At 35.3% G+C, this 72,089-nt stretch overlaps 1 protein-coding gene across 1 annotated transcript; it reads right to left on the bottom strand.

Moving 5' to 3' along the window:
• Positions 1–39,660: 39,660 nt before the first annotated feature.
• LOC131076749 (probable CoA ligase CCL5) lies at positions 39,661–43,939 on the bottom strand. Its single transcript, XM_058014071.2, has 7 exons — positions 43,556–43,939; positions 42,731–43,387; positions 40,817–41,003; positions 40,581–40,726; positions 40,433–40,500; positions 40,140–40,242; positions 39,661–40,049 (listed from the first exon to the last, which is right to left on the bottom strand). Exons 1-7 carry the CDS (start codon positions 43,937–43,939, stop codon positions 39,936–39,938), a joined length of 1,659 nt encoding a protein of 552 aa, XP_057870054.2. The 3' UTR covers positions 39,661–39,935.
• Positions 43,940–72,089: the final 28,150 nt, after the last annotated feature.

The raw sequence follows: 72,089 nt of genomic DNA, 5'->3' as shown, positions 1-72,089 counted from the left end.
TGATTGCTCTTGTTTGCTGGACTGTAAAATTTTTCCAATTTGTGAAGTTGTTGGTTGTGACCAAATATGAATGTTTGACTGTTTTTCGTGACAAGAGGACACAATGTTGATGAGGACTCAATGTTTGCAAGTGTTTAGACTCAAAATGACTCCAAGAAAAGTGTGTTGTTTGATGAAAAATGTTTTGCATACACTTGAAGACACAAAAGACACAATGTTTTGCTGTTTGGTCTTGAATGTTTTGAATGTTTAAAATAAGTCAAGCACAATTCTTATGGTTGGCCAAGACAATAGTTGTTGATCCCACATGAGGTTTTACCCCCGAGGCTACGCTATTCAGAGCGGATACTTAGATGCTTGACCTCACTGGCTCCACCTTCGGCACTCACTTCTCGGGTCAGCCAAGTATCAATCCCCACGAAAACTCCCCATGGCGAACTTTGTATCTCTACTAAGAATCGTATGTGTGTGGGCCGCTACTAGAGGTCCGACCTCTTGCCTCAACAACTAGAAGGATTTTGGCTTCTAAAACAAAAAGGTGCTAGTAAGGGCATCCGCTCATGTGGCCATACATGCGACACTTTTAGCTCTGTAAATACAGAAGGCTCCCATTCAGTAGGGGTTACACCCTACAACTGATCAAATAAATTTCATCAAACGGGTTTATGGGGAGACATAGTGTCGGTATGAACTAATCAACACTCATTATCCATAGTTTTCACCATGAATACAGTTGTTTATAGTGGTTCGGAAGAGGTGGGTTTTCCTCGCTACCATTTGGGTCGTTCTCTTCTTACTAGTAGTCCTAATGACCACACGGGAAGATAGACCCTCTAAAGATTAAACAAAAAGAGCCTATTGCTCAAGACACAAAAGACAATGATTCAATTTTAGTGCACCAATTGAAGTGTTTGCTAGTCTATGAAAACAAGGCACACAATAAAAATCCAAAAACCCTTGCCAAGGACCTGCAACAAAGATTTATTAGTAGTTTGGATTGTTTGAAATAATCACCCCTTCCTGCAAGCACACAAGTTGGGTAAATTTTAGATCCAAAAGACTTTGTGAAATAGGGGCCTTCAACAATGCATTTTGTTGACCAATTCAAAGATATGATTTATCATAAAAAAGACCACCTGTAAAATTTCAAGAGATTTCCAGAAATGTAAGAAAATCTCAAAAATTTGCTAATTTGCTCCAAAAATTAATTTTTTTATGAAAAATCATAAAAAATTCATATAAAATGAAAAATCGATCCAAAAAATCTGAAATTTTTACTGGAGATTTCTGATGGTCTTCCAAACCTGCATAAAAAAATTTCTGCAACAAATCCAAGCAGTTTGTGAGATATGAGTAAAATAATGCAAAACCCTAATTTTCAAAGATCTGATTTTTGAGGAATGATTTTGCATCAAATTTAAAATAAAAAAGAATAGATCCTGTGTATAGTTCTGAGAGATTTCAAAAAATGTAAGAAAATCCGAAAAATTCGCTAATTTGCTCACAAAATTAATTTTGTATGAAAAATCATAAAAAAATCATATAAATTGAACAAGTGATCCAAAAAATTTGGAAATTTTTATTGAATCCCCCTGATACTTTTACTAACTTGTAACAAAAATTTGATGCCAAAATTCGAAGCCGTTTGTGAGATCTGATCAAAATAAGGAAAAACCCTAATTTTTAAAGATCCAATTTTTAGGGAAATATTTTGCATCAAAATTAAAATAAAAAAGAATAGATCCTGTGTATAATTATGAGATATTTCCAAAAATGTAAGAAAATCCTAAAAATTCTCTCATTTGCTCTCAAAATTAATTTTTTATGAAAAATCATAAAAAATTCATAGAAAATGAAAATGTGCTCCAAAAATTCTGAATTTTGGATTGAGAGCTCCTGATACTTTCTTCAACCTGCAAAAACCATTTGGTGCAAAATTTCCAAGCGGTTTGTGAGATTTGATCAAATCTCTCCAAGATCTTGATTTTGTGTCCAAAACCCTAGCTGCACAAGATTATCTCTAAATTCTTTTACAAAACAACAATATAGGGTTAGAAAAATCTGCAAAAAACACAGATCTAACAAAAATCTATGTCCCATGGGGCGTGCCGAAATGTTTATGGTGAAAATGGATAACAATGACAAGGATATTGAAAGACTAAATGAATTCAACCACAAAACCTTAGCCTAACAACAACAAAGATCCACCATAACATATGAAGATTACCTAAGACAATGCAAATCAAATGAAATCACAAAGATTATACCATCACATGTCCAATAGGGTTTGGATCTCCATTCTTCCTATCTCCATTGATCTTGCTTGATATATTTGCTCTCAGCTTTTATGTGCACAAGAGCTCAGCAAAGAACGGAATGTGGTTGCAAGTAGGATCGCCTATGTTCAAAAGCATAGTGTAGTCAAGTAGTCAACGGGGGGTTTGATAATGAAAGAAGCATCTCCTTATATAGAAAACACTATATGAAATGGAGGGATAAGATTGAAAGGTGTAAAAGGAGGTCGGCTATGATTAGAGGGTAGGTAAAATAAATAATAAAATAATGAAAGGGGTAGGTAGTGTATGAATTAAGAGATGAATGACATGTGTCATGGGTAGAAAAGGTTAATGAATTAATTAATTAAATAAATATTTATTTAATTAATAGAAGGAGTGAGATCAATTAAATAAATAAGATATTTATTTAATTTAAGAAAAGGATAATTTAAATAAATAAATGTATTTATTTAAATGAGAAATAAGGCTAGAAGAGGATAAATGAATTAATTAAATAGATAAAGATTTATTTAATTAATAGAAGAATTAGGCTTAAGATAATTAAATAAATAAAGATATTTATTTAATTAGACTGGACAATTTTAGGTGTCTACACACACACACACACACACACATATATATATATATATAAGTAAACAAATAAATATATTGTTTCACCAAATCACACATTTTTTCACAAAAGAATGAGTATTCATAGGGTCGATGTTCATTTTTTCAATCACTAACAAATTACCTTCTTATTGAACAATAAAACATATCATTTTTCCATCACTCATGCAACTTCAATCACAACTCAAATCATGCAATGAATGCACACATAAAGATTTATATATTACAGTGTGTGTGAGATTCCATCCACTCTAGCGAAGTCTAAGGGCTAAAACAACTCTACCTCAACGATGTTCTCGCCTTTATCTGCGTTCACTTGTTCCTGCATTCACTTGCACTCAATTGCTCATTAGCAATGATGATCCCAATTTCACAATAAGAATAATATTGATCATTCAATTATATGTAAATCATTTCATTGCATTCAATATCCTATCTTTTTCATTAACAATTCCATTTCTATTTCATTTTTATTAAAAAAAATTGGAAAGTAAACATTATTTTCCTAATAAAATAACTATTGGTAAATATGGTTCGTGACAACCGTACATATTTATGTATTCCTTGTTTAAGGAATATGAAGTGACCATAACACTTCCCTCTTCTCATCTATGTGAGATATAATGATATAATGACAAAAAATAAAGGATTCGATCTCACATTTGAATAATCTCCCACTTGAAGTTCAATCCATGCTGCAAATAACCATTATGGGAGATGTTACCTACTTTTCAAAGCCCATTGCCTTATTTTTATCAGACCAAGATAAGCTCTATATAACTCTAGCTTCTCTTTTGTAACTTATCTGGCAATTGATTTCTACGACCAATACTACTATTCTGGTTAATGGTTAGCCTTATCATTTCTTCCAATCTTCTAGGGAGATAAGACATGGGGACCCCATATCCCCAGTCCTGTTCACTATAATGGCAAAAACTCTTGGGGGGTACTTGCAAAAGATGGTTAGAGATGGTTGTTTAAAAAGGTTCCACCCCTCATCTGATACTACTATTTTCTCTCATCAACAGTTTGTTGATGATACCATTCTCCTGGGAACTTCGACAATTGGAGAGGCTAGAGCCTTCAAAAAAATCCTTGTCACTTATGAAGAAGCATCAGAGTAGTTTATTAATAGAGGTAAATGTTCTCTCTTTTTCTTGAATACTCCAGCTAAAAGACAATAAAGAATTGCTAATATCTCGGGGTGTTGTATTGGGTATTTCCCTTCAATTTACCTTGGTCTTCCTTTGGGAACTACGCCGCCAGATTCCTTCTGGCTGTCTCTTGTGGACAAGTTTTATAAGAAGCTTGCTGGCTGGAAAGGTGCTCTTCTTAGTCAGGCTTTAAAAATTCAATTATTGAAGGCTACTTTACAGAATTTTCCTGTCTAGCTCTGAGTCTTTTTAGAATCCCAGCTAAATTTATTGAAATAATTGATAGCATTCAAAAGAGATTTCTATGGTCCAGTGTTGAGAATAAAAAGAGAATTCCTTTGATCTCCTGGAATGAGGTGTGCAAGCCTAACAAAATTAGGAGGCCTTGGGTTGTGGGAGATAAGAAATTTTAATGAGGTGTCATTGGCGAAGCAGGTGTGGACAATTTTCTCTAATAGAATGAAATCAAATTCGATATTGCACAGTAAATACTTGTGTCAAGTTACCTCTTTCAAGGATTTCATTTCTTCTGATTGTTTACCCCGAGGATCTCATCTCTGGAACTGTATCATTAAGGTTAGAAGTCTTGCTGCTAAAGGTTTTGGATGGAAGTTGGGTAATGGTTCTAGCATCTACTTTTGGGAGGATTCTTGGATTAGAAATGAGCCTTTTAGTCTTAACACTTCATTCAATCCCTTCAGAGAATATTGCATTAGAAGATTTGGCCATAAGGCCGTGGATTATTGGAGGGAGGGTTGCTGGGTTAATCTGGTTCAAACCAGTTCAAAGTTATGCCCTCTTCGATTTATTCTGAGCTCGATCTGTTTGGACCAGTCGGAGGACATGATGGTGTGGAAAGCTGATTCTACTGGTTTATATTCGGTTTCATTTGCCTTTGTTCTTATTTCTCAGAATCATAATTCCTCAAGCCCTATTTGGGCCAATGCCTAGATTAAAAACCTTATCCCAAAAGTTAATATCTTCAGCTGGATTCTCTTTCAAAACAAGATCCTTACCACTGACAACTTAGGCAAAAGGGGTTTTTTTCTTCCCAACATCTATCTTCTCTGTATGGCCAATGTTGAATTTGTTTCCCATCTTTTTATTGAGTGCCCCTTTGCTCAGGAAATTTGGGGAAGAATACTTCAACTCTGGGATCTTTGCTAGGTTTTTCCATCTTTTGTGCTGGAATTGTTCCTTCAATGGAGAACTCTTAGTCAAAATCAAGCAATCAAAAGACTGGTTTTATACCATTCCTCGTCTAGTTTGGGGTATATGGAAAGAAAGGAACAATAGGATATTTAGAGACTCCGCCTTATCAGCTGAGATTGTATTTCATAAAATCTATAGAGATGTGAAGGAAAATTTCAATTGTCTTAATAGTTTCTAGGTGAGAAATGAGATTCAAAGTTGCACTGACTATGATCACAGGATCACAAATGCTTGGCAAATTCAGTTGGATATTGCGAGAGTTTTCAAACCTATTAGAAAACCTCATGATGGTATTTGTTGGCATGTGCCTCCTTCGGGTTGGGTTAAAATTAACTTTGATGGAGCGGTGAAGGGAAAACCGGGTCCAACTGGGTGTGGGGGAGTGATTAGGGATTGTAATATCATTTTTATTTCAGTAGTGGCGCTCCCCTTGGGTAGCCAGACAAATCATGTTGCCGAAGCCATTGGAGCCTACCAGGATCTCTTGATTGGTAAACAAATAAATTGTTCAAGGGTGTGGATAGAAGGGGACTCCAAAAACATTATTGAATGTCTCAAATAAGAAACTAATACCTCATAGAACATTGCTAGTTGGATTGGTTTATCCCATAAAATTATTGACTCTTTTGAAAATTCGACATCACATTTCCCTAATATTTATAATAAAGTTGTGGATTATTTCCCCAACTTTGGAGCTCAAGTTTATGATAGAAGAATATGGCGAAAAGGGGACCAATTGGATGATGAAGTGAGGAGATTATTAAGGCTGGATAGCCTAACTAGCAGATAACTTAACTTGCCATGATTAATTTTTCTATGAGAGTATGTCGAGCTTGTTGTGCAAGGAATACGCCACGAGCTCCTCGCATTGATTTCCATTCTAGAGGCTTCTCTTGCACATTTTCTGGGTGCGATTGGGTTATTTTGTGTTCAACTTTAGTTTGGGGCCATTTCTTGTTCGAAGAACTATAGCGCTTTTGTCAAATATGTAATATTCCCTCTTCCTGTGCGTAGTGGTTATCCCAATATGAGTGGGGATTTGAAATGGGTGGAGCTGATGGACTGTACTGAGCTGAAAAATAACAAAACCATATGGAATATTCTAGAGAAGGGTGGTTTTACTGCCTATATTAAAAAATTGTATGGAATCAAAGCCAAGGTGACGAGAGGGTTTGTCAAAAATTACAAGGGGATGATCACCCTTTTTGGAAGGGAAATTTCTCTTAATGAAGACCTTATTGCAGAGGTTATTGGTCTTTCAATTGATGGGGCGAAGTTTTATAAAGACCAAAAATTCTCTAATAAGGCAGTAAAGCTTTTTTCGAAAGAGGAGAAGGAGAAGAAAGACTTTGTGAGAGACGAGATCACAAGCTACAACACAACAAAGTTAAAGACTATCTGGAGTGATGTCCTGAAAGTGCTCATGGAGTACATTACCCTTTATGGGCGGTACACAAGAGCTTTTGCCTACCACTTTGCCCTCCTTAATCTCTTTCAACATAAGGTTAGAATCTCTTTCCCCTTCTTTCTTGTGTCCTTGTTGAATGCCAACATTGTAGAACATAAGAAGGATCCTATTAAAAACCTTGTCTTGTATGAAGGTTTAATTCTTCTAATTTTTTAACATGCTAAGTCTCTACCACCTGTGTCCTCCTCACCCCCTGAGGTTAATTTTGATTTGAATGATTCTCAGTCTTTGAGGGATGAATACCATACTAACACTAATGATGATGAATTCTCTCCTAGAGCATCCCCTCCTAAGACCAAGGGTAAAGCCCTTGCTGTTAAAAGCCCCAAATCTAAAAAACCTTGTAGCTCCAACTTCCCTCCCCCTGTCCAGAATCTTCACTTGGGCTCTAAGACTGCTGGTGTTTTGGCTGACTATCTTTTGGTTCAGGGAAAGCATCCCTCTCCTTCGGCTTCCATTGATTCTCAACCTAACCTTAACACTAAGAGGTGACCTTCTTTTCTAAATACCCTTGACTGCTTTTTGCCTCTGCTTAGTGCTAAGAAAGAGTATGTATTTGATGTCCTTGCCTTAGCCAGAGATGGGGCGGTGGATACTTTTAAAATTTTTAAATGGATCTTCCATGAGATCAAAGATATCTAAATTAAACAGAAAGAAGATAGTAGTAACTTGGAGGTAATGAAAGAAAAAGTTAAGGATATGGGTAATGTGCATGTTTCTGATGAGAACAATCACTGGTTTGAGAAAGAGAATGCCTCTGTTATCAATTGCCTAAAGACAACTATGGAGGCCTTTGATAATTTCAAAAAAGACTATGAAGCTAGGATGGCGACCTAGGAAGAATGGATTGGGAAAATAAAGGATTCCATCAAAGCTATTGTTAAAACTAGTCATGGTGTGATTGATGTCACGGTTGAGAGCTTTAAGAATATGATTAGAAGTCTCGAAGATCAGTTTCCGCTGAAAGACATTGTGGATGTGGACACCAATAATGATTAGGATATCTCCTCGAGACCCAACAAAAGAACGAGAGGTAGTTTGAAGAGAAAGGCAGTGGGACCTCCTTCTGATTTTCAAAAGTTAAAGAAGATAACCAACAAAATGATTGAGATTGAAAAGGAAATTACATAGTCAATGAAGTTGTTGGACTAGTGCTGGTGTTCTGCTGCCTCTTCATTGGGTTTGTTGTTGTTGGAGTTTTTGTTCTCTGGTTTTCTCCACCATGTTCAGGCTTCTGTTGTTTTTGTCTATTTTTTTGGTTGCCCCCTATCTGTTATGAAGCTTTATGTATATCTTATGGGGCAATTTGGTCTTTTGTGGTCTCTTTTTGGCTTAATGCCTTGTTAAGTCTGGACTACTCTATGCTATGTTGTTAAAGGGTTTCGAGTCCCTTCAAAACTTTTTTTTACCTTAATCACAAAATTTGTAAATGTATTTGCAGGATTCAAACTAGTATGCATCTTTGCTAACTTTAGCTTACCCTATTTGAAGGCATTTCGAATAAAATAATATCAAAGCTCAATGTGTTTTGTTAATGAATGAAACATTGCATTTTTGGCCAATATTCAGACAATAAGTGTTGCAACCATAACATATACACTAGCCCCTTTTGTGATTGCAATATATTTTTCTTCCGTAGTGGAAAGAGCTACCACTTTCTACAATCTAGAAACCTAGTTGATTGTTGCCTCCATAGATATAAACACATACCTTGTGATAGATTGTTTTAAACCAAGTCACCAGCCATACTTGAGTCATTGTATCCTTGTAATTGTGAGTTTTCTCCTTTAAACAACAATACTTTGTTTGATGTGCCTTTCAAGTGTCTTAGAATCCATTTAACAATTTGCCAATGAATTTGTCTTGGATTACTTCTAAACCTGCTAACCACTCCCATTGAATGAGCAATGTCGTGTCTTTTGCATACCATTGTGTACATAAGGCTCCCAATGGAAGAGGAGTAAGGTACCCTTTCCATCTATTCTTTTTCTTCTTGTCTTAGGATACATCTTAGAAGAAAATTTAAAACAATTTGCTAATCATGCTAAACTTGCTCAATAGCTTCTAAATATACTTTTCTTGTGAAAGAACTTTCAATTCTCTTTTTTGATCATCTCTAATGATAGTGATTCTAGGGATTTACTTAGTAGTAGCCAAATCCTTAAGTGAAAATATGTTAGCTAATTGTTGTTTTTAAATTTGTAATTTTCTATTAGTGGCATATCATCAACATACAATTATTACACAAATTCACTATTTTGTGGTGTAAGAGGGACTATCTTAATTCTCGTAATGTTATTCTTTGTACAATATTCGTCAATTTTTTTAAACAATATTCACCTCTATTGTCAGTTTGGTTTTTTACAAGTGCTTTGAAAGTTTTAAACATTCTGAAAAACTTCAAATTTCCTTTTTAATATGTAGACACAAACCTTCCTAATACAATTAAATAATGGAACCCACCAATGGAAGCCACCTATGAGGGGTCAAAAAAGTCATAATGCACTAGCTCCAATGGTCTATTTTTTTGATTTTTTCTCATTTTCCTTGGTAGAGAATCTTGTTTTCTCCTATTTGTCATATGTAGTGGTCACATAACTCCAAATCTACTAATTTCAGACCTTGATGCTAATCCTTTTTTGCAAGATCTCAAGATGGCTTGCTTCAAATGGTTATTGATTCTTCAGAAGCTACCATATTTTGTCAAGTTGCTTCCACAGTAAATTCTTGATCTGTTTGTAAACAACCAGAGACTATAAGGCATATTTTCTTTGATTATTTCCATGCTAAAGAAATTTGGAATATGTTTTTTCACTAACCTTGTGGGTTGGGGGATAGAGGAATGATTAATTGGCAGGAAATCATCTTTGAATTTGTGGATAATTTATATCACTCATAATTTGTATTGGAATACTTTGTCATCCTATATTGCATGGTATATATGGAAAGCTAGAAACATGGATATATTTTAGATGATTAGGAGGGTACTCACTGACTCTTTAAGAAGACTCATCTATTTTACAATTTCTATGCAGGTTACTCTCACTTTGGAGATCTCTAAAGATAAATTCAAAAAGTTGCTCAAAGATGAGAGGTAAAGATCAACAAAGGAGAAGTCAAGTATGGAAAACAGTGGTCTGAGAATGTTACATATATGAAAAGCTACATGGATTTTCAAAAGAAATATAACCAGCACCATACCAGGGAGACCTTGGGAGGAAGATCTTAACTTCCAAAGAGGAACGCGATTCTACATTAATCAAAGTGGTTAATTCAACATGGAAACAATAAGATCCAACAAGGACCTGTCAAAAGTGGAATCAAACTAGAATGATATGTGTAGTGTCATGAAATTACAACCCTTGCAATTGTCAACCACATTAGGGTCCTCACGCACGCGATTTGAATCACTAATCCTGATCGGAGATTGGAGACTTGCTCAACACCTAAGAAATGCATCTTGCTTGCCCTTCGCATTGCCTGAATTGCATCCTGTTCTGGAAAAAAGGGCAAGATAGGGGCATGGCGCCCTTGTCCCCTGCCCTATTTTGGGGTAGGACCCTTTAAATTATGCTTTGGTGGTTGTGTATTAAGCGAGAAACTCCCCCAGTGTCGGCCTGCGACGAAACAATCAGTCAATTAGCCCTAATTGACAAGTATATAAGTCACACTTCCCCTTCCATTTTGGCATAACACAGATACATGAGATCACACATTCAAGCATTTAAGAGAATTCAAGCATTCCTTTCCATCATTGAGCATTCTCAAGTCTCCCTTCAAGGCTAGGTGTTGCATTCAAGTCAAGGATACAATCATTGAAGATGAGATTCATTCCAACATTCAACTTCATACAAGCAATTCTATCAACATTTCTATCACAATCTCCCTTGAGGTGATTTACATTTTAGTCTTTCATTTACACTTACTTGCAAGTACTTTCTTTCATCATTTGGTTAATTCTAAAACTGCCCCAATCCCAACCCCTTTTCCTCTCTTTTTTGTGTGTAGGTTGCAGGTGTGCTGCTGTACTTTTGGATTTGGACTCCATTTGCAAAGGCGGAAAAACCCTTTTTGTTTCATGGATTTTTTGGAGGACTGTGTACACTCCCGCCATGGTCTGAGCAACTTTTCCTCAAATTCGCAGGGTGGCTTCTTCTCGACATATTATTGCCAGATACAGGTGCACAACTTCATCCTATGCTTCTATCTCAAGTTATAATCAAATCTTTGTCATTTTTTCACTTGGTCATCAACATACAATTCAATCAATTCAAATCTCAATTTCAGAAGAGGGGATTAACTTACCATCACTCAGAATTCGATCTCTTTCTCTAGAGGTTGAATCTAGTGTATTTCTCCCCTCTTCTAATGTAATGCGTGAAAAGTGTTTGAAGGGGAATCCAAAGTGAAACTTTCATCTCTCCTCGGAGGGAAGAAAATATTTCCTCTAGATTTCATAGTTTAAGCTACTTAGTTTCATAAAACTACTTAGTATTTTAAGCTGTAAAATGTATAGACTGTCATATGGTATCTATGTTGAACCTTTTGCAAATTTTGTATTACTATGACGATGCATTGAAGAGATCCTGCGTGGTCATCTTCTAGTATAGGTGCTTGGAACACTATATGGTCCTCTTTGTTTAAGTCAGTATCTATTGATCATATGTAACTCTCCTTTTTGTTTCCCATATATATATATATATATATAGAAAGTTTTAGACCAAAAATTAATATCTTATTGTTGAGTAGGGTTGGAGAGGTCTACCAAAATATAAAGGAAAATAATCTTTTCCTAATTTTAATCTAAGTTAATTAAATATACATAAGCAATTTATAAAAATTAACCTAAATCAAACAAGTGATAGCTATTTATGATCAATTATGCAGCATCGTAAATTGTGCTCCATGATGACACAAGCCCAATTTCATGCTTGGTTTGGCACCCACTTTAGTGCGCACTCCCCTAGTTCATTTTATGACCATTTCCAGCCTTGGCCATACCTCTAACTCAAGAGATAGATATTGCTCTAAAAATTTATCAATAACCGTACCCCTAAACATTTATCAAACACTAAATTTAGGATTATGTCATGAGTCGTAGACCCCATTACTTGTTGCTCTTATTTAAGCATATGCTTTTATCATTTGAATGATAATGATGCAAATTATACAAAGAAACCCTACTGGAATGAACTTTTATCTTTCAAATCTTGAAATTGTACTTGATTTGTAAATAAGATATACTATCATTGGATCTCTTATTTCTTGAATACTTGAACTTTCTCTTTAGAATTAATTTATTACTATGTTGTGCTCCTTGAATGTGTTTGCTAGATTAGATTGGATTGCCTAGGTTGAGACTTTAACATGAGATAAGGAGTTGTATTTATGTGCAACTTACACCTATTTGAAATAAATTTTCAGGATAGGCTGACAACACAAAGTTGAATCATGCAAATTACAAGGCTAAATTTTGTCTATCGAAAGTGGAGCCCATTTTCTTGAGATAGGGGTGCTGGGCGCCCTAGTCCTAGTAAAAAGCCTAGCTAACTAGTTTAGGATCTCTTTTCCCATCAAACAAATAAAAATAGTTATGATTTATATTTTATGAAATTAAATATAAAAGTTATAGGTACTTATCTTTAGGAATGAAGTTGAAGACAAACTCAATGCAAAAAAAAATGATATCGACAATCTAATGTTAGAACCTAACTAATATAACTAGTTTTATAATTTTTCTTTCTATTTTTTACAATTCCCTATGTTTCACTAAATGTCAAGGATTGATGATGCTTAGAAACATCTAGGATAGATCACTAGATTACAAGTGTTGTGCTCTCTTAGTGTTGGACATTGTTACTTCTAGGATATGTTGTTGTCATTGATGTCAACATATTCTTGCTCCGGTGATTGCAGATTGGTTTATTGGAATCATGGTTTGTTGTATGGAGTATTTATAGTATCATTATATTCTTCTATATTGGTTTTGGTGATCCGGAAAAATTAATTGATCATATCATATGACCCGATTTGCAATTTATTTTTCTGATTAGTGCTTTGTAGAGTTCAGTATTTCCTCCGGTATATTCCGGTTTGATCAAATATTGAGCTAAGATTTTGGGAGATTGTTTGGGATGGTATTGTGTATCTTCATTTAAGATGGTTTGTGATTTGGTTCTCTGCAAGTTATCTTTCTTCGTGACAGTTGCTGTTGTTTGAGTATTCTTGAGTTTCAAAGGTTGATCAATGAAGATTTGATAAGTGGTGTTGGTACAACTATTACTGAAGATTCTAACATGCTTGCTGGTGTTTCCTAATTGTGTCCTATTTGTTTTGATGATCCTCATTGATTGTTGTGTGATTTTTTGGTGATTTTGATGAACCGGTGATATTCTTCGTGTTATACGGTTTTCCTGGTGGTGTAGTGTGTTGCGGTTGATCTTGGCATGATTACTAGTGGTGATGAGCATTTGGGAATTTGATTTAGGTCCATGTTATGTCATGTATATCATTATATTGGTCTGGGGGTTGATCTTTGTATCGTGTGATGCAATTTTATAATTAAGAGTTGAGGGTTTAGCTGACCTTGTTATCAAGATTGATGATTTGTATAAATAGGTGATACTGTCATGTAACTTAGGTATCAAGGTTGTCTCTGCATTATCAGAGAGTGTTGTATGTGCGAACAAGTGATTCATCCTTCGGTATTGTGATTGGGCAGATATTGGTGTTACAGAGCAAACAATTGTGTTTAACTGGAATTGTCATCAAGCATTTGGAGATGCTATTCTTTTAGTTCATTCCTTTCGGATTGTAGTCTAAATATTTTTGTAAGTCAGTGAGACTTCCTTGAGGGTTGTAGCCTTCTAGGTCATTATATTTGAGCAGTGAGTTTTAGGCAGTATGTATGAATGCTAGTGCATTCCCCATTGTAATATTTACACATACTACTGCAGAGTATCATCTTATTGTGGGTAGGTTCCCAACATGGTTTTTCCCTTAATTGGGTTTTTCATGTCAAAATCTTGGTCTTATGTGTTGTGCTATCAATTTTCTTATCTTTGTTGTTGCTGTAGTTTATCAGATTTGTATGTGTGGTTGATTTTATAGATTCGGTAGAAAATTGATTCACCCCCCCTCTCAGTTCTCTCTCATTGTTGTTGCCAACAATTTGTATCAGAGCTAGATCCTCCGAAAGAAGTTTAACCACTTGAGGAGTTCCAGGATGGAAACTGGAGGTGTTATCTTTAAGGAGAGTCCGATATTTGATGGAAATAACTATGTTATATGGAAGAACTAGATGGAGGTCCACTTGAGATGTCTTGGAGAAGATTACTATAAGATTACAAAGAATTCCTATTATGTTCCTTCGAATGGACCGATAACTACAGATGAGATTAAGGAAGACAAAAATAACATTAGAGGAAAGGAGGAATTGTTGAGTGCCTTGACTGATTCAGAGATGACAAATGTAATGGGACTTCAGAATGCACATGAGATTTGGGAGAAGCTTGAAGCCTTGTATGAAGGAGATAAACAAGTCAAAGTTGCTAATCTACAGAGTTTGAAAGGGAAGTATGAGATGTTGAGGATGGGAGATGATGATAACATAAATTCCTTTATGGCTGAAGTGAATGAACTTGTCCTAGGTATTAGATGTGCTGGTGGAACCCTTGAAGAAGATGAAATTGTTGCTAAGGTGCTGAGATCATCACCTCTTTCTTACAAACATAAGGTAGCTGCTATTGATGAGATATGGAGTGTGACTACCGTGACAAGAGATGTTGGTTGGAAATATTGCTGCATTTAAACTCAGTGAATTTGGTGAATCACATGGAAAGTCATAGACAACATTTAGAGCATCTGTATCTAGAAAGCAAAAGTATGATCCTAAAGAATGCAAAATATCCAGGTATGAAAGAGAGAAGAGAGATGAAAGAGAAAGAAAGAGAATTGGAAGAGCTTGAGGCATTGATTACCTAGAGATTGCCTAAAGAAGCTGGTGCGTATGCTAAAAAATTGCCTTTGAAATGTTTCTCTTGCAATAATGTAGGACATTTTTCTTCTAGATTCCCAAAGAGAATGTCTAAGTATGATAGGCATGGCAAATGTGATAAGCATGATAGAAATGATAGATATGAGAAGCATGAGAAGTATGAGAAGCATGAGAAGTATGACAAGCCTTACAAGCCTAAACAGAAGTATAAGAATTAGAAGAACTGTTATTATGTTGCTAATGAAGGTGTTACATATGAAGAATCATAAGGAGATGAAGTTATGTTTATTGCTATCAAAGAAGATGGACCGGTGCCTGTTGATTCCACAAGCTGCACTATTGAGGAGAAAGCTTTAGCTGCTAAAGTTGAAGAGAAAGATGAATGGGTGATTGACAATGGTTGTTCACATCATTTAACTAGTGATAAAAGAAAATTTGTGAATTCAGAAAGGTATGATGGTGGAATAGTACGATTTGGAGATGACAAAGCCTGTGTGATCTGTGGTAGAGGTTCTATTTCCTTTGATGGTAAGCATAACACTGATGATGTCTTGTGAAGGTTTGAAGCATAATATTTTAAGTGTTGAACATATGGTTGACAAAGGTTATAATTTATAATTCAAGAATGGACAATGCAAGATCCTGAATGCCTCTGGTATAGAGATTGCATATGGAACTAAGACTGAAGGTAATATATTTTATTTGAATGTTGGTGAGAAAAGTTATTTGATTGCTCAAATTGATGAAAGTTGGTTATGGCATAGGAAAATGTGTCATGTTAATTTTAATTCAATGATTAAGATCAGTTCTACACAAGCTGTTAGAGATTTGCCTACAATTATTAAGCCTACTAATCCAGTATGTAAAGAATGTCAAATGGGTAAGCAAACAAAACTTTCTTTCAAGAGTAAGTAGTATACATATGATGGATTGCTAGATATTGTGCATACTGACCTATGTGGACCTACAAATGTTAGAAGTGTGTAGGGTGACATATATTTTATGTTGCTAACTGATGATTATTCTAGGATAGTGTGGGTTGTCTTTTTGAAGGAGAAATCAGAAGCATTGGAAAAATTCAAGATACTCAAAGCAAAGGTTGAGACTGAGACAAGATTGAAGGTGAAATGTCTGAGATCTGACAAAGGAGGAGAATTTTGTTCCAATGAGTTTGATTCATTCCATGAGAAGCATGGGATTAGAAGACAATTATCTGCTCTTAGAACCCCTCAATAGAATGGAGTTGTTGAAAGGAAAAAACATGTTTGTTTTGGATGCTACAAGGACTATGCTGATTGAAGGGAACGTTTCAAAGATCTACTGGAGAGAAGCTGTTAGCACTGCTATTTACACATTCAATCGAGTTCATATAAAAGGTGATACCAGTAAGACTCCTTATGGGATATGGTTTGGTCATGTTCCTACTCTGAGATATTTTAGAATTTTTGGTAACAAGTGTTATATCAAGAGAGATGAGGATATAGGAAAGTTTGATGCAAGAAGTGATGAAGGAATTTTCTTGGGATATTCAACAAAGAGCAAAGCCTACCGGTGCTACAATAAGAGACTATGGAAGATAGTAGAAACTGCAAATGTGAAGGTTGATAAGAACTATGGAAAATAAATCAAAGCATGCGGATATGATGATGGTTAGCATATTGTTTTAACACCTATTCAGACTGAAGAATTGAAGCAGAATGATCTGGTAGAGATAGTTAACCCAGATATTGCTGCTACCTATGGAGAGATGCAGGAACTTGAAAATCAAAATAATCAAAAGACTCTGAGGTATGTAAGATTGAATCAGTCTGAAAATTAGATTATTGGTGATAAAAATAAAGGTGTGATGACATACTACTGAAGAGGTATGTTTGATTTCTAAAATTGAGCCTAAAGATATTGTTGAAGCTTGAAAAGATGACAATTGGATAAGAACTATGGAAGAAGAATTGAATCATATTGCAAAGAATAACACATGGGAACTTGTGCCTAGACCTAAAGATAATAATGTGATTGGTACTAAATGGGTATTTAGGAATAAATTGAATGAAGCTAGTGAAGTTGTCAGAAATAAATCAAGATTGTTATGCAAAGGTTATTCACAGAAAGAAGGAATTGATTATGAGGAGACTTTTTCTCGTATAGATAGACTTGAAGTTGTTAGATTGATGCTTGCATATGTTGCCTATTAGGATTTCAAGGTATATCAGATGGATGTCAAGTCAGCTTTTCTGAATGGTGATCTTGAGGAAGAAGTCTACATTGAGAAACTTGATGGATTTTCATTATCAGATGATGGTGACATGGTATGCAAACTAAAGAAAGTTCTTTATGGATTGAAACAAGCCCCTAGAGTCTGGGTGAACTCACAATAATGGTTCCCACTTTTTTGCCACTTTTGACACTGAGATGAACATTTTAAAAACAATCTTCAACTTCTGAGAACTATAAATTTTAAACTATTAAAAATTTGAAGATGATGTAAATTAGTGATTTGTAGCATTTTGTTTGTAGATTCTATATATATATTTTTCAAATTTTTTGGAGGATTTTAAAAAAAAAATTCCATCTCCCTCGAAAAGTATTTTTTTACAACAAACTACATTTTTTAAGAGTGATGTGCCTCCCGAAATGCATAACTTTTTTTCTATAAATGATAAAAACTCAATTCTTTCGAATTTTGTTTTGTAACATCAATATCTAGGGCTTGCATTTGGTTTTATAGTGATATGTTCAATATTTTTTATTCTATAAAGTTTTGAAGTTCGACCAGTCATAATTCAGACACAGGTTTAAGTTTGAACACATAACTTGTTCTATATATATCGAAATTCAATTTTATTTTTTTTGTTAGAAAGAAGACATCAATACTTGGGGCTTAGATATTTTTCAATTTTTTTTGAATTAGTTTCTTATTTTTCCCAATGCGTTGAACAGAGAAGTTCATGTCGGTGAAAAACCAATTTTCCATAAAATTAAAAAAAAAAGAACATAATAAATTCAAAATATAACCAAATTATACTCATTGGAAAGCTTGCTCCAAGTACTACCATCTAATATTTTTGGGTTATCAAGATTATTTCATTCATGCTTTGAACTAGAGCTCCGAAGTCATAAATTCTTCATAACTCTGAAATTTTTTGGGAGAAACCTCTAATAGCATGGTTCGAATGAACAGTGCTTCGATCGAATTGGGTTCGCTCGAACCATAAAGGGTTTGAGTGAACCCCCATTCGCTCTAACCCGCAGGCTTAATTTTGGCCCGTACGAGTATTTTGGTGGGTTCATTCGAACCAAAAAATCCACTCATGGTTCGAGCGAACCCACGACCACAAGCCAGTTCGCTCAAACTCGGAGGGGTTGTTCGATCGAACAGGCCTATTTCACTCGAACCCCTCAAAAATAAACTCCCCACTTTTTACAAATTCCTTCGTTGGCAAAAGTGGGAACCAACTTTGTGAGTTCACCCGTCTGGTATGCTAGATTGGATAAGTATTTGCTGAAATTGGGATTTAATAAAGGTACCGCTGTTAGTAATATGTATTTTAAGATTGAGAATGATAACATATTGATTGTTGAAGTTTTTTTTGATGATATTATCTTTGGAGGAAGTTTGCCGGTGATATGCAGAAATAATTTGAGATGTCTATGATAGGAGAGATGAAATTTTTCTTAGGATTGTAGATTTCATAGACTGGAAAAGGTATCTTTATATCTCAAGCTAAATATGTGAAGGAATTGTTGAAGAAGTTTGGTTTGGATGACTACAAACCAGTTGGAACTCCTATGGTGACTGGCTGCAAATTATCTAAAAATGATGAATCTTTGAAAGCTAATCAATCTTTGTACAGATCTGTGGTTGGTGGACTGCTATATCTCACTTAGACTAGAATGGACATTATGCATGATGTGTGCATGGCTGCTAGATATCAAGCTGATCCGAAAGAGAGTCATGTCACTGCGGTAAAGAGAATATTCAAATACTTGAAAGGAATTGTGGATTATGGTTTGTGGTATTTGATGAATGATTATTTCATGTTATGTGCTTAGACTGATGCTAATTGGACTGGTGAAGTTGATGACCGAAAGAGTACCTCTAGTGATACTTTCTTTTTGGGGAAGAAATTGGTTTCATGGGTGAGTAAGAAACAAGATCCAGTGTCCTTATCTACTGCTGAAACTAAGTACATTGTTGCTGCTAGTAACTGTACTCAGGTAGTTTGGATGAAGAAAATGTTGAAGGATATCAGAGTTATCTATGATGAGCCTACTATCATATATTGTGATAATTCCAGTGCTATTAATATGTCAAAGAATTCAGTGCAACATTCAAAGACTAAAAATGTGTCAATCAAGTATCATTTATTGAGAGAAAAAGTCAGTGAACAAGAAGTAAAGTTGGAATATGTATCTATAAAGGAACAAATTGCTGATATTTTCACTAAGCCTTTGTTTGTAGATATATTTGTCTATTTGAGAGACAAGTTAGGGGCATCTACCCTTCCTGATGAGAACTAGATGCATTAAGTTGCATCAATCCGATGGACTTCACAGTCTTATCTTTTTGTCTGGATTGATGAGTTGGTGCTGCTCCTTTGGTGGAGTAGTCTGTTGGTTTGGTTTTCTGTTTCAAGAATCTTTGGCATTGATGTCAAAGGGGGAGAGAAGGATGTGAAAAACTGTTTTATCTGCTTGATCTTAGGGGGAGTTTGTTGGATATATTTTATTTCTTTGCATTGATTTTTTTTCACATTCATATGTTGCCATCAATGCCAAAGGGGGAGATTGTTGGACATTGTTGCTGCTAGGATATGTTGTTGTCATTGATGTCAACATATTCCCGCTTTGATGATTGCAGATTGGTTTATTGGGATCATGGTTTGTTGTATGGAGTATTTATAGTATCATTATATTCTTCTGTATTGGTTTTGGTGATCCAGAAAGCTTAATTGATCATATCATATGATCCGGTTTGCAGTTTGTTTATTTGATCAGTGCTTTGAAGAGTTCAGTATTTCATCTGGTATATTTTGGTGTGATCTAATCTTGAGCTGAGATTTTGGGAGATTTTTTGGGATGGTCTTGTGTATCTCCATTTCAAACTCTTCGTGATTTGGTGCTCTGCAAGTTATCTTTCCTCATGATAGTTGTTGTTGTTTGAGCATTCTTGAGTTTCAGATGTTGATCAATGAAGATTTGATAATTGGTGTCCATACAACTATTATTGATGATTCTAACGTTCTTGATGGTGTTTCCTAATTGTATCATATTTATTTTGATGATCCGTATTGATCGTTGTGCAAGTTTTTGGTGATTTTGTTGAACTGATCATGTTCTTCGTGTTATGCGGCTTTCCTGGCGGTGTAGCATGTTAAGGTTGATCTTGGCATGATTATTGGTGGTGATGAGAGTTTGGGAATTTGATTTAGGTCTATGTTATGTCATGTATATCATTATATTCATTTAGTGGTTGATCTTTGTCTCGTGTGATGTAATTTTATAATTAAGAGTTGAGGGTTTAGCTGACCTTGCTATCAAGGTTGATGATTTGTATAAATAGGTGATATTGTCTTGTAATTTAGGTATCAAAGTTGTGTCGTCATTATCAGAGAGTGGTGTATGTGCGAACAAGTGATTCATCCTTCGAAATTGTGATTGAGAAGAAATTGGTGTTGTAGAGCAGACAATTGTGCTTAACCAAAATTGTCATCAGGCATTTGGAGATGTTATTCTTTCAGTTCATTCCTTCTGAATTGTAGTCAGAATATTTTTGTAAGTTAGTGAGACTTCCCTGAGGGTTGTAGCCTTCCAGGTCATTATATTTGAGCAATGAGCTCTAGGTAGTGTGCTTGAATGTTGGTGCATTCCCCATTGTAATATTTATATATACTACTACAAAATATCATCTTATTATGGGTAGGTTCCCACCGTGGTTTTTCCCTTAACCGGATTTTCCATGTCAAAATCTTGGTGTTATTTGTTGTGCTATCAATTTGCTTATCTTTGTTGTTGCTGTAGTTTACCAGATTTGTATTTGTGGCTAGATTTTTGTAGATCCGGTAGAAAATGGATTCACCCCCCCTCTCAGTTTTTTATTATTGTTGTTTCCAACACTTAGGTATACCTCCTTGATAAAAAAATGGTTTGTGGTCATGTTGATGATTGGTAAGAAGCAAGAATGCATGAAAATATTCTAGAGTGATTATGTAGAATTTTGACTAATTTTAGTATATCAATTGAAGTTTATAATAAACATTGGTGAAATTTGATGATAATTTTAAATAATGCCCATGGATGTCCTTGATTGTCTAAATGAATACCAATGATTGCCTTTAAATAAAATTATATTAAAAGTTATGTGAAATATCCCAAATTTGAATTTAAATTTAAGTTTCAAAAGTTTAGGGTAAGATCCCTGACTACGGGATCAATCTCACATTTGTATTACTGACCTAGGACATGGGAGAGTGCATTGTGTGTACTGATATGTATAAAGTATGAATAAATATGTGGGAATGTGTGTAAATAGAGATAGACGAGAGATTAAAAAATAAATTCAATCTGTAGAAGATTTAATATGCAATTACATTAAGACAATTTATCTTAAAATAATTGATATAAATGTACAAATTTCACTATTAAAAATAATATAAAATAATATTAAAATGTTATTTTTGTTAAAATTCATTTTTTTTAATATTAATGTTCATTACAAAGTGTTGGGTGAAAATTTTGTAAACTCAAGAGAGCTTACAAAATGTGGGTTTCACCACAGTATGTGAGACAATATCTCTCAGAAAGAAAGATATGATCCCTCTTACTTGTAAGGGAAGGTTCCCCCTTTGTACTGCAAACTATATCTAGTATTATCCTATCTTCTAACTTTACACTAATCCAGGATGATACAATTACATTACTCTCTTTTTTTAGAGTAAGTATCTACCTAATTCTCTATTTAGAATAGAGCAATAAAATAGTTTTAACTTGCAGTAATCTTAAGAATCTATGCTAATTGGGAGAAAAGTGTCCATAAGAGTACAAAGCCTCCCATTGCTCCCATTTTTCTAAAAATAACTTTGGGATGAGAAAGTAATAATAAAGCTCTAAGTCTTATTTTTATCATTATCCTATCAACCTTTACAAATAGATAACTCTTTCTTACAATAAACTTTCAAATACAACCAAGAAGCTCATGAAAGCTCAAAGACCTTCTATGACTTCCTATAAAGCTTCAAGGACAGAGATGAAATATGTGTAGCTCAAAGACTTCAACATACAATTCACCTTAAATGCACAAATATAGAAAATAAGAACAACATAAAGACTGTAAGTTATCTCTTTTCTTGAGCATGAAACATCATCTTCAAACATGATAAGTAGTTCAAAGATTACAAGATCAAGTTTGACAATATATCGTTAATTATAAACACAATAAGCATCTCAAAGACTACAAGATTGGGTTTAAATCTCTTTCAAATTATACCACAATACTTACAATCAACTCTGAATAATGTCGTCACATTACAACTTGTTTAAACACAAAGATTGAAAACAACTTGTCTCTTTTATTGATTGCAATTTGATTTACATCTAAAAACAAAGTTTTAGAGTGCTTCCCAAACCGACAGAGTTTTTTTGCATTGCCCCTTAAGATTCATCCATCCTCCCATTTTCAATGAAAACTCTCATATATAGAGAGGAGAGGTGCAACATGAAAATAGGAAAGTTACAACTAATTTGTGACCAACTCAAAGGTAGAGTCCTATTTGTCTTAGGACACATGCAATCCTATGTGTGTACTAGTGCATACATAGAATGACACTTGAGGTGTCGATAGCTTATTACAAAATGACACTTGAAGTGCCGATTAAAATTACAAAAAGCCAATGCACTAAAGATGCATAAAAATGACTAAGTGTCTGGATCTCCATCTTGAACATCATCATCTCCGATTTTCTTCAAGAAATCTTCATATTGTTGCAAGGTAGTGTATTTCAAAGTTATCTGGTCCTAGTGTGTGAAATTTGGCATCTAGAGTGGAGTGCATTAAGGATTTGAAGAATTCCTAGAGTTGGACAAAAAAGACCAAAAAATTGCAAGGAGGGGTTACTTTGGTGCAATTTAGGTTTATAAACCTGATTTGCACCAAAAGGGTGGCTTTGGTGCAAATCAGGCTTATAAACCCGATTTACACCAAAAAGACGACTTTGGTGCAAATCGGGGTTATAAACCCGATTTATACCAAGAAGAGCGACTTTGGTGCAAATCGGGGTAATAAACTCAATTTACACCAAAAAGGGTGATTTTGGTGCAAATCAAGGTTATAAACCCAATTTACACCAAGAAGGGTGACTTTGATGCAAATTGAGGTTATAAACGTGATTTACACCAAGAAGAGGGACTTTGGTGCAAATCCAATTTACACCCAAAAAATAAAAACTAACTCCTAAAAAGAGAATTTGTCAGTTTTTTAGATTTGACAAATTGAGACTCAAATCAAGATGATTTCTCGAGAGCCTAACAACACATGAAGGGGTTTGACAAGTGCCTCGACATGCGTGATGATTTCTCGAGAGCCTAACAACACATGAAGTATCTATATGTGAGGTAACACACACACACACACACACACACACACACACACACACACACACACACACACACACACACACACACACACACACACAAGAGTGGGGGAAGGGGCTAAACATCACAAATATTTGATGTTGCAAGGAGAATAAGCTCCTTGCGAAGGATATTGCTCACTGTAGACTTGGGAATGACATTCATGAACATACTTTCCTAACCTTCTTGTATCGTGCTACCTGCAACCTCATTTCATTGGTTACATAAAAAATAATCTTTACAAAATATAAGTGACTTGTCAAAACTATATATTGTTATCATATATTTCTTCACAATATAAGTGTGCTAATAATATATCAATTCTTTTCTTCTATTACATGTGCAACAACAAAGCTAATAACATCTTGTTCACCTGAATAGCTTCAACTTTTTTTCACCACATGTGCCAAAGGTATTTTCCTCTCTTCTTTGGAATTTGTGCTTGTTTTGTCTTTAGTGGATGAATAAAAATTGGAGTTAGAGGCTTGTAGATGAAAACCCATGAGTTTCAAGTGACCAAAGGACAACAAAATTTGTTCATAGAGTGCAATTCAACCTAGAGATTGTGTTGGAGCTAATTTTTTTTGGATATTTTGGTGGTTTCTAGTATTTGGTTTGCAAGTCATCTTGTTGTAGTTTTGTTGTTTCTATTCATGCTATTTCTAGAAGTACTAATCTAGAAGTGTTATTTCCTAGAGTTTTGTCCAGTGCTATTTGTTGAGTTCATTCGTGGTTTCTCATGTTTTTGGTTATTCATCCTTCTTAGAGGTTTTTTACTATGCAAATCTATGTTTCAAACTTGATTTTTATTTTTATATAAAAAAAATTAAATAAAAAATATGTTATGATATTTTCAATTCAAATCTAGCATATTGCTCCTTCAAAAACTATGTAATTGTTTGATTTATTTCATCTGATCTGCAGTGAATACTTTTTTGTGAAACCAATTGTAGAAGTTTAAAACTTACATTGAAGATTGATAATTAATGTCTTACGAAGCTTTTGATAAATATTTGGAGTCTAATGAAATAAACTAGTTGCATAATCATTGCACTTTTTTGAACAGTTTATGAAATAGTTTTTTGAGTTTATTTTCATTTTAAAAATATAATATTGGAAGCTTTACATCAAACATATTAGGGTTTTATACAAGGGCTCCTAACTAGAAGATTATGATAATGAATAGCTAATGAAATAAATAAAATACATAAAAATAAAGATTAAGAATATAAATTTAAATTATAAAATAGATTAAAATTAGCAGTATATTATATCTCAAAATTAAACTATAATAGAATAAAAAAGGTTGGGTAGGATCATTGAAAAAATGATAGAAAAAAAAATAATACATAAACATTTAAATACAATGTATATAGTAAAATAACAATGAAAGACACACAAACCCTAGGAAGAACTAAAAATTTATAATACAATTAGTAAATACATATTTGAAACTCTAAATTAGCAATTTTAGACCTTACAATAAAATATTATGGTAGAGCAAGGTTGGAGGGATCTATCAAAATATAAAGGAAAATAAGCTTTTCCTAAATTTATTCTAGGCTAATTAAATATACATATCTAATTGCATACAAATTAACCTAGATCAAACAAGTGATGGTTATTTATGATAAATTAAAATAATTTTAATTTATATATTTTGAAATAAAATATAAAGGTTAGAGGTACTTCACTTTTGGAATGATATTGAAGACAACTTCAATGCTTATATTGATATTGATGATCTAATGTTAGAACTTAACTAATTTTACTAGTTGTATAATTTTTTTCTAATTTTCTCAATTCCCTATGTTTCATTAAATGTCAAGGATTGATGGTGTTTAGAAACATCTAGGATAGATCATCAGATTACAAGAGTTATGCTCTCCTAGGTCTTCCCCTTGATAAAACATGCTTTGTGGTCATTTTGATGATTGATAAGAAGCAAGAAAGTGTGAAAATATTTTAGAGTGATTACATAGAATTCTGACTCATTTTAGTGTATCAATTGAAGTGTTCTTATAATAAATATTGCTAAAATATGATGATAATTGATACTGCTTGTGGGTGTCCTTGATTGTCTAAATGAATACCAATGATTTCCTTTAAATAAAATTATATTGATAATCATGTGAAATATACCAAATCAACTCAGTGCAATAAAAGCATAGGCCATGCGTGTTTTTGATTAAGATAAACGAGTTTTATAGGGACCCGAAACCCAAAATCATCCAAAACATTATCAGAGTTATCTAGTAACTAACCAACAACTAAACAACAACAAAAATAGGGGCCTCACCCCAACACGTCTAACCACAAAAAACAAAACATAAACAAGGGAAACCAACCTTAAAAACTAAGAGCTTTCAAAAGCTCAGTATTCTTTTGGATCGCTCTATTGTTGATCTCCTGGAGTTCTTCCATGATGAACCTCAACCTGTCTCTTTCCTGTTTCTTTCTCCTGGTCCTGGTGGAGGGCCCCGTAGATGCATACATATCCTGGATTCTCTTGTCTTGGTTAGTGTCTGGGGATAATTCAGATCTGGCCACGTGAACTTTCTGCAAGGCAATTTCCTCATTGAATCTTCTGAGGCCTTTGACACTATTATGCATTTCTTCCTTACTAACTTCCACCAAACCCTTAAGCTTACTCTTTAACTCCTAGATTTTGTTCTCAAACCTATCAATCTTAGCCTCATGTTCAGTCTTCATAACCTTAATGTCTTCCATAATTTTTTGGAACAACTTCAGGAGTTTGTTAGTTTTATCAGGTTCTGGATTCTCCATGAAAGAGTCCGCAATATCCTTTATCCCCTGTTTCAGGAAGCTAATTTCACCAAAAACCCTTCAGAAGCATTTCTCCTGGTTAGCCAACGAATTGCCTAGGAGCTTGTCAATATCTATTTCATCACATTTAGTCTCATTGGGGTCCACATTTAAGTGAATATCAAGTCTAATTTCATTTTCCCCTTTTCCTTGAATCTAAGCCTTTTTTCCAGTTTTATGTTTTTTAGGATTTTGCAGGACCAGGTTTTGGGGATGAGACACAAGGGATTTCAACTTTTTAGCTGCCCATCTAGGTGGATTTTTCCTGCTACTATTTGTGCTAGGTGTGGGCTTTTGCAAGGGACCCTCATCCTCTGAGGGTTTATATTTAGAATCCTCTGAAACTTGGATGTCATTCCAGTCCATAGCAACTCCGCCCTCCATGTCGCCAAACTCTGTATCAGAAACATCATGTACCTCTTGGTTGGCTAAGGTCTTAGGATCTCTTATAATTGGGGAGGGTTTAACCTCATGGGCCTTAGTGAACTCCATAATCAAGAGGATTAAACGTTCATGCAAAACTGGGTTTTCCTCATTCTCAAAATGCTTATGGATGGAATTCTCAAGAAATGACAACAGATAGAATAGAATTGAAATTCTTTTATTATGCCTAAAGTGGTTCGGAATAGTAAAGTGATAGGAAAATATACTAGCAAATCGATCATCGAGGTTTATGTACCTCATGATAAATTCTGCCATATCCGCCCATAGCTTTAGAAGGTCCTTTTGATTGTAGCCTCCATACGGGTTCTTCTTGACTTTGCTTTGTTCACTCTTCTTATCATAGAAAGAAGAAAGGGCTTCTTCCAGATTTTTCCTCTCCCTGTAAAATTTTTTACCCTCCATGCTAAGCCCAGAAATCTCAGCGATGAAAGGTTCATCAATCCTGAACTCCACCCCATACACACTTAGAACCCCATTATTCAATTTTTTTGCAAACAACTCCGTAAGCTAGTGATTTTGACCATGGTGTTTCCTGACAAATGGTTCCATACCTCCATCCATTAATTCCCTCCAAACCTCTTCATTATTCTCCCAAAGCTCACATGAAGATGGATCCAATCTGTTCTTGTCTCCCCCCATAATATTATTGCCTATGTAAATTTTACCAGTAATACTAAAACCAGGCTTCAAATAGACAAAAATAAACCAGACCCACAGGAAAATTTTGGAAGGTCGCCGCCACAGATTTCTATGAATAGCTTTACACATGTGAAAAGTTGTCATAATTAATGCTCAATTGGAGAGAGATTTATGACATCCTCCCTCGCCAGTTCACACAACTAAATTGGAAAGAAATCCCCTTCCCACCACCACTTATCATCATTTCTAGCAATGCCAAGATTCACCACGTGGTCTATAAGCTTGTTGCCTCTCTGAAAATGTGTGAAATTTGAATTGCCTCAAATTTGTCAATCATATCAAAGCACTCCTGCATTAAATGATTAAGCATCCAACTAGGAATAGTCTTTCTAATCAAATAATTGATTATATTCAACAAATCACTTTCCAACCAGAGTTTCTTGAAACCAACATGGATAGCCATTTTTAAGCCAATGTAGGCTGCATTTGCCTCAACAACATGGTTTGTCTGGGTGCCCAATGAGAGTGTTGCTGCCAAGACAAGCCTACCATTGTAATCACGTGCAACTCCCCCATAACTTGTCAGCCCAAAATTTCCTTTGGCCACCCCATCAACATTGATTTTGATCCACCCACTAGGAGGAGCAATCCAAGCAATGTTGGGTCTGATGTGCTTTGTTTTAATAATAGGTCTTGAAATATCCCAGTCAATGTACCATTTATTGATAATGTCCCAATCCAACTTGGAAGGGAGAATGACAAGATCAAGCTTATGAGAAGGGCAAGAACTGATGAAGTTCTCCTTGATAAAGGATTGAATACGACGAGCAACCACCATAGCCGGAGAATCTTTGTCTCTAAAGATACGATTATTCCTTTCTTTCCAAGCACCCCAGGCAATATGAGAAAGCATAAGATTCCATAAAACCAAGAGAGATTGGTTATCCGAGGGGGGTAAGTGCACCAAGTTGTGGTACCAAAAAGGTGCCACTTTTTATCTTTTCATAAAAATGCCTCATTGGCATGAAAAGGTCGTCCAAACCTACGAGTTGGATACCCAAGGCAAATCCAACCCAAAGGGTTGGTATTCTTCCAAGCAAACCATTTGGCGAGCACCAAATATGGCGCTCGCCAAATGCAAAATTTTGAATTTTCACATTTGGTGTGCGCCAAATTTGGTGCTTGCCAAATGTGAAAAGTTAATTTTTTTCATTTGGTGAGCACCAAATTTGGCGCACGCCAAATGTTTTGCATTTTCTAATGTGAAGGTTTTGTGAGTGTGTAGATTTTCCAATCTGGGCACAAGTTAGATACACCCTCGAAGGAGAATATATACATGAAATATAACATTTAAGTATAGCTCTATAGGACTTATAATGTAGATTCTAGTTTTTTAGAGGATCATATTAAATTTCAGACAATCAAATTTTAGTAATCAGCATGTCAAATTTCAGTAATCAACATGCTCCTATTAACATTCTTTAGCTATGTATCTCACTCTCTTTACCTTCCCCAAACTCTAGACCTATCTCTCTCCCTCTCTTGTCTCTCTCACTTCTCTATCCTTGACTCTCTCCCTCTCTCTTCTCTCTCTCTCTCTCTCTTATTGTTTCTCTCCCCTCCCACTCCTTTCTCTTGGTCACTACCTATCCCTTTTATTCTCTCTCTCCCCATATCTAGGGTTGTCCCTCCCTCCCTATTCACCTCATTGCCTTTCCCTCCCTATATTATTACCAACCTTTCTCTCCCCCTCTAGGTTTCTCACTTATCTAATTGTCCACCCTCTAGTTCTCTCCCTCCCTCTCCACCTTTCTCTCCCATCTCCTTACCTCTATCTATTTATGCACTCTCTCCCTCTCTTCTCTCTCTCTCTCTCCAAACCTATCTATCTCCTCATTCTCTAGGTCTCTCACTTCCTCCATGTCTACCTCTCTATCCATCTCCTCTTACTCATCTCTTTGTTCCTCTATCTCTTCTATTCTCCCTCCCTCCCCTCTCCAGGTCTCTACCTTCCTTTCTTCCTCTCTCCCTCTCTATCTCCCTCTCCCACTCTCTCTTCCTCTCTTATTCTCTATCTTCATTGTATAGGTCATTACCTCTCCATCCCACCCTCTCTCCCCTCTCTAGGTTTCTCCCTCCCTTCCTCTCCACCTATCTGCCTCTGCATATAGGTCTCGTTACCCGCCTCTCTTTATGCCCCTCTATCTATCTCACTCCTCTTTGGCCATCTAGGTCTCTCACCTATCTATATGCCCCCTCTATAGTTCTCTTTGTCCCTCCTCCTTAACCCTATCCCTTTATTAACTACCTCCTTTTCTCTTCCTCCCCTAACCTATTTATCTCCTCCTTCCATAGGTCTCTCACTCCCTCCATGTATACCTCTCCATCCATCCCCTCTTACTCCTCTCTTTGTTGTTATATCTCTTCTATTCTCCCTCCCTCCCCTTTCTAGGTCTCTCCCTTCATTTCTTCCCTTCTCCCTCTCTACCTCCCCATCCATACATACCCCCATATATATCTCACCCCCACTTTTTTATTCTCTCTTCCTCTTTTATTCTCTCTCTCTACATTCTAGGTCATCAAATCTCTCTCTCACTTCTCTAGGTTTATCACTTCCTTATTCTCCACCTATCCACCTCTACATCATATCTCATTACTCACCTCTCTCTCCCCCCCTCTATCTATCTCATTCCTCTCTCTTGTCATCTAGGTCTCTCATCTCTCTTTCCCAATATAGTTCTGTCACCTATCTATTTGTCCACTCTCTAGTTCTCTCACTCTCTCTCCCCCTATATCTCCCTCCCCCTTTACCCCTATTTATTTTTTACTCTCCTCCTCTTCTCCTTCCCTAGATCTTGTAGTCCCTCCATGTCTACCTCTCCCTCAATCCCCTCATACTCTTCTCTCTCTTTATTATTTCATCTCTCCTCTTATCCCTCCCTCCCATTTATAGGAATCTCCATTCATTTCTTCCCCTCTCCCTCTCTATCTCCCTCTCCCTCCTTATCCCCATCTCTCTCTCCCTTCCCTACTAATTCTTATTCTCTCTTTACCGTCTACATCACCAGCTTTCCATCACACCCTCTCTACCCCTCTCTAGGTTTCACCCTCATTCCCTCTCCACCTCTCTACATCTCCATCCATATCTCATTACCAACATCTCTCCATCCCCCTCCATCTATCTCAACCCTCTCTCTCTCACCCTATCTAGGTCTCTCACGCCTCTCTCCCCCTCTAGGTATCTTATATCTCTATATAACCCATCTAGGTATGTGCATGAGTATGGTGGGCCATATGACCCCTTAGGAAACCATTACTATCTATCTTAGGACACCTTATGACCTCTTAGGACAACATATGGTGTGCTAAGGGGTCATATGGTGTCGTTACGGGTCATATGGTGTCCTAAGGGGTCATATGGTATTCTATGACCCCTTAGGATACAATATCATCTCTTAGGATACAATATGAGCCCTAACGACACCATATGGTGTCCTAAGGGGTCATATGGTGTCCTAAGGGGTCATATGGTGTTTTATGACCCCTAAGGACATCATATGACCCCTTAGGACACCATATGCCACCTAATGACACCATATAACCCATAATGGCACCATATAGTGTCCTAAGGGGTTATATGGTGTTCTATGACCCCTTATGACACCATATGACATCTAACAACACCATATGGTGTCATAATGGGTCATATGGTGTCGTTAGGGGTCATATGGTGTCCTAAGGGGTCATGGTTCCCTAATGGGTCATAGAATACCATATGACCCCTTAAGACACCATATGATCCCTAACGACACCATATGACCCATTAGGACACCATATAACCCCTAACGACACCATATTGTGTCTTGAGGGGTCATATGGTGTTACAAGTGGTCATGTCATGTACTAGGATATTAAAAGGGGTCATATGGTGTCCTAGGTGGTCATAAAACACCATATGGCCCCTTAGGACATCATATGACCCCTTAGGACACCATATGGTGTTTTTAGGGGTCATATGGTGTCCTAAGGGGTCATATGGTGTTGTTAGGGGTCATATGGTGTCCTAAGGGGTTGTATGGTGTCATAAGGGGTCATGTGGTGTTCTATGACCCCTTAGGACACCATATGACCCCTAAGACCGCCATATGGTGTCTTGAGGGGTCATATGGTGTTGTTAGGGGTCATATTTTGTCCTAAGGGGTCATATGGTGTTCTAAGACCCCTTAGGACACCATATGACCCCTAACGACACCATATGGTCTCCTAAGGGGTCATATGGTGTTCTTAGCGGTCATATGGTGTCCTTAGGGGTCATATGGCGTTCTATGACATCTTATGACATGTCATATGGTGTCCTAAGGGGTCATATGGTATTCTATGACTCCTTACGATACCATATGACCCCTAACGTCACCATATGGTGTCCTAAGAGGTCGTATGATTTCCTAAGGGGTCATATGGTGTCCTAAGGGGTCATATGGTGTTTTATGACCCCTTAGGACACCATATGACCCCATACAACACCATATAATCCCTAACAACATCATATGGTGTCCTAAGGGGTCATATGGTGTTCTATGACCCCTAATGACAACATATTGTTTCCTAAGGGGTCAAATAGTGTTCTATAACCCCTTGGGACACCATATGAGCCCTAAAACACCATATGGTGTCCTAAGGGGTCATATGGTGTTCTATGTTCCCTTAGGACACCATATGACCCCTTACGACACCATATGGTGTCCTAAGGGGTCATAGAACACCATATGACCCCTAACAACATCAGATGACCTCTTAGGGCACCATATGGTGTAGTTAGAGGTCATATGGTGTCCTAAGGGGTCGTAGAACACCATATGACCCCTTAGGACAACATATGACCCCTAACAACACCATATGCCCCCTTAAGACACAATATAGTGTCCTTAGGGGTCATATGGTGTCTTAAGGGGTCATAGAACACCATATGATCCCTAAGGACACCATATGAGCCCTAAGGACACCATATGATCCCTTAGGACACCATATGGTGTTGCTAGGGGTCATATGGTGTCCTAAGGGGTCACAAAACACCATATGACCCCTTAGGCCACAATATGACCCCTAACAACACCATATGATCCCTAACGACACCATATGACCCCTTAAGACACCATATGGTGGTCTTAGGGGTCATATGGTATTCTATGACCCATTAGGATGCCATATGACCCCTTAGGACACCATATGACCCCTAACAACACCATATGGTGTCGTTAGGGGTCATATGGTGTCATAAGGGGTCATATGGTGTTCTATGACACCTTAGGACACCATATGACCACTAAGACCACCATATGGTATCCCGAGGGGTCATATGGTGTCGTTAGGGGTTATATTATGTCGTAAGGGGTCATATGGTGTTTTATGACCCCTTAAGAAACCATATGACCCCTAACGATACCATATGGTGTCCTAAGGGGTCATATGGTGTCCTTAGGGGTAATATGGTGTTCTATGACCTCTTGAGACACCATATGACTCCTTAGGACATGTCGTATGGTGTCCTAAGGGGTCATATGGTGTCTTAAGGGGTCATATGGTATTCTATGACCCCTTATGATACCATATGACCCCTAACGTCTCCATATGGTGTCCTAGGAGGTCATATGATTTCCTAAGGGGTCATATGGTATCCTAAGGGGTCATATGGTGTTCTATGACCCCTTAGGACACCATATGACCCCTAAGACCACCATATGGTGTCCTGAGGGGTCATATGGTGTCGTTAGGGGTCATATGGTGTCATTAGGGGTCATATTGTGTCCTAAGGGGTCATATGGTGTCCTTACAGGTCATATGGTGTCCTTAGGGTTTATATGGTGTTTTATGACCCCTTGAGACACCATATGACCCCTTAGGACATGTCATATGGTGTCCTAAGGGGTCATATGGTATTCTATGATCCCTTAGAACACCATAGGACCCCTAATGTTACCATATGGTTTCCTAAGGGGTCATATGGTTTCCTAAGGGGTCATAAGGTGTCTTAAGGGGTCATATGGTGTTCTGTGACCCCTTAGGACACCATAGGACCCCTAATGACAATATATGGTGTCCTAAGGGGTCATATGGTGTTCTCTAAACCCTCAGGACACCATAGGACCCCTAATGACAATATATGGTGTCCTAAGGGGTCATATGGTGTTCTCTAAACCCTCAGGACACCATATGACCCGTAAAAACACCATATGGCATCCTAAGGGGTTAGATAGTGTTCTATGTCCTCTTAGGACACTATATGACCCCATACAACACCATATGACCCCTCACGACACCATATGGTGTCCGAAGGGATTAGATAGTATCCTAAGGGGTCATAGACCATCATATGACTCCTTAGGACACCATATGACCCCTAATGATATCGGATGACCCCTTAGGATAACATATGGTGCCATTCAAGGTCATATGGTGTTCTAAGGGGTCATAGAACACCACATGACCCCTTAGGGCACCATATAACCCCTAACAACACCATATGACCCCTTAGTGCACCATATAGTATCCTTAGGGATCATTTGGTGTCCTAAGGGGTCAAATAGTGTCCTAAGGGGTCATAGAACACCATATAACCCCTTAGGACACTATATGATCCCTTAGGACACCATATGATCCCTAATGACACCATATGGTGTCGTTAGGGGTCATATGGTGTCCTAACGGGTCATAGAATACCATATGACCCCTTAGGACACCATATGACTCCTAATGACACCATATGACATGTCCTAAGGGGTCATATGGTGTCTTAAGTGGTCATAGAACACCATATAATCACTAAAGACACCATATGACCCCTTAGAACACCATATGGTGTTGTTAAGGGTTATATGGTGTCCTAAGGGGTCATAGAACACCATATGACCCCTTAGGACACAATATGACCCCTAACGACACCATATGACCCCTCAGGACACCATATGGTGGTCTTAGGGGTCATATGGTGTCCTAAGGGGTCAAAGAATACCATATGACCCCTTAGGACACAATATGACCCATAATGACACTATATGGTGTCATTAGGGGTCATATGGCATACTAATGGGTCATAGAATACCATATGACCCCTTAGGACACCATATGGTGTCGTATGATATGACCACTTAGGACACTATATGGTTTTTTTAGGGGTCATATGGTGTCTTGAGGGCTCATATGGTGTCCCAAGGGGACATAAAACACCATATGACCCCTTAGGAGACCATATATTGTCATTAGGAGTCATATGGTGTTCTAAGGGGTCATAGAACACCATATGACCTCTAAGAACACCATATGGTGCCATTAAGGATTATATGGTGTTGTATGGGGTCATATGGTGTCCTAAGGGGTCATAGAACACCATATGACCCCTTAGGACACCATATGGTGACGTTAGGGGTCATATGGTGTCGTAAGGGGTCATAGAACACCACATGATCCCTTAAGACACCATCTGACCCCTTAGGATACCATTTCGTATTGTTAGGGGTCATATGGTGTCCTAAGGGGTTATAGAACACTACATGACCCCATAGGACACCATATAACCTCTAGCGACACCATATAACCCCTTAGGACACCATATGGTGTCATTAGGGGTCATATAGTGTCGTGTGGGGTCATATGGTGTCCTAAAGGGTCATAGAACACCATATGACCCCTTAGGACATCATATAACCCCTTAGGAAACCATATGACCCCTTTGGACACCATATGGTGTTGTTAGGGGTCATATGGTGTTCTTAGGGGTCATAAAAAATCATATTAGGATACCATATGACCCTTAGGATACCATATGGTGTCCTTAGGGGTCATATGGTGTCCTAAGGGGTCATAGAATACCATATGACACCATATGAGCCCTAACGACACCATATAACCCCTTAAGATACCATATGATCCCTTAGGACACCATATGACCCCTTATGACATGTTAGGAGTCAGATGGTGTCCTAAAGGATCATATGGTATCTTAAGGGGCCATATGGTGTCTTAAGAGGTCATATGGTGTCCTGAGTATCAATATGATCACTACCCTCAACCCTATCTACCTTAAACAATGTTTCATCAATCTTGTACCCCATACCATAAACCTTATATCTTACAACCTATTATCTAAATCCTATACAGGGGAGGGAGAAAAAAGAGGGGAGAGGGAAGAATAAAGAGAAAGAGGGATCTAGGAAGAAAGAGAGAGGTGGGTAGGGAGTGGCTGAGAGACCTAGAGAGGGAAGACTAGATAGGTGAGGGAGAGAGAGAATAAAATAAGAGAGATAAGTGCAAAAAGAGAGAAAGAGGGGTAAGGAGGTGGAAAGGAAAGAATTAGAGAGAGAGATATAGAGGTGAGAGATCTAGAGCCTAGGAATAGAGAGGTGAGAGACCTAGGGTTGAAAGATAGAGGTGAAGGAAATACAGGGGAATTAAGAGACAAAGAGGGAGATGTAGATATGTAAAGATGGAGGGAAGGAGAAAAATCGGTATGGAAAGAGAGGTTAGGAGGGAGAGGTATTGATTAAGAGAACACAAATAGAGTGGAGAGAAAAATTAAGAAGAGAAGAGAGATGGAGGAAGGGAAGGATAGATATGGAGATAAGGAGGGAAGGTGAGAGAGAGAGGGAGAGAGTATAGGAGAGACCTACAGAGGGGAGAGAGAAGAAATAGAGAGAAGAAAGGGGGAGTAATAGGTCTAGATTTTTTGGTAGATAAAGAGGTGATGAGAGAGATAAGAGAAGGAGAGAGCTCATAAAGGGAGATGGGTAAGGGGTGATGGAGAGAGAGAGGTGGAGAGGAAGGGAGAGAAGTAGAGAGGGGATAAATAGAGATGAGATATATGTAGAGCATGAGAGAGAGGTTAAATACGTAGATGGGAGAGATAAAGGAGAGATAGATAGAGGGGCTTAAAGATAGGTTCCTAATGAGAAATCAATGGATAAGTATAGAGGTGGAGAGAGAATGAGGGAGAAACCTAGAAATTTGAGAGAGGGAGGTAGAGAGAGTAGGAGGGAGAGGTGACAACCTAGACAATGGAGAGAGGGAATAGATAGAAGAGAAAATAGATGACTAAGAGGGGATGGATGGAGAGGTAGACATGGAGGGATTCAAAGACCTAAGGAATGAGGAGATAGATAGGTTTGGAGAGAGAGAATAGAGGGAGAGAGTTCATAAATGAATAGGGGTAAGGGAGAGGGAGAGAAATATGGAGATGGGGGGAGAGAACTAGAGGGTGGACAATTAATTAGGTGAGATACCTAGAGGGGGAGAGAGAAGATAGAAGGGATATGAACAAGAGAATGGAGAGGGAGGGGAGTGAAATAATAAGATAATGAGAGAGAAGAAGAGAGAGGGGAGTGAAATAATAAGAGAATGAGAGAGAAGAAGAGAGAGGGATGGAGTCAAGGGTGGATATGGGGTTAAGGAAGGAATGAAAGGTAGAGAAGTTGGGTTTACCTAGAGAGGGGAGAGAGAAGTGAGAGAGACAAGAGAGGGATAGAGATAGGTCTAGAGTTTAGGAACGATAAAGAGAGTGAGATACATAGCTGGAGAATGCTAATAGGAGAGAATGCTAATAGGAGCATGTTGATTACTAAAATTTGACTAAGTCTGAAATTTTATATGATCCTCTTAAAACTAGAATCTACATTATAAGTCTTGTAGAGCTAAAACCACTCTCAAACATCCTGCCAATATATACATGAAATATACTTAAATGTTATATTTCATGTATATATTCTCCTTTGAGGGTAGATATAACTTGTGCCCAGATTGGAAAATCTACACACTCACAAAACCTTGACATTGGATAATGCAAAACATTTGGCGCTTGCCAAATGTTTTGGATTGGAAAACACCAACCCTTTGGGTTGGATTGTACTTGGGCATCCAACCCAAAGGGTTGGATGACCATTTCAAGCTTGAGACATGTTTTTATCAGAAGATTAAAAAATTTCACATATTTTTGGTTATGCTCTCCATCAGGTTTGCACGTGTTTCAATGAAACTAAAAAAAAAATACCATAGCAACCTCAATCTCTCTCTTAGCTATCCAAGCATGTAATTGTTTTTGCATTTTGATTTCATGAAGGCTTTCATCTATAATTTCTTTTGTTAGTGTGTCCATCTTTGGTCAAAAACCAACATGCACTATTTTGGGCATAGTTTTTTACACGTTCATTGGATTTTGAAGAAACTTATATTTTTAGAAACTAGACTCCATTCTACATAATTTAAATTTTTGATTACTTATCAAAGATTTTAGGGGGGAGCATGCTCAAATTTTTGTTTTTCAGGATGTGTCCACTTCAAAAATTAGTAAAAAATCATATACTCATTAAAAAAATAGTTGAAAAATCTGGCATAAACTACAAGGTGTTAGCTAATTTCTCACTGAAGTGATTTTAAAAATTCAAATTTTTTTTTAACATTTTAGGGGTGCCACAATAGACGCTATGTTATGTTTTTTGCATAAAAATGGGACCACTTTTTGTGGCCCCCCTTTTTGAAGCCCTTAATTTCCACCATTTTCAAAATAAATTAGTAGTTTAGAAAGTAGACTCGAAGCACTCTGACTCTTGTTCTTGTTGCATCTTCAAATTTGGAGTGTAACTATCTTCAATTTGTTGTTGAAGTTCAGACTTTACTGATTTCAGAAAAAAAAAAGTGGCATCTTAAGACCCCCTTTTGGTACCACAACTTGGTGCACATACCCAGGGCAGGACCATTGAGACCAACAATCCAACAAACTGAAGGGGAAACACCAACTAACACCCTAGAGATCTAATAAGTGATCCCAAATCTCCCGAACAAAAGAACAATGAAGATGCAAGTAAGCAACATCTTCAACAACTTCCTTACAGAGAAAACAATGGTTGGGAAAAAACATCCCTCTTCTACACAGATTGTTAATAGAGAGCACCTCATTCTGCATAAAAAGCCAAAAGAACAGGTTAACTTTAGGGATTAGGATTTTTTTCTAGAGACAAGACTAGAAAGGGGCCAATGCAAAGGATCTGGACTGCAAAGCGAAGACTTGAGAGATAGAAAATCCTCCAGATGAGGAGCCCACCCAAACCAGGGAATCCTGAACATGCAAGGAAGGAATGTGAACATACAAGAGCCATTTCTGGAGAGGAAGGAGCAACATATCCAACCTAGAGAAGTCAATCCATCTACCATTCCGAATATAATCAGCAACCCAGTGACCAATTTGATCTTTACACTTTTCCATCACAAGAGTCGCCCAGCTAAAGTCTTTTAATGGTTAGTATCCAACCCACCAGTCTTCCCAAAAATGAATATTCTGACCATTACCAAGGGACCACATTGACCCTTTAGAGATAAGGGATCTGGTATTGAGAATATTCGACCAAAGGCAAGAAGCATTTAGGGGCAGGCAAAGGCCTTTAAGAATATCTTGAGGAGAATGGGTCGGACGAAGGTATTTCTTGTGGATGATTGAAGTCCATTCATTAGATTCCTTAAGAGCTCTCCATAACTGTTTAGCCAACAAAGCTACATTGAAGTCACGAATATGCCTAATGGCAAGACCACCAAGTTTCTTCGGAAGGTAGACCTGATCCCAAGCGACAAGATGAAGGTGATTTTTGGATTCAGTACCAGTCCACAAAAAATTCTTCTGGATTTTCTTCATTTGGTCAGCATACTTGGCAGGGATTTAAAGAGGCTCATAGGATAAACCGAGAGATTCTGCAAAGAGGCTTTAATCAATTGAAGCTCAAGTTTTAAAAATTTAGGGTAAGATGCATGACTTTGTGATCCATCTAATGTGTGTATTAAATTGACCAAGGACATGTGAGAGTGATAATAACTTCGCATGGAATAAATGTTCATACATGGAAGATGTAGTAATATCAGGTGTATGGCAATGTGTCTACTAATACATAAAGTATGGATAAATATGTGGGAATGTGTGTAAATAGGTATAGGTGAGAGATTGAGAAGTAAATTCATTTTTGTAGAAGATTTATTATGTAATTACACTAAGAAAAATTACCTCAAGAATAAGTGATAGAAATGTACAAACTTCACTATTACAATAATATAAGATTTTATTAAAATATTTATTTCGTTAAAATATTTATTTCGTTAAAATTCAAAAATTTCAAACATTTAATATTTATTACAAAACTTGATAACAATGCACCTAAAATTATATATTTCATATTAAATCTATATATTTTGTTCCTATAAAATTTGAATTATATTTTTTCAATTATTAAATATGTAAATTAATAATTTATTCAATCTATTTTATGTTATAAATGTTTAGAATTGCAAGTTGTATTGTAAACTAATAACTAATAATTTTCCTTCGCCGAAAGAACTAGATAATATGTGATGGATATGCTTATGAAATTCCCTACTCTATATTAATAAAATAATTGAAAAAAAATTAAATGTCTTTCAATGATCCTCAAGATAATCATTGCAGCTTTACATTTTTATTTGTGAAATGTTTATGAACTTGTAAATCAAATATTTTCACAGTTAATGAAGTGTAATGTAATGGTGTTTTTGGATTTGAGTTTATTGAATTTTTCATCTAGATTGAGATGCCAGAAAAAAGGATAATCAGGCAAAGTTCTGAAGTATATATATGTATGTGGGGTAGTGGGTAAACACCATCAGAGCTTTGATGTTGCAAGGACTGCAAGCTCTTTGCGAAGGATCTTCCCTGCTGCAGATCTCGGAATGCCATTCACCATCGCTACTTTCCTCACCTTCTTGTATGGTGCCACCTGCAACCACAATCTCATTTCATTACATACCCTAACAGTCTGAACAAAATGCATATTCTTATCATATATTAATTCTTTGTAATCTGTTACCTGTGCAGCAACAAAGCTCATAACATCTTGTTCACCTAAATTGCTTCTACTTTTTCTCACCACGTACGCCAATGGTATTTGTCCCGCTTCTTCATCCGGAAACCTGAACAATATCCACCACCAAATCTTAACAAACAATAAAAATATCAAATCATTAATTTTACTTAGCTAAATAAGCAGAATACGTTCCATATAACTACATGGAAACAGAAATATCCGTATGTAAACTGATAATTTGATAAGATTTATCCATACACTAGAACTTATATATGTTAAGACAACTGATAACTTACGGTACAACGGCTGCATCCAAAATATCAGGATGCGATAAGAGAAGAGCTTCCAGTTCTGCAGGGGCAACCTGCACACGTATCATTTGATATCAGATAATTAAACATGCTATTATTGTTTGTAAGTTATAGTGAGAAGATGAAAATTTACCTGGAATGCATTGTACTTGATTAACTCTTTCAAACGATCAACAATATATAAACTGCCGTCATCATCAAAGTAGCAGAGATCCCCTGTATGCAGCCATCCTTCTTTGTCTATTGTTAACAATGTGGCTTCTTCGTTACTGAAGTAGCCTGCATTTTTGTTCATTACAGACTATCATTCTGTTTTGTTTTTTGGTGGGTTAAAAATCAGCCATATGTTTTATAGGATGATGTAGATACCTTTCATGACAAGAGGACCTCTGAGCCAGAGTTCCCCTTGGTGATTGGGAGGCAAAGGATGAGCAGTATCTACATCTACTACTTTGGCTTCCATATTTGGAGACAAAAGACCTGCAGAACCATATTTTTTTGAGCTTTCCTTTGTAGTAACGGCTGCCGCACCAGTGCTTTCTGTCATACCGTATCCCTGCATTAATATATATATATATATATCAATGCCTGAGATTAACAATCTACACCCATCGTTGATTTTCCATACTCTTTAACTCTCTTCGAAGATTGGCTGAATAGTGAGAAGAAGCTCTATGCCAATTTCTAATAGGATTTAGACGCAAACCAAACTAAAATGTATAATTCATTAGAATTTGATGTTTTGATGTTTTGATTTTAATTTTAATTTTTATCCACTAATCAAAACATATAATACTTGAATTGAGCTTAGAGATAAGAAAATTGAAGTTGATTAGTGTGGCAGCTTGATTCAAATAAATCAATATGAGATCCTGGTGGTTAAGAGTTATGATCTATAAGATAAGATTTAAGAAACTAATGTTGTTTTTCTTTTTTTAAATAAGTAAATCAGGGAAAGTAGTTAAGATTTGGAAGATTATAAGGTAATGTAATTCTATATTTTGTAAGATTTAAAGTGCAAATTTTATTAGCAATTTGAAGAGTGTTTTCTTTGATAGAGTTTGGAGGAAAAAATGGCTTGGTTTAGAAGAGGAGGTTAGTATGTGTAATATAAGTTAATTGGATTAATGAAAATTTTATTAACAACTTCAAAATATTCAATAAAAAGATTGATAGTTACTGTAAAATAGTCAAAATTTATAAGATTGTACTGGACAATCCTACATAGTAGAAATGTACTCTTGTATTAGGAATTATCCTAGCATCCAAGGTAGAGGGAAGTTTGAAAGAAGAAAAGAAATTCATTGCATCTCTAAAGAATGACTTTTAATAGATTATATTTACAAAATTTTAGAAAAGAAAGTGAATTAATGTCCAAATATGATTAATTAGAAGTCAAATATATTGAAAATTACAACTAATATATAGTTTACAAAAGATCATTCAACACACCTTTAATGCACAATAAAGACAATAAGAATAAAAGTTCCTAATTTAAACATGTGAAATGAGAAATATAACCAAAGCTTGGAAGATTATAGCAATTTAAAGATTGTTTTCACACAGTAAGATGAAGGAGAATGATTTGAGTTGGAGGAAGCTAGAACTAATACATGTTTAATTTATGATGGAAAAAAAATATTTTTAAATTAAGAAAAAAGAACTAACAAAATCTTTATTGTCAATTTTAAAATATTGAATTAATAATTATCACAAATTGACCAAAACTTCATATAAATCTATTAAAACAATTCTCTTTGAAAAGAAGAAGCTCCTATGTTAGAAATTCCCATAATATCCAAGATCTAGAGATGTGAACTGATCCTTCAAAACTTGATTATTGAAGATTTATGAAACGTAAAAAAAGAAGAAGCCAAACTTCCATAACAATGAAATGAAAGAATGACCCAACACATTAAGTTTTGTCTCCCTATATAAGTAAATTTTAGGGTTCTAATTGCTCATTCATATTATTATGCCAGATTGAAAGATAGAATATGCTCAACAAAAAGGCTCCAAGGAGTTCACTTAAAGCTTTTATGTTTAAAGGTGACCATATTTCAAAGGAAGAGAACCAAAAATCTATGATTAGAGTAGTGGAGGATAGTTGGCTTCACAACTGTTTATTTAAATAGATAATGATACATCCCCTGAATCACAAAACACTAGAAAATAAAACTCTCTGCCTCTCCGAGAAAACCCATGAGTACATTTCATTTCACTATATATAATTTGTAAATGTCACTATACCAGAAAAACAAGAAAACGTAAAGGTGTGCATACCTGAATTAGTTCGATTTGGGGGAATCTGGTAGCAAATGCCTGGATCACTTCTTTACCGAGGGGCGCAGCACCCGACGACATGTATTTCAATGAAGACAAATCATATTTCTCCACCAGATCAGAATTCGTAAAGCCCAGAATAATGGGCGGCACCACCGGCAAATTCGTTATTTTAAACCGCTCGACGGCTTTCAGCATCTCTTCAAACCCAAACTTGGACATTATCACGCACGTGGCTCCCGCCGCAATAAGTCCCGACGAAAACACAGAGAGCCCATAAACATGGAACATCGGCAGCACCGCCAGATATACCAGTTCCCAACCGTTCGTCCCCGCCTCCGCCAAAACAAAACGAATCAGCAAAATTATCATCGAGATCAGATTTCTGTGAGTGATTATCACTCCCTTACTCACTCCCGTCGTGCCGGACGAATACAGCAAGGCGGCTGTGTCTTCTTGCCGTATTTTAACCGCCGGCAACTCCCAAGAATGATCTTCAATCAGTTCTGCAAATGCAATGGTATGCCCCTCTTCAGAAGCAAAAATATGGTCCTCCTCTGGTGTTTGTGCAATAAACACCATGGGAAGACCTGTGCCTTTCACTTTCTCCTTCAATTCACTTATTGTGAATGCCAATCTCGCTTTTGAATCTTTCACCTGTGTTTTTTACACAGGAATATGGTTAGAGTGCAAAGTTTTTGGATAACACTGTTTGTTTTCTTTATTGAAGTTTCGAATCACATTCAATGATTCATCGTCGGAAATATTATAACCAAATTTTAATGCAATATATATTTTCTCAAACATGAAGATATAGCTGATTACCTGCTTGATTATTTCAGCTGCAGTGTTGAGAGGATTGGTGGTGGTGGCCACTGCTCCCAACGACAGGATTGCAAGGAATATGACAGGAAAGTGAATTGAATTGGGAGAAATTATGCATACAACATCTCCTTGCCTTATACCCAATCTGTGTAGACCTACTGCAACGCGTCTGATCTTTGTGGGCAATTGCTGGAACGAAATTTGTTCCTTGGTTGAAGAATCGATCAGAGCAATTTCTGCAGTTGGGTGTTTTGGAGAAAGCGCATAAGTGACAAGATCCAGGTAGGGTTCATCTGGGATTGATTGGGGCTTATGCTTGCTGTAATAGATCTTATTTTTCTTAGAGAAGCCACTCCTCATGTCTCGATCGGGATCTCCCTGCATTTTTTTCTGAGTGATCTGTTACAGTGGGAGGCAGGAACTGATATATTCGAGGCCTGCTTTTTATCTTTCTTCGTTGTCGTCTTCCCTTAAATCGGATTAATCAATGAAAAGCTCTAAAACAAGAATGCTAAAAATAAAGACAAACGTTAATGAGAAACTTCCAAACTCGCAGTTGCATTGGATTCGGGCTTGCTTATCTATTGTTACCGCAATAAATAAAAATAATAAGATGGTATATGTTTTAGCCCGAAAAATTTCCCTTGAGGCTTTTTTGCTTGAAGTTTCACTTCAAATTATCAAGATTATTTACTATTGTTACACAATCACTAAAAACTAGCAATCATGTTTTGTTATACGATAGGTATGTAGAATAAGTGTGAAGGTAAATTAGGAAAAAAAATTGTTATATTTTTTCTATACATTTATGTAGTATGTGAGGTCAATTGATATACAATTGAAACAAAACCTTTGAATCAAGAAAATAATTAGGTTCCAATGCACTCATGTCATGTTTTGCAATAGGGAGGGAGGGAGAGGGAGAGGTAGGGATGGAAAGAGGGAGAGATAGGAGGGGTGTAAGGAGATAGAGGTAGAGAGAAAGATAGAGACAGAGATGGACATGGAGGAGAGGAATATGGACAGAAGGAGAGGGAAAGATAAAGAGAGAGGAGAAAGGGGTGAGTAGATATGAAAGAGATAAACATATAGAGAGGGTGAGTGAGAGGGAGATATAGAAATATAAATATAAAATAGGAAGTGATATATAGAGTAAGATAGAGAGGGAGATATAAAAAGATAAAATATAGAGATAGGAAGCAATATATAGAGTAAGATAGAGAAGGAGATACACAAGGTAGAGATATGAAGAGATAACAAGATATATATGGAGATATAAAAGAATAAATATGTATAGATAGAGATAGAGAGATAAAGAGATATAGATTTAGAGGTGTACGAAGATGGAGAGGGAGAGAGAGGGAGAGGGAGACATGTCTAGAGATAGAGGGGGAGGGAAGAAGATAGAGAAAGAGAAGATGTACTTGAGGTTATCTATATATAAGGAGATATAGAGAGAGGGGGAGAGGGAGAAATAAGCAAACATAGAGAAGAAGAGATAGAAAAATAGAGATGGAGAGAGGGAGAGAGAAATAGGAGAGATAGAAAGAGGGAGAGAGAAAGAGTGAGAGATAGAGATATGGGAAGAGAAAGAGAGATAGATAAAGATATATAGAAAGAGAAAGGGAGAAAAGGGAGAGAGAAGTAGATATAGAGAGGTGTATAGCAGGATAGGGAGGAAGTAAGGGAGGAAGTGATGGGGAGACATAGAGAAGGGGAGGGAGAGAGAGGTAGAGGAGGGGGAAGAGATAAGAGTGGGGAATGGGAGAGAGATAAGTATAGAGGGAAGAGGGAGGGAGAGAGAGAGAGAGAGAGAGAGAGAGAGAGAGAGAGAGAGAGAGAGAGAGAGAGAGAGAGAGAGAGAGAGAGAGAGAGTATATAAACGAGGAAAGGGAGAGATGGAGAGATATATATAGAGGTCGATATAGAGAGATAGAGAGGGAGGGAGAGAAAGGGAGAGAGAAAGGTAGAGTGGGGGGAGAGAGAAGGGGATAGAATGAGAGAGACAGGTATAGAGGGGGAGGGAGAGGGAGAGAAGAAGGGGGGGAGAGATAACTCCATATATAGACAAGGAGAGAGAGAGATATATATAGATAGAGGCTGATATAGAGAGATAGAGAGGGATATGGTAATAGATAGAGAGATAGAAAGTGAAATGTAGACAATTTGATCCTAGGCTAACATGTGCATCAACCTAAAATCAATCTCATTTTCACATACATTTTAATTAGAATAAGTGAAAATGAGCTTGACTATAGACCTCAAGGGAGAGCCAAACATAGTTGGATTCACACCTAATCTGTTTATGAGGGCTGTTGCGATTAGGTATTCATTAAAGATATATAACAAACTAGACTAAAGAGGGAAATTATGAACTAGATTGATGGAATGCGTGAAACTAAAAAAAAATGTATAGAATATAAGTACAGATCTAGAAATGAGACACAAAGGGGCACCTGTGCAAAAATATGAGGCAAACTAGGTAGGAGAGGGGTGCTAGGCAGTGGGGTCCTGCAATAGTTTAATGCAAAATATATAATATTAGGGTCAAGATCGGGAGGTCCTCAAGGAGCTATTCTCAAAATCTAGAGTAGAATTGGAAGGACACAAGAGCCTAGATCTAGTGTCAAAGGGTTTTCCACTATATGACATCTATAATTTTATCTTTAGATAAACTATTTTCTTGATCTTTTGATTGTCATCAATATTTAGATCTAGAGCTAAACACATAAAGAGGGGAAAAATGGTTGTGTTGTATATGAATTATATAAGTCAAATCCTATGATGGTGCTCTCTCTTCCATGACAACAACGACGAATGATAAAATCATCACATGTTCCTCAATAATAGATGCAAATAAATGAAAAAAATTACAATTATTACCTCATACAAAAAACCCTAGCTTGGATATTGTGTGAGATGACATGAAGACTAAATCCTTGATGCAACAAGATGATTGCAACAATAGATGATGTTTCAATATACTCGATATTGATCTTCAAATTATTTACTTTGAGAGGTCCATAATCGTGCAATGAATGACTTGAAATTCTTTCTCATGACCATAATAAGTGAATTTACTGAATTTGTATAGTGTTAGACCCTTCACCATTTGAAAGTGAAAAAGGAGTCACATTTATACGTGTCTTTCACCTTTTCATTAAGTTTTCAAGAGAGCTTGATAATGGGATACAAATTGAAAAGAAGGAAAAATAAGGTTTTACTAGTATAAACATGCAAACTAGGAATCATTCCAAATCACATCATACATTTCATTGGAGAACAACCAATTAGGTCCAACTTCAGTCCCTTAGGAGAGTTGGGTAGTGTGGTTTATTCTTCTCTTTATGACTTGATATGTCTGGATATGAAATGATGCAAGAACTAGGTATAACGACAAGAAATTAACAATATTCTTCATAAACAAAAAGATATAGAACTGAAAACAAGCATATAAAGGAAAATCTATGATTAAGACATAGAAAAGAACGTGTCACTAAAATATAGTTCTAAAAGTGTTGGACTATTGTGCTAGGTGCCTTATTATTAATAGGTGTTGTGCAACCTAAGACTTCAGATCTTAGATCATAATTCTCTTCAGATCATGCTCTCCAAAATCCAATCAAAAAGTGAACTAGACAGGTGAGTGAAGTGACATAGTCCAATGGTTTCTACTTGTTTGAAATCTAGAACTATAGGTCTCAGTATACACTCTACAACTTTCAACAATCATATATGTTATCTGAACATAGAAATGAGGAAAAAATGTGGGGCTCTATAGGGGATTTACTAAGTCAAACCCCAAGTAGGAATTAACCTCCACTACAACAATGATGATTAGAAAAGAGATCTTACCCTTGGTAGGGAAGAGGTTGAAAACCTTAAGGAAATGCAAAATTGACAAATGATATGTTCACTATGAATCTTCTTGCCTTGAAGCCTCATAAAAGGTTGGCGTTTCTTGATAGGAGTTAATGCATGTCTTCATTCATAGAGGAACACATAAAATTTATCATGGATGCTAGAACTTGAATGCTTGATTTCAAATCTCTCCTTCACCACCTTAAAGATTCTTGATTGAAAGTGCTAAATTTAAGCATGAATTGAAATTGAATGCTTTTAGAAAGATGTTCAAATGAGGGGGTGGAAGTTGTATTTATACACCGTAACTTGACATTTTTCATGTCAAAATTTTGAAAAGAGCTAACATTAGGGGGCACTTTATTGTTTAACAATTTCCCAACTGTTGGAGAATCAAATTTGGGCCTATTTTTACATGACCATAGCTCTAGACACCATAGTCCAGGAGGAAAATGCAAGTTGTGTACTGGAGCAATGCACATCCGAATGTATATCAGTTCAAATTAGCAAGGGGTATTAACCTCTAACTTCTGTTGGAGATACTCAAAGGTATCTTTACACAATTTGCCTTCATGAAGATATCTATAATCTGTTCTTTTGTAGGTATATACTCAAGCTTTACTCCATTATCCAACACCCTTTCCCTCAAGAAGTGATACCAAATGGATATATGCTTTTTTCTATAATGTTGTATTGAATTCTTGGAAATTTTTATTGCACTAGTGTTATTACACATATTTGGGATGGGTTCAATGAGTGTTACACCTATTGGCAACAACAATGCAGGAAAACTGAGAGGGGGGGGGTGAATCAGTTTTCGCCAAACTTGAACAAATTAACCTCAACTTAGGATCTGATCAAGAACAACAATAAAAAAGATAAAAACCACAACAAAAACACACATAACACATAGATTTTTGATGTGGAAAACTCGGTTAAGGGAAAAACTACGGTGGGAACCTACCCACAATATGATAATACTCTGCAGTAGTATGTGAAATATTACAATGGGGAATGCACATGCATTCAGGCCCAATGCCTAGAGCTCACTACTAAAAAACAACAAAAGGATACAACTATGGGAAGGCACACTGCCTTACAAAGATCAGACAACAATCTGGATTACATGAATTGAAAGAATAACATCTCCAAATGCCCGATCATAGTTCTAGTTAAGCACACTATTTGCTTTGCAATACTTCTCTACTCTTCTTCACACTTTTGAAAGATAAATTCACTTGTTCGCACATACAACACTCTCAAATAATGCAAACACACATCTTACATGATTATTAGTCTTATTTAAACAAATCAGCAACTTTAATTTCAAGGCCGACTCAATGCATAATACCTAATTACAAAATTACATCACACGATACATAAATCAATATCCAGACCAATACAATGTTGGCATGGACATAGCATGGACCGAAATAAAAATCTTGAACATGCAACACCACCGAATATCTCGCCAAGATCATCTACAACACGTAAGAATCATTGGGTCGACCAGAAGGTCATATAAGATGAATAATACCACCACACAAATAAAATATTCAATAATACACACATCGATCAATGCAGATCACCAATACGCATAGAACATGATCGAAAAATATCAACAAGCAACATGAATTCCACCGCAACAACCGCAATAACTCAGATTACTAGAATCATCATCATCTCGCTTCCGGAGCTCAAGAACACCAACATAACTTACTAACAAATTGAAAGATAAGCTTGTGAAGTTCCAAATCATGGACCACTCAGACTGAGGACACACATGAATGTCCCAAACGCTCTCTAAAATCCACTCAACATAATGAATCAATTCCATAGCAATACAAAACCAACAGAAAAACCAATCATCACACCAGACCTCATAACTTGATCAAATCACCTTCTGGAACACTAAAACTTATGCTGAAACAACTGAAGATACTAATCTCTGAATCCTTAAATCCAGATCAAAATATCTACAATATACCAACCAAACCAACTCTCTTCAACACCGAAGCATAAGAACATTGGAGCATTTTGACATCAATGACAACAACACATTCCAACAACTCTAATATCCATCAATCTCCCCCTTTTGGCATTCATGGTAACATATCAATGTGAAAAAAAATCAATGCAAAGAAAGAAATCAACTCCAACAATATCCACCTGAGAACATGCACACATAGCTCTCTACCTTAGATAGATAAGACAGTTTTTCACATGCTCTCTCCCCCTTTGACATCAATGCAAAAGGCTCTCGAAACTGAATAACTCTTCCTCACACAATCACAAACTAAACCACATACTGACTACTCCCTCTGAGCAGTAGCACCTACTCGTTAATCTGGATATCAGGATAAGACTATGAAGTCCACCAGATTGATGCATCTCAATGCATCTAGTTCATATAAGGGGGAAATCACCCTTAACTTCTCTCTCAGATATACAAATGTATCTGCAGGCAAAGGCTTTGTAAAGATATTTACAATTTGTTCCTTTGTAGATACATACTCCAATTTGACTTCTTTCTCATTCACTCTGTCTCTCAAGAAATGAAACTTGATTGATATATGTTTTGTCTTGGAATGCAACATTGGATTCTTAGAAATATTGATAGCACTTTAATTGTCACAAATATAACAGTATGCTCTTATAAACAACTCTAATATATTTCAACATCCACTTCATCCAAATTACCTGAGTAAAATTGCTAGCAACAATAATGTATTCAGCTTATGTAGTAGATAAAGAAATAGCATCTTGCTTCTTACTTGTCCAATAAACCAATTTCTTTCCCAAAAAGAATGCACCACCTGTAGTGCTCTTCTGATCATTGGCATCACCTGCTTAATTAGCATCTGTATAAGCACTTAAAATGAAATCACCATTATTTGGATATCACAAACCATAATCAACTGTTCCCTTCAAATATTTGAATATCCTTTTCACAACAGTAACATGACTTCCCTTAGGATCAACTTGGAGTCTTGCAACAAGACATACAAAATTCACAATGTCTAGTCTAGTTCGAGTCAAATATAATAGTCCATCAATCATATATCTATACAAAGTCTGATTAGCCTTCAGAGATTCATCATCTTTTGTTATCTTGCACCCGATTACCATAGGAGTTCCAACAAGTTTGGAATCACCTAACCCAAACTTGTTCAACAATTCCTTCACATACTTTGATTGAGATATGAAAATTCCTTTATCAGTCTGTGTAATTCGCAATCCCCAAAATAATTTCATCTCACCTATCATAGACATCTCAAACTTTTTTTGCATATCATTAGCAAACTTCTTATTCCAATCATCATCTCCTACAAAAATAATGTCACCAACAAATACTTCAACAATTAAAATGTTATTATTATAAATCTTGAAGTATAAATTACTATCAACAATCATCATTAGCAAACTCTTACTCCAATCATTAGCAAACTTCAACATAATGTCACCAACAAAAACTTCAACAATTAAAATGTTATTATTATCAATCTTGAAGTATAAATTACTATCAACAATACCTTTACAGAATCCCAACTTCATCAAATATCTATCCAATATGGCATACCAAGATCTAGGGGCTTATTTAAGTCCATACAATGCTTTCTTCAGTTTGCATACCATGTCTCCTTCATCTGTCAATGAAAATCCATCTAGTTGATCAATGTAGACTTCTTCTTCCAACTCACCATTCAAAAAGGCTGACTTCACATCCATCTGATATACCTTGAAATTCTTATAAGTATCATATGCAAGAAATAATCTAACAACTTCAATTATAGCTAGCGGAGAAAAAGTCTCCTCAAAATCAACACCTTCCATTTATGAATATCCTTTACATACCAGTCTTGCTTTGTTTCTAACAATTTCTCCATTTTCATTCAGTTTATTCTTGAATACCCATTTAGTACCAATTACATTCTTGTCTTTAGGTCTTGGAACAAGTTCCCGTGTATTGTTCTTCTCAATCTGATTTAACTCTTCTTCAATAGCTTTTACCCAATTTTCATCTTTACAAGCTTCAACAACATATTTAGGCTCAATCTTGGAAATCAGACATGTCTCTTCAACAACAATTTTTCTCCTAGTCACCACACCTTTATTTTTATCACCAATAATCCGATTCTCAGAATGATTTAATCTTACATACTTGGGGGTCTTCTGATTGTTCTAATTTTTAGTCTCTTGACCTTCTTCACCGCTAATAGCATTTGGATTTACTAACTCTTTTGGATCACTTTGTTTTATTCTCTAAGTCTGTACTTGCTTTGAACTAACACCCTGATCATTAGATTCATATCCACATGCTTTGACTTGTTTCTCATGCACTCATCAACCTTCACATCTGCACTTTCCACTATTTTTCTCAGTCTTTTGTTGTAACAATGGTAGGCCTTGCTCTTAGTAGAATATTTTAAAAATATTCTTTCATCACATCTCACGTCAAATTTTCCTATATCCTCATCTCTTTTGATATAACATTTGCTTCCAAAATTTTTAAAATATCTAACTGTAGGAACATGACCAAACCATAACTCATAAGGGGTCTTACCAGAATCACCTTTTATATGCACTCGGTTGAATGTGTACACAACAGTGCTAATATATTCTCTCCAATAGATATGCGAAATATTTCCTTCAATCATCATAGTCCTAGCAGCATCCAAAATGGTTTTGTTCTTCCTTTCAACAACTCCATTTTGCTGAGGGGTTCGCAGAGCAGATAATTGTCTCCTAATTCCATGCTCTTCACAAAAAGAATTAAACTAATCGAAAGTGAATTCTCCTCCTATGTTAGTTCTTAGACACTTGAGCTTCAATTTTGTCTCCGTCTCCACCCTAGCTTTGAATATTTTGAATTTCTCTAGTGCTTCAGATTTCTCCCTTAGAAAAGTGACTTGCATCATTCTAGAATAGTCATAAATCAACAACATAAAGTATATGTCACCCTGCAAGCTTTGCAGCCTAGAAGGACCACATAAATCAGTATGCCCAAGATCTAATATCCCATTAAATGTATACTATTTTTTCTTGAATCAAATTCTTGTTTACTTTCCAAATTGACATTCTTTACACACCAGATTAGTAGACTTCACTATCTTAGGCAGATCTCTAACAACTTGGATAGAACTTGTCTTAACCATGCAGTCATAATTAAAATGACACATCCTCTTATGCCACAACCAACTTTCATCAATCTGAGCAATCAAACAACTTTTTTCACCAACATTCAGATGAAAGATATTACCTTTAGTTTTAGTTCCTAATGCAATTTCTATACCAAAGATATTCAAGATTTTACATTTCCCAATCTTGAATTGTAAATCATATCCCTTACCAACCATCTCTCCAACACTTAAAAGATTATACTTCAAATCCTCAACATATAAAGAATCATCAGTATTATGCTTACCATCAAGAGAAATAGAACCTCTACCACAGATTACAAAAGCTTTGTTGTCTCCAAATCTTACTACACCGCCATCATAATTCTTTATATTCACAAATTTACCTTTATCACTTGTCATGTGATGTGAACAACCACTGTCAATCACCCTTTCATATTTCTCTTGAATCTTAGTAGCCAATGCTTTCTCTTCAACTATGCAGCTTGTAGAATCAACAGGTACTAGATCATCTTCCTTGGTAGAAATGAATACCCACTCATCTTTTGAATTCACTTTCTCAGAATCATCATCTCTCACACATTCATCAACTGCATAATAACACTTTTTTTGATATCTATACTTGGGATTAGTCTTGTAAGACTTATCATATTACTTTGACACTCTTTTCGGACATCTAGAGGCAAAATGTCATATCTTCTTGCATGAAAAACATTTCAAAGGTAATTTCCCTTCATACTACTAGCTCTCTTAGGCAATCTTCTAGCAGTAAGTGCTTCAAGCTCTTCCAATTCTCTTTTCTGTTCTTCCATCTCTCTCATTTCCCTTTCATATCTGGAAACCCTAGTTGAACTCTCTCTTAGATCATACTTCTGCTTCCCAGATATAGTATCTTTAAATGCAATCTCAATTTTGGCATGTGATTCTCCAAGTTCGCTCAATTCAAAAGTAGCAATCTTACCAACTAGCATGTCTCTTGTCATAGTTGTCACAGTCCGGATCTCATCAAAAGCAATGACTTTGTGTTTGTAAGCAGGAGACAAGGATCTCAACACTTTAGCCACAATCTCATCTTCTTCAATGATTCCATCAGCACATCTGATGTTCAATACAAGATCATTCACTTTAGCCATAGAGGATGAAATATTCTCATCTTCTTCCATTCTCAGCAACTCATACTTTCCTTTCAAGCTTTGCAATTTAACAACTTTCACATCTTTGTCTCCTTCATACAAGGTTTCTAACTTCTCCCAAATCTCAAGAGCAATCTACAATCCCATCAAATGAGTCATCTCTGAATCAGTCAGGGCACTCAACAATGCTTCTTTGGTATGTTCAACATCCTTGATCTTATTTGCAGTAACAAGGCCATTCTGAGGAACAATCTAGACATTCTTTGTGATCTTCCAATAATCTTCTCCAAGACATTTCAAGTGACACTCCATCTAGTTATTCCATATGGTGTAATTAGCTCCATCAAATCTCAGACTCTCCTTCTTGAAAACAACAATTTCCATCCCGGATCTTCTCAAGCATTCAATCTTTTCCCAGAGGATCTAGCTCTAATACTAATTGTTGGCAATGATAATGCAGAAAAATTGAGAAGGGGGGGGGGGGTGAATCAGTTTTCCCCAAACTTGAACAAATAAACCTCAACTTAGGATCTTATCAAGAACAACGATAACAAAGATAAACACTATAAGAAGAATCCACATAACACATAGATTTTTGATGTGGAAAACCCGGTTAAGAGAAAAACTATGGTGGGAAGCTACCCACAATATGATAATACTCTACAGTAATATGTGAAATATTACAATGAAGACTGCACATGCATTCAGGCACACTTCCTAGAGTTTACTTCTCAAAAATTACAAAGGGCTACAATCGTGGGAATTACAAAGATTGGACAACAATCTAGATTACATGAATTGAAAAAATAGCATTTCCAAATGCTTGATCACATTTTTGATTAAGCACACTCTCTTCTCTACAACACTTATCTACTCTTCTTCACACTTTCGAAATATCAATTTGCTTGTTAGCACATACAACACTCTCATAGAATGCAAACACACATCTTAGATGATTATTAGTATTATTTATACAAATCATCAACCTTAATTTCAAGGTCATCTCAACTCGTAAGACCTAATTATAAAATTACATCACATGATACATAAATCAATATGCGCACCAATACAATGTCAACAGGGACATAGCATAGACCTAAATCAAAATCTCGAACAGGCAACACCACCGAATATCTTGCCAAGATCATCCTCAACACACAAGAATCATCGGGTCGTTCACAAGGTCATATAACATGGAGAATACCACTGGACCAATACAATATTCAATAATGCATACATCGATCAATGCAGACCACCAATATGCATAGAACATAATAAAAAATCATCAATAAGAAATGTGAATTCCATCGCAACAACTGTAACGAATCTGATTACTAGAATCATCATCATCTCCCTTTCGGAGCTCAAGAACACCAACATAAATTACTAACAAACTGAAAGATATGCTTGTGAAGTTCCAAATCATGAACCACTCAGACTGAGGACACACATGAACATCCCAAAAACTCTCCAAAATCCGTTCAATATAATGAATCAATTCTGGAGCAATACAACTTTGCAATACAGAACCAACAAAAAAACCAATAATCACACCGGACCTCATAACTTGATCAAATCACCTTCCGGAACACTGAAACTTATGCTGAAACAATTGAAGATACTAATCTCTGAATCCTAAAACCACATTAGAATATCTGCAATATACCAACCAAACCAACTCTTTGCAACACCAAAGCACAAGAACACATGAATATTTTGACATCAATGACAACAACACATTCCAACAACTCTAATATCCAACAACACCAATATCCTTCAATGTTTGCTTCATCCATAGAATCTATGTGCGACATAAAAATATTATAATATATTCTGCTTCAACTGTAGATAAAGAGGCAAAATCATACTTCTTACTTGACCAAGAAACCAACCAGGAGCCAAGAAAGAATGCTCCACCACTTGTACTTTTCCTGTCATCAACACTTCTTGCCCAATCTGCATCAATATAAGCTATCAGAGTAAAATTTGAACTTTTGGGATACCACAAATCAAATTCTTCATTTCCTTTTAGATATATGAAAATTCTTTTTACTACCACAACATGTGATTCTTTCGGTTCTTGTTGAAATCTAGTTGCCAAATAAACTACATACATGATATCCAGTTTGGTAGTAGTCAGATATAATAGTCCTCCAATCATTGACATGTACTAACTTACATCTACTTTAGGGGATTTATCATCTTTAGTCAATTTATCATCTTATTATCTTTACACACCGTTTTGGAGTTCTCCAACCCAAACTTATTCAACAATTCCTTAATGTACTTAGATTGAGAAATAAAAATTCCTTTGTCATTCTGATTTACTTGCAAACCAAGAAAAAAATTTAACTCTCCAATCATGGACATCTCAAATTCCTTTTGCATCTCATTAGCAAATTTTTTGCACATGCCTTCATTTCCTCCAAATATTATGTCATCAACATAAACTACAACAATTAAGGTTTTACTTTTAGAATCAATTTTGAAATTTATAAATTGCTATTAGTCAACCTCTTCTAAAAACTTTGATCAATCAAATACTTATCTAGCCTTCCATACCAAGCTCTAGGAGCTTGTTTTAATCCATACAAGGCCTTCTTCAATCTACAAACAATGTTTGGATCATATTTCAACTTAAATCTTTCCAGTTGTTCAATGTAAACTTCTTCTTTCAGATCTCCATTCAAAAATGTTGATTTCACATCTATCTGATAAATTTTGAAATCCTTAAAGGCTACAAAATCAAGGAACATCCTAATTGCCTCCATCCGAGAAATCGGGGCATATGCATCCACAAAGTCAATGCCTTCAACCCATATATAACCTTTGAAAACCAACTTTGCTTTCTTTCTCACAACTTTTCCATCTTCATCCAACATGTTTCAGAATACCCATTTTGTTCAAATTACATTCTTATATGTTGGTCCATGAACTAATTCCCATGTATGATTCTTCTCAATTTGATCCAGCTTTTCTTTCATTGCCTTTATCCAATTCTAATCATTGCATGCTTCTTCTACTATTTTCGGTTCAATCTCTGATAGCAAGCATAACAAAACTTGTTTTTGAGCTACTTTTCTTCTTGTGATAATTCCTTTGTTCTTATCTCGAATAATCTAATCCATTGAATGATTCTTTTGAACATATCTTGGGGTTTTAGATGTAGATGCCAGAGCTTCCCGGGCGTCCTTTTCTTATTCCCGTTTTCTAGTTTTCTCTTCCCTTTTTCTGTCAGTCATTTCATCATTACTCATATCCCGCCAATTTGTCAGACTCTTTAAAAATGTCTTCATCAACCTTCACATTTGCACTTTCAACAATCTTGTTTAGCCTTTTGTTATAACACCAGTATGCCTTGCTCCTTGTAGAATATCCTAGGAATATGTCTTCATCTACTCTACTATCAAAATTTTCAAGATTATCTTCATCTCTTCCTGGATATAGCACTTGCTTCCAAATAACTTGAAATGTTTCATTGTCAGAGTTCTACCATGCCATAACTTATATGATGTCTTTTCATGTCTTTTTTGGTGTATAATTCTATTAAGAGTGTATATTGTAGTGTGAATTTCTTCTCTCCAATAAAATTCTGAGAGTTAGGCTCCTTTGATCATTTCTGGATGCTTCTTGTATAGTTCGACTCATCCTTTCCACTAGACCATTCTACTCTAATGTCCTAGGGGCAGACAATTGTCTTCTAATATCACCTTTCTCACAAAAGTTGTTAAAATCATCAGAAGTAAATTCTCCTAATCTATCAGACCTCAAATGTACTTAATCTTTTTGTCAACTTCACTTTCAACTTTAGACTTCAATATCTTGAATTTTTCTAATGGTTTTGACTTCTCTTAAAAATGCAACCCATGACATTCTAGAATAATCATCAATTGACAACATGAAATACTTCTCACCTTGTATACTTATTGTTCTGGTAGGACCACATAGGTAGATGTGCACCAATTCCAACAGTTCAGTGGACAACTGCTCCTTTCCTCTATATGTTCCTTTTTTTAGATTTCCAACTTGTCATTCTTTATAAATGTTGTTATTTGGTTTGGTTAGCCTCGGTAAATCTCTTACTACACTTGATGAACTAATCTTCACCAAGTTGTCAAATTTGATATGACACATTCTCCCTCAGGTGCCAAAGCTAGCTATCATTGATCTGAGATAACAAACAATGCCTTGTAGCTCCTTCTAACAGGTACATGTTTCCACTAGTCCTTTTCCCTACTACAATAAAAATTATGGATCCCTTCCAGATCTCACAACCATCACCCTAAAAGACAAGATTGTAATCATTTTTGCACATTTGTCAAACACTCAGAAGATTATGATGTAAACCATTCACATAGTAAATATTATCAGTATTATGCTTTCCATCAAAAGAAATAGAACCAATTCCTACAATCTGTGATGTCTAATCATCTTCGAACCTAACAGAACCTCCATTGTACTTTTCAAGATTGAAAAACTTACTTTTATCACCAGTCATATGACTTGAACACCCCCTATCAATCAATCATTCATTTCTATCTCTTCTAATATGTAAAGTAGTAGCAATAGTCTTAGAAATATCAATCATAGGTACATCCTTTTCTACCAAAAATAAACAATCACAATCTTCATAATTTGATTCATCATTTGAAATACTAGCATCATCCTTAACATAGTAGGCTCTCTTATTAAACTTTTCTTTACCTTCTCTAAACTTGATCCTTTTTTGGGACATCTAGTAGCTATATGACCAATCTTTCCACATCTAAAGCATTTAAGAGGTAACATACCTTTGTATTTGCTCATGTCTTTCTTCAATTTCCTCACAAAATTTTCTTCCATTTCATTCGAACTTTATCTTCCGAATCTTCCTTGGAGGCTTTAAAGACAAACAACTATTTTAACTTTGTCATTTCAAACTTCTTTATCTCAAATGCTGATAAAGTATCATGAAGTTTCTCCCTAGTAAAATTCTTTGGACCATACATTAATTCAATAGTAGAGATCTTGTCATTCTAGGTTTCCGATTGAGACATCAAAATCTTCTCAATTATGTCATCATCTATCAAGGTGCTGCCAAGTTCTTTGATTTCATTTATTGCACTGCTAACCTTCTAAAAATAACTTGTTATATCTTCTCCTTCTTCCATTTTCAAGTTCTCATATTTGCGCTTAGTTGTTAGCTTCTTTGATAATTTAACTTTGTCATTTCCTTCATAGATATCTCTCAACTTAAATTCCTAAACCTCATAAGTAGTATTCAATGAAATAACCTTTGTCAATTCAATCTTTGATAAAGCGCTAAAGATAACACACCTTGCCTTTTCATTCTCTTCATAAGCTTGAATCTCATATGGAGTGGTAAGACCATTTGCTACTTGTACATATTTAGTCTCCACTACTTTTGAAGTGTTGTATCCCAAAGAGATCAGGTAACCTCTCATATACACTTTCCAAAAGCTATAGTAAGATACTTCAAAGATAGGAATAGTCAGTTTATGTGCCATCGGATCAGGATCTACCTCAAGCGGTTAAGCTCTTCTCCAAGGAACCAAAGCTCTGATACCAATTGTTGAATATTCGGGCAACTGTGAGGGGGTGAATTAGTTGATAATTTAAACAACTTCTTCTATTGTTTTACACATCAAGAATAACCAACATAATTGATTAAAGTAGATATAGCATGAAAACATATGCACACAATAGATCACACAATGAACACCAGATATGACGTGGAAAACCTAAGAAGGGAAAAACCACGAAGAATGTTAGTTATCAATATATAAAACTGATTAAGATAATTTTAAAAAAGGGTGGCTCATTGCCAGAATGCTCACAGCAGGAGGGCTCACTGCCCAAAAAAGGCTCACTATCGAAGAAAGAAAGGAAGAAAGAAAGAAGGATAATCCACTACTATAACACAATCTGTGAAATCAGAACTGCTTCCGGTGCCTCAACACCAACACACTTCACACATCATTAATAATCAGATCTTCCTTTTTCAATCTCACATATCTTCAATAGAAATTCTAGATAATTGCCACACTAACTCATTCAAATCATCCTCATATATATACTATCTCTGAGAAACATAATCTTCTAAGTCAGCCAAGACAAAGATCTAAAATAGGCCAATTTTAAACATTCTAGTGGTGGGAAGGAATGAGAAGTAGACCATACCCTAGCACACATCATTAGTTAGATCAACACATTACATCAATTATAAATTCTGGACCCAAATCATGACTCGCACAATATACAAATACTGTTACTCTTCCTCGAATTCTGAACTTAATTTGGACCAAAAAAAAACTGCCCAAAGCAACAAAAATAAGAATGGAACCAAGATACTCATGAATACCATTGATTAACACCATATCCAATAAACAAAGAAATTTGGATCCCCATCAACTTAATCAATCTGCATTGAATATCAATTGTAACACGTCTTCCAGAGCACCAAAGGTCCCGAGAACACATCTACCAAATTACTAACACCAAAAACAACCATTATGTTGACATCAATGACAACCAATCATAATCATCAACATCAACATCAACATCACATTTGTAACAGGGGAGATCATAAAAAAGGTATTCAAGATCCCTTATTTAACTTTATTGAAAAATACGATTTTTCTTTATACCTCACAACTATGTGTGAAAATTACAAGTCATTAAGTGTGTCATCTTCTCCTACAAAATCTACTAACAACTCTTCTTTTAGCCAAATCTCCCACCTTACACAAAACTACCCTACTTTTTAACATCAATACGTATCAAGCTCATACTTTGAACACGACTCGCCAACTTTCAATACCTTAGGGTACCGCTATTGGGCCTCTTGTCCTTGGTAAGAAACTCCATGACCCCCCACATGGTTCAAGGAATATGTCTCTAGATTTAAAGGGGATGGGAAAGTTAATATGGATGAGCATATATTAATGCATACTTTACCACCTACGAGATTTTGGAAGCACAATATAGATGTATAGTAGTTTTCCTATCTGTTGACTCTCTAATTAATGTTAGAACTAGCTAGTTTTAAATCATTTACCTATTAGCTCCATTAGAATTTAAAATGATGTTAAATTGAAATTCAAATATATACTAGCTCAATTGTGACCCGAATGAAGAAAGAGATATATAGGTACCCATGAAATAGATTGTGGCAAAATTTAATAAATTGGTTAAGATCTAATTGAAGAAATAAAGAGACAAATAACTAAAATAAGAAAATATTATTTATATTATAAACACTTAACCACTAACATAATATTTCATTTGAGGAGAGCTAGAGTTATTAATCTATATGTGGTTCAAACCATGATTATTGAAATAGATGATGATCTCTTCAACGTTGGAAAATAGAAAATAGAATTGTAGAAAGGTAAGAAAAGAACCAACTTTACCATTACCCCTTCTTCAGTGAATCCCATGATTCAAAAGCTACAAAATGATTTGATTTCATTGATTTAAATTTTTTTTTTTTACAAATGTAGTAACAATAGTTGCCTTTATATCAAAACACCCTAAGAAGGAACCTTGTCCCTTAAATATTGATAGCAAGCCTACAAGTTTTCCACCTCCTTCATATATTTTGATTATTGAACCACCCCCGTCCTAGGAAACATAATAATAATACTATGCGAATTTTCAGTTAATACTGGATCATGATGATGCTTCCTATCTAGAGATTAATAGACATATGAAAATGAGCACCTTAAAGGGAGTAATTGAAAAGTTGCAACATTTAAAGGTAATCTAGAAATTTATGGCAACTCTACAATAATTGAAAAGAAATGAATAGATCATGAAGACACATGTAGTCTTGCACCATTTTAACTTGAGGTCAACCATACAAAGAAAACAAATAATGTGGGAAATGAGCTAGAAGTAATCCTGAAAAGAAATGTGTTAGCATTTCATAGTCCAAAAGGGTAGAAATTCACTAGATTATATCTTCAGCAAGAAGAATTCCTCTTCTTCTCAATCATTCACTTATATGTCTTTGAATCTAACCAAGGAAAATTTAGTTACACATCCAAGAACTTATTCTAAAAAATGTTGGTAGTGCTTTTGATTCCTTTGATGTTATAGAACACCACAAGAAAAATAAAATTTAGGGGTCAGTGCAAGAAGATGAGTCCACTTTTTGGCCAAAAAGTGGAAGTGTTTTCCCTGTTTTTCAGATTTTGTCTCACTTGAGCTTAAATTTTGAAACACTTAGAGATTGAATCTTGGAAAAAGTCAGTACTATAAAAGATAGCTCTCTAAGTTTACTTTTCAAATATGTAATTTATTTTAATACCCACATAATAAAAAATAACTTTTTGAATGGAGTTCTAAAAACTATGTTTTAAAAATGCCTGTTTCAGGACCATACCATGCATGTGTACGACCCACACTTTTTGACACAGTTAAAATTATTTTCTCAAACCGTTTTGGGAAATGGTTTGTAACACACTGAAGATTGATGAGCATATTTTTCTGTATTTTTTTTTCAAATATTTTTTTTTAATTAATTTTTTAATGGCCGTAATTATCTTTTTAAAAATTTGACGTGTACGACCCACATAATTTGACGTAAACTTGGCATTTTTTGATTTTTTTTTTTTTAAATTGAAAAGAATTTTGTGTAGATTGATGACATATAATTTTTTTTTCAAAATTCATTAAAATAAATAAGTTATTAAATTAAGAAAATTAGTTAATATTTCAAATTTATGAACCTAATTTAGTATAAATTAAATGAAAAATAGTTAAAATAATCAATTTTTAAATTAATTTACATATTTAGAATCTAGACAGTGTAATCTGAAATGGGTTTCAATTCCGTATAAAAATTCTTTGATTAGAGGCACGTAAACTATTTCATTTCATCATATTTGTGCTTTCATTCATGGAGCTTTGAATTTGTAGGTTCATGTCTCAGGTGTGGCCATCCTAGGCCTATCCCGGGCCTAATCCCGAGGCAAGTGGCGGGTTGTGAATTCAAATTTTGCATAACGGGCCCCCGTTTTATAAACGGGGGCCCGTTTCATTTTTTGCTCGTTGGATTTAACAACGGGCCCCCGTTTTTAGAAACAGGGGCCCGTTATTAAAACGGGGGCCCATTATTTAAATAACGGGCCCCCGTTTCTAAATAACCGTTACTGTAAAAAAAAAAATAGATTGCATCGATTTACCACAGTATCATTGAAATCCGTACTGACAAAGATTTTTTACATCATTTGGCAGTACTTTTTAATATTTTTTACACGATTTTTTGAAGAACTCAATAAAAAAATATTATTTTTTGAAGACGAGTTTGTAAAAATGGGTTCTAAGCAACGTCAAAAGAAAAAAAAGAGGACAATGACAATGGACGAAATTCAAGCACAAAGAGAGAAGGAGGCAAAATGCCAAAGAGATCGAAGATCACAACAACGGCAATTGAATCACACTTCTGAAGCATCTAGTTCAGTGCCTGTTGTAGATGAGACCATTGAAGACATCATGAGGGATGCAAGAAATGTAGAACCACACACGGGTATGACTGTTGATACAAATGTTGATGTGGATGCGAATCCTGGTATGTTTTTAAATCCTGATGACTATGATGCCAATCAAATTGCTGATTTAAATGAAGCTGGATATAAATTTCATACACCAATACGAAAAGAAATAAAAATTGAAAATATTACACCACCCTCTCTAAAAGAAAATGAATATAATTTGTTTACTATTGATAGCAATGTGCTAGATAATCTTAATGGGTTAGTTTCTTGGAGACAAATCAAAACACATGCAAATAGATTATATAAACAATTTTTCTATAATAAAAAGTTAGGATTCCAATGTCAATTAATGCTACAATTAATAAAAATGTTAAAAATACGTAAAGTCATGAAAAAAATAGGTATTTATGCAAAACCAAAAAGAAAAGATGAATCATATAAGCAAGTTGTATCTACTGTTGCCAGTGCCATCAATTCTATAGGAAAAACAAGTCGATCTAAAGATAAGAATGCAGCACGTAGAGTTATAACGACTGCTATAGTTGACAAAATGATTGTTAGTAAAAGAATGTTAAGTGATATAAGTGGCTATTTGAACTTACATCGTAGAACCTTGTCAAGAGCGGCCAAAAGAAGAGACACAATTGAAATTGATCCACTAAACCATTGTTGGAGTTTTAGTGGTAGACTTCAAAGGTCGGACATGAAATTAAATGATGAAACTAAACAATTAATTGCAAAATTTTGGCATGATAACACTAGAGTTTCATCAAATGCTAGAGATGTTTTAAAGTTAAGGGTGGGATCAAAAATTCGCGATCCTCATCCAAAACATCTTCTTGACATGACTCAAACTGAATTCTTTAAAAAATTTAGTGATGAATCTGTGTTAATGAATTTACGAATTAGTCAAAGATCATTTGAAAAATGCAAACCCTGGTATGTTAAAATCAATAAACAAAGAATATCTTGTTGTTGTAAAACTCATGTCCAGTTTCGTTACTATTATGATGTTTTTCGATATATTCGTTGTATGTTGCATGGTAATGATCTTGTGCAGGATTGTGGTGTTTATGTTCCACCTGAAACTATAAAAGATTTTATTGGAAGTTTATTTTGTAAACCACCTAATGAACAATTATTTCTTTCCAGTTCATGCATTTATGGTGTTTGCAATTTATGTGGGAACTATTCTTCGATAGGTGAATGTTTGCATGAACATGTTTCATCTGAGTTTGGACAAAAAATGGTTGATGTTAGGAGATTTAAAAATATAGAATACCCTCTAAAGGATGGAAAGATGGGGAAACGTTTAGAATTGATTACAGAACAAAATAGTGTGAATGCATTTATTAGTGAGTTTAAAACTCATATTGTTCCAAAATATGTGAAACATTCCCAACATGCCCGATGGCTTGATGGACAGTTTCGCATATGCAAGAACACATTTCCAGTTGGAACAATAGTATCAGTTGTGGATTTTGTAGAAAATTATACTCTAAAACCACAAGAGGAAACTCAATCACAATACTACAACTCAATGCAAGTGGCCATATTTGTGCACATTATATATAGACATGACCATGACAGTACAGAAGATAACAGAAAATTTTTGAGGGAGTATCATTTCTATGTTAGTGATAATCGATTACACTCTTCAGAGTTTGTCCAACATTGCTTCGAGGTATTTTATGATAATCTTAAGGAAAGAGAAATTGACATGAAATAGCATATGATATGGTCAGATAACTGCACTGGACAATTCAAAAATGCAAGAATGTTTTATTGGCTATGCAAAGTTCACAAGATAACCAATGTCCAACATTTATGGAGTTTTTTTGAAGCGGGACATGGTAAGGGGGAGCACGATGGAGCCGGTGCCTGTATAAAAAGAGCTCTTGCTAGAGAAAAATTGAAATTCGAGGATGCAGTGAAATTCAAAGATGCTCGTGAAGTTGTAGATTGGTGCAATTCAAAGTTGTCAAAAGGATCAACTGAAAACTCTGCAATTCGACGTTTCTTCTGGTTGATAGAGGAAGATAGTATTCCTATTCGGCATGATTGTAATACCATCATTGGATCAGCTAAATGGCATTCGTTTAAGAGTTCTAATTCAAACACATGGACTATATTCACAAGGCAACTTGCTTGCTTTTGTCAGTTTTGTGTTTCCGGAGATTGGGAATTTTGTGAGAATAAAGAATGGGTTGAAGAATGGCAACAAAGATCATTGACACCCATAGATGCAAATGATCCGCATGAAAGAACTGATGAAGATATGGATCAAATGTTTGCATCAAATGACTATGATCGCATTTTAGATCTTATACAACAAGGTAAAATTATTTTTAAAATTTGTTTTGATTTATTAAATAGTACATAAATTTATAAAATCTTACAGTGTATATTTTTGTTTTTATTTCTCATTAAATATTAAAATAAAATTGTTTTGTGCACATGACATGTCTATGCTGTTGTTGCACCAGAGGACAATGAAGAGGGGACAGAGTATTGGTTGGCTCGATGTGTAGAGCCAAAACATAAGCTAACTACTCCTCGAGTAGATGATGATGGTTATGACTATCCAATAGGATCTGTGGTTGTTGTTGGCACTCGGCTACGCAAATATCTAACAAGAAAGAATGGATTGCCCGCATTTGAAGATTATGAATTAGAGAAGAAGATTATACATTACTCGCATTTGGTAGTGGCAACTAATATAAAATTGGATAGATATCATGGCAGGCCTGCTAATAAACAATTATGGACTCTCTCTATGGAAGAGCACGAGACAATTATAGATGCTTTGCAAAAGAGAGAGGATGCAGATGGTATAACGGAATGAATCTAGTAAAATTTTGTTTCAGGTCTACCACAAGTAGAAGGCATCAATGAAAACAAAGTTATTTAAATAGACTATTTATTTTATTTTAGATATGTCTTCTTGATTACATTTTGTGCACAATATACATAAATGAGAGACTATTGGTCAAATTTATGAATGAGATAATTATGTTTTAATCAAGTTCTATTCATTATATTTGTTAAATGATACTTTTTAATTTAGAATATTTGTTATAATTATAAGATATGTTTCGATACTTAGTTCATGATGTATGCACATTTAGTTTATCTAATCACAAGAACTATTTAAATGAAATTCCAAAAATAAAATTACAAGTCCACATAATGCCTATAAAGTTGTTTAAGCACAACTTCCATAAATAAAATTTCAAGTCCACATAATATATAAAGTATGCACAAAATTTCAAGTCCACATAATTTCAAGTCAATATATATGATCTAATGTGCACATAATTTCAAGTCCACATAATATCTAATGGGCACAATACACATAAAGTATGCATGTATAATATATATGATCTAATCCTATTATGAAACTATCCATATATATAAAGTATGTGTGTGCACGTGTAAACAAATATGTAAAGCCTGTAAAATAGTACATATCAGAGCCAAATAAACAGTAAAATTTCAAGTCCACATAATCCATATAATATCTAATCCATATATATGTCTAGATGGTAACATGATGTTCACTCCACATAATATCTAATGTGCACAAAACATATAAAGTATGCACAAAATATATATGATCTAATCCTATTATGCAACTATCCATATATATAAAGTATGTGCACGTGTAAACAAATGTGTAAAGTCCATAAAAAAGTACATATCAAAGCCAAATAAACAGTAAAATCTAAGTGCTATCATCAATAACATCTCGTGGTCTCTTGTCCTCGGGACGTGGTCCAGATCCACCTGTCTCATGCTGTACAATAAAAAAATTATATTAAAATATTACTTGAAATTAACTATTAAAAGAATCATTTATCAAATATAGTAGAATTCATAAATTAAGTTACAAACTTACCATATGCTCATCAGATCCTCTAGCAGTATCTCTCTTGTCCCCAGGACGTGGTCCAGATCCACCTGTCTCATGCTATACAATAAAAAAATAATATTAAAATATTACTTGAAATTAACTTTTAAAATAATCATTTATCAAACATAGTAGAATCCGTAAATTAAGTTACAAACTTACCATATGCTCATCAGATCCTGTAGTAGTATCTCTCTTGTCCCCAGGACGTGGTCTAGATCCACCTGTCTCATGCTGTACAATAAAAAAATAATATTAAAATATTACTTGAAATTGACTATTAAAAGAATCATTTATCAAATATAGTAGAATTCATAATTTAAGTTACAAACTTACCATATGCTCATCAGACCCTCTAGCAGTATCTCCTCTAGCAGTATCTTGTTCAGTATCAACACCAAATGTAGTGCTAGCTAACTCCTGTACAAGGTCAAATTCAAAGTGTCCAATTAAATCTTAAATTAAGAGTCAAAATAAGATCAAATTAAGTATTACATATTAATACCTCAAAGGATGTCGATGTGCGTTCAAATTGGCTCTGATCAAAATTATGAGGATAACCTATCCTAATGGTAGTGTCCACCTGCATACATGCATTTAATGAAATCATATTTAGTGAACATATATATGTGTACTAAATAATTTCAAGTTAAGTTACAATATTGTAAGAGTTCATATTTAATTTAAGAATTATAAGATACATACCATAGAAGGTGTCACAATAGTCAGACCCTCTTCTCGATGTGATGTAGAGGGTCCCTCATGACTTGAATCCTGGAGAAAGAAGCATTCAATGTATCAACAAGAAAATTTATATAGTATACGATGATAACATATTAACTTAAAAAGATCTAGTACAATGTCTAGATAGAAATTTATACTATACCCCATAAGGTGTGCCGAGTTATGTTCCAGTAGATGCAACATTGACTCTAATATTAGGCGTAGTCCTTATCTACATAAACAAAATTTATTTAATGAAGTATTAGATTGTATAAAAAAAGAGATGCACTTAGTTTATACCTATATTTAATGAAGTACATAAAAAGATTGACATGTACATGTATATATATCTATACTTGGTCAAGATGAACATCCGAGCAAAGAAAATCCATATAAGATGTCATCATACTATCATCTGCTGCATCATGCTCATCTGGAACTGAAGTAGATCCTGCAGCAGTAGTAGGACCTACACACGTCTCATGACAACTCGAACACATATGTGGCATCCATCGAGGAGCAGATGCCATGTGAGCAGCTTGCTCACTCAGGTTACCTGTGAGGGAAGTCAAAGCATCTAATGTCGAAATGAATGATGTATTTTGGACATCTGTAGGAATCGATGGAGCAACAAGTGGAACTATGGGTGGATCCGGTAGGGGATTATTGCTCCGTGCCCCTAATCTATGCTGTGGCATTCCACAACCAACACCCTGGAATGACTTAATATCAAAATAATTTGGTTGTTGGTTCATTACAAACTCACAGTATAATTTCTTCAAAAAATAAAAAGGGACCTCATAATTACGATGTGGTGGATAATCAAAAACCATCCACCATCTATCCCAAAAGTATCTAGCCATTTCTGGATGCACACACCACCTAATTGAAATTCTTTTCTGGTTAGGTTGCATTGGTTCTCTTGTTTTGGGTTGGTAAAATATGGACATAAATGAGCTTTGGTTATTTTCAAATCAGTGATTTGTCTATAAGTTAAACCATCGGCATAAAAATCACGCAACTCTTGTCGTCGTCTATGAAATTGATCTAATTGAGAATCAACAGATCTAACTGACTCGACAACAGTTTGCATTGATTTTGCAAACTCTACAAGATGGGGTGGTGTGACTTGCTCATTTTGGATAGCAGCAATGTTTTGTTCAATTACTTGTAGGTTTTCATTAATTCGTTCTCTTAAACGAATTTCATCCAATCTAGGGGGTTGTGGTGGTGGTGGTGGTGGTGGTGGTGGTGGTGGAGGAGGAGGAGGAGGGGGTTGTGGTGGGGGATTTTCACCTAATAGTTCATCTATGTCAAAGACATCCATGATAGCAAAGAACTCCTGCATATATAAAGATATACATGAATTATATACAACTCTATGTCAAAGAAGAATCATTTGTTTTCATATATAATCTTTCTATAAAATTTAAGATATCAATCCATACACAAATTCTCTTACAAAGTTGAATAAGAAATGAAACTCTTACATAAAAATCAACACAACATGCCAACAATTAAAAACAAAATTAACCTTGCAATATTTACTTTTAAAATAATCAATTTCAACAATATTTTACACATACATTTATAATTATCAACTAGAATATTATTTTGACTAACATTCCAAATAAAATTCCTAACATACTATATGATCCTCATTAATACGCATCCATAATATTTCTTTAACGGATACATCTCCTTCAAATCATCACATCGTAATGCTTTTTATTTTAATAATTGAAAGCTTTAGGAATGCGGTCACGCACAAAGGGGTCCACTATCATACTTGCAAGCACTTGTTCATCACAATATTTTATTGTTTAATATGCAAAATTTTGAAAGATTTTGATATGTATAGACAAATTAAATTTTTCATATAATTAGAGGTGAAATCAATTTTGAATTCTACCTCAATGATTGAGGGGATCTTACAATTTTGACTTTAAATATAGCTTCATTTATACTCTTTCATAAATAAACTAAAATAGAAGCTATAAAGAATTGCTAAATTCTAGCAATATATGTGTATGCAAGCAAGCATAAAAAATAGGATGTAAGGTGCTTAAATTGGCAAGATAGGATGTAAGGTGCTTAAATTGGCAACATAACATTGCATTACAAGAGTTCTTGAAAATAGCTCATATAATGATTTATTTATAGTCATGAAGGATAGAGGATTAAATACTAAGATTGTTTTGAGAGATCAATGGAGTAGATTGATTGAAAGGATTGTGTGCATTAGAAGCTTCCAAGTGGCAACTTATGTTTGGTGCACATGAGGAGTTCATGATCCAAGAAATTTTTGAGGAAAAGGTCTTCTTAGGGGCGTATACACCAAGATGTTGTAAAAAAAGATAACCAAATGACCAAAAAAAGATAAACACGAGTGCGTTATTGGGAAATTCATTTAACGCATTTGAGGTCTTTTTTGTAGTGATTTTTTCTTACACTATCCTAGGCTTGTTTACACTATCATAGGTTCATTAGGACTATCCTAGGTTCATTAGGATTGTCCCAAGTTCATTATGGCTTTCTTAGGCTCATTAGGACTTTCTTAGGTTCATTAAGACTGCCCTACATTCATTAGGATCATTTGAGGCTCATTGGGACTATCATATGTTCATTGTGATTGTCCTAGGTTCATTAATTTAATTCGTGTGTTCATTAGGACTATCTCACGTTCTCAAATAGCTTCAACTAATATCTTAAATTAACTATTTTAAAAAAAAATAGCTCCTTAACAATTTAATATTATATACAATCGAATATGATTTCAACTTCAAACCTTGTGCACCTTTTAAAACCAAAAGATGTTGTTAAAACCATTCTTCTAATATTAGCTTAATCATAACATAATCTAATAAATCTTCCTCAAAATATCTACCAACTTCAAATCATATATTAAATCTTTTATAATATAAATTACATTCTAGATATACCAATATACTTCTAAAGATATTCAAAATACTTCTTGGGAATTATATTTTTCAAATCTTTCGGATGTATATATAATTAGCACCCCATTTAGAAAAATCATTATCAATCAACATTATAAATCAAGAATATTTTTTATTTTGTATTAATGAATTATATATTTGGCATATTAGCTTCCTTTATGAACCTATGTAAACCAAACTCCAATTTTAGTAACTTATCTAGCTTTGCTCTAAAATTGTGTCCATAATTGATCCTTTTATACCATCACATGACATAATAGGACCATAATAGGACCTTTATGCCATGACATGGCATAAACCTAAGCCTAAACTTTCATATCTAAAATTTGAAGAGTAATGTTAATTACTTTTAAGGTTATACTAATTTAGTGGTAACTTTTGTATTGCCTAATGAGGATTAAGAACAATTTAGGTACATATGTGCGGTTTTATTTCAATTTTATTTTCGAACGTTTTTGTTTTTGTTTCCATTTCATTTTCGGTTTTTTGTTTGTGTCGATTTCATTTTGTTAATTATCTAGGTTTGGTTTTGGTTTCTAAATTTGTTGATTACGGTTTAGGGTTAACTGTTCAAAAATATTTTAGATCAAAATCAAGAATTTACAAATATAAAAAATAATTTATTTATATGCTACTATTTAAAAAAACTAAATAATACACACACAAAAAAAAAAAATATACAAGAAAATTATGAAATGTGAAAATAGATGACTGAATGTGTACCTGGGATAGTGGTGGAGGCTTGAAGTGGAAACCACAGCATGGGGGCCCGTTTTTGATCTCTTCTTGTCAACTCACTGTAACGGTGAAAATGAAAAATTGTCCAAAAAAATGGTAAAAATAGAATTTCAAAACGGGCCCCCGTTTTGTTTGTAAACGGGGGCCCGTTTTTAAAAAACGGGGGCCCGTTTTCTGACAAAACGGGGGCCCGTTTTCTGACAAAACGGGGGCCCGTTTTATTTGGCTTCGGCACCCCGTGACCTTTCGGCTCGGGAGGCCGAACCATTAACGGGCCCCCGTTTTGCAGAACGCATTTTCCAACGCGCAGACTTCCGCGAATTTGTGACTCATTAGCTTGCACATACCCTTAGATCTCTCAAGTAGAATACCTTAAAGTCAAACCCCAAGTAGTGAGAGAAATTAGTGCAATATGTTAAAATTAATGCTAATATATTATCTCCAAATTTTGTAAATGCTACAAACCATCTCGGACCATCTATAACTGATCTTCCTCTATCAACTGCTACTAGAAAAACCCCAACATTTTTTTGTTGTGAATGATAAAATAAATGAATGTAAAAAGTGTAAT

Source organism: Cryptomeria japonica, chromosome 10 (assembly GCF_030272615.1).
Source record: "Cryptomeria japonica chromosome 10, Sugi_1.0, whole genome shotgun sequence".
Lineage (NCBI taxonomy): Eukaryota > Viridiplantae > Streptophyta > Pinopsida > Cupressales > Cupressaceae > Cryptomeria > Cryptomeria japonica.
This window is presented reverse-complemented; position numbering and strand designations above follow the sequence as displayed.

What these genes read in the sequence shown, in the direction of transcription:
- LOC131076749 (XM_058014071.2), bottom strand. Translation starts at nt 43,939, where the DNA reads ATGCAGGGAGATCCCGATCGAGACATGAGGAGTGGCTTCTCTAAGAAA. An exon ending in CCCAAATCGAACTAATTCAG is followed by an intron (nt 41,004 to 42,730) that starts GTATGCACACCT and finishes ATATTAATGCAG; the next exon opens with GGATACGGTATGACAGAAAG. An exon ending in TCAAGTACAATGCATTCCAG is followed by an intron (nt 40,501 to 40,580) that starts GTAAATTTTCAT and finishes ATACGTGTGCAG; the next exon opens with GTTGCCCCTGCAGAACTGGA.